The following is a 72089-nucleotide window of genomic DNA, read 5'->3' as shown; positions in this document are numbered from 1 at the left end:
CGGAGCAGCGCGGAGTGAACGGGGACGGTGGCAGCTGCGCCAGCAGCCATCCTGACGTAATCGAAACTCTAGAGCTGGCGAACAAGGCCGGCACGGCACAGCTTGCGTTGGACAGGCCGCTGGGGCTACTTCCTCAGCAATGCGGGACCTGTAATGCGGACCGAGTTGAATGATTCTCTGTAGTGCAAACGAATTAATCATTTCGAAAGTTCTCGCCGTGTTTTCATATGGCAACTCTTGGCACCCACCCACTACATTTGGTGTCAGAATAGTGGACGTCGTATGTCCAGTACGACGTTCGAGCCCACCGCCTACAGTACAGTCACAAGATGTGGTGAGTGCTGTCGAAATTGTTTTTCTGAGTGTTGGACGTTTACTTTCTTGTTGGTGTTTTGAGTATGGCTTGCCAGAATCTACGTTTTAGATGTTTTGCGTAAGCAATTATTTATTCTGTTAGAATAAGTGTTATATTTGGGACAGTAAGATGTTGTTTTTCATGGCACTGGATTACTTTGTATAGGTTTATGATGTTACTGAGTATGATGATACGGAGTTGAAGGAAGTCAGATTGTTCTTGTACTTAGTTCCGAAACAAAACGACTATCTGGGAACGAAAGCAACACAATGGCAGTCATGGACGCAAAGTGTGTCGGAACCAGAAGCAGTACAGATTTTGATGGAAAAGATAGCACAATTGACAGCAGAAAATACTCAGTTGAGAAATAAATTAACATCTAGAAGTGAGGGGGAAATTACATCTGATCAGTCCTTGTTGCCTAGGGAGCAGGAGGTTGAACCGGCCACCATGAGTTTGATTATTCCGTTTTCTGGCAAGGCATCTGAGGATGTGCATTCGTTTGCGGAGGACTTGGATATTTCAGCTTTGATGAATGGTTGGTCTGATGAACAGTTCTTACATGTAGCCAAGATTAGAGTAACGGGAGAAGTATTTGGAAAGTTCTTTCCGAGTTTTAATACGGCAACTCCTGGCATCCATCCACAACACAGCTGTTCCACAAATTTTACCCAGTCTGCAGTGGACATGTCTGAATTCGCAGGATCATTCACATGGACACACTAGAGCTCGAAACCAAGGATAAAGGATGTCACTTAGCATTCACCATACCTACCATGTACAACCATTTATACAGGGTGTTACAAAAAGGTACGGCCAAGCTTTCAGGAAACATTCTTCACACACAAAGAAAGAAAATATGTTATGTGGACATGTGCCCAGAAACGCTTACTTTCCATGTTAGGGCTCATTTTATTACTTCTCTTCAAATCACATTAATCATGGAATGGAAATACACAGCAACAGAACGTACCAGCGTGACTTCAAACACTTTGCTACAGGAAATGTTCAAAATGTCCACCCTTAGCGAGGACACATGCATCCACCCGCCGTCGCATGGAATCCCTGATGCGCTGATGCAGCCCTGGAGAATGACGTATTGTATCACAGCCGTCCACAATACGAGCACGAAGAGTCTCTACATTTGGTACCAGGGTTGCGTAGACAAGAGCTATCAAATGCCCCCATAAATGAAAGTCAAGAGGGTTGAGGTCAGGAGAGCGTGGAGGCCATGGAATTGGTCCGCCTCTACCAATCCATCGCTCACCGACTCTGTTGTTCAGAAGCGAACGAACACTTCGACTGAAATGTGCAGGAGCTCCATCGTGCATGAACCACATGTTGTGTCGTACTTGTAAAGGCACATGTTCCAGCAGCACAGGTAGAGTCTTCTTCTTCAGTAGCTCTACAGCCCTTGGCGAGCCTTGGCTTCTTCAACAATCTTCCTCCACACTTCTCGGTTATTTGCTGCTCTTTTCCACCCCCGGACTCCCATATTGCTGATATCCATTATTACCTCATCGATCCATCTTCTTCTAGGTCTCCCTTTTCGCCTAACTGAATGGATCATACCTTTCATCATTTTCTTTGGAATTCTATCCTCTGCCATTCTCTCCAAGTGTCCTAGCCATCGTATTCGCTGTGATTTCACTAATTTTACTATGTCCCTGCCTTGTATTAACTATTGTAATTCGACATTGCTCATCAGTGTTTGATCCGTACCAGATCGGTTTGACGGAGGAGATAGAGAAGATCCAAAGAAGAGCGGCGCGTTTCGTCACAGGGTTATTTGGTAACCGTGATAGCGTTACGGAGATGTTTAATAAACTCAAGTGGCAGACTCTGCAAGAGAGGCGCTCTGCATCGCGGTGTAGCTTGCTCGCCAGGTTTCGAGAGGGTGCGTTTCTGGATGAGGTATCGAATATATTGCTTCCCCCTACTCATACCTCCCGAGGAGATCACGAATGTAAAATTAGAGAGATTAGAGCGCGCACGGAGGCTTTCAGACAGTCGTTCTTCCCGCGAACCATACGGGACTGGAAGAGGAAAAGGAGGTAATGACAGTGGCACGTAAAGTGCCCTCCGCCACACACCGTTGGGTGGCTTGCGGAGTATAAATGTAGATGAATGTAGACATTGTAGCGTATTCTCCAGCCTTCTTCCTCCCTTAATGGCCCATAGATTTTGCGTAGTATTTTCCGCTCAATGCTTCTTAGAGCATTTTTATCGTGTTCTGTCAATGTCCATACTTCTGAGCCGTATGTGATAACTGGGCGGACGAGGGAGTTATATATTAGCAATTTAGTTTTTCTTGTAACAAGGCTACTTCTGCCTTTCCAATACTGTTATCATTCGTTATTAGGGCTCCCAAGTAGTTAAAAAGAGGACACTCCGTTGAAGCATTTCCCATTGATGTTTAGGTTTTTAGGAGTTCTTCTGGCCTCAGATTGTGACATTACCATATATTTTGTTTTGTTTTTATTTACTATGAAGCCAATTTTTAAGGCTTCTGTTTCCATTGCCCGGTATGTTTCTAGGAGTGTATTGGTATTTCTTCCTACTATAGCAATGTCATCAGCGTATGCACATATCTGGCTAGTTTTCATAAATATGGAGCCCCTTTTGGTGATTTTATTTACTGCACTATGCAGGGCTACGTTGAATAGGACAGTGGAGAGACTATCCCCTTGATTCACACCTTTATTAAAGTCAAAGCTTTCACTTGTTCTGCTAAGGACCTTTACTTTTGCTCTTGTCTCTGTCATTGTCATTCTGATTAGTCTTATTAATTTAGCACATATACCAACTTCTTTCAGTACTCTGTATAGTTCTTGGCGATTTATGCTGCCAAAGGCTTGTTTGAAATCGATGAATAAGAAATGCAGATCTCTATCATATTCATAGAACTTTTCCATCATTTGCCTTATCACAAATATTTGATCAGTTGTTCCTCTGCCGGGTTGAAAGCCACACTGATATTCCCCTAGTTAGCCTTCTGAACACTTCCGTCTCCTTTCGTTTAATATACTTGTGAAGATCTTATAAGCTGTACTTAGTATTGTTACACCTCTACAGTTTTCACATGCTGTTCTGTCCCCTTTCTTATAAATGGGGACTACTATTCCAATTTTCCAATTATCTGGCATAGTTTCTGTTTCCCAAAAAATGGTTCAAATGGCTCTGAGCACTATGTGACTTAACTTCTGAGGTCGTCAGTCGCCTAGAACTTAGAACTAATTAAACCTAACGAACCTAAGGACATCACACACATCCATATCCGAGGCAGGAATCGAACCTGCGACCGTAGCGGTCGCTCGGGTCCAGACTGTAGCGCCTAGAACCGCATGGCCACTCCGGCCGGCTCTGTTTCCCATATATCTGATATTAATGTGTGCAGTTCCTTTATTACAGCCTCACCACCAGTTTTTATTAATTCAGCAATTATGCAGTCTTCCCCAGGGGCTCGACTGTTTTTTTGACTTGTACACAGCCTGGGCGACATCTTGTAGTGTTGGCTTTCTTGCCTCATTGGTTTCACTATCTACTTCCAGATCGACTCTTCCCTCCTGTGCAGCTGTCTCTTCATCTTCTAGGCTGGTGCTTAGTGTATCTTTGAAATACTCTGCCCATCTTCCCACTATCTGTTCTTCCTCCCTTATCATTTTCCCTTCTTTACTGGAACAGGCCATTGTTTTTGGTTGGAATCTATTCTTCATTTAGCCTATGGCATGATAGAACTTTCTTATTTCACTCTGTTCCTTTAGTTCTTCTAGTTCTTGATATTTCTTCTTATTCCACTCTCTTTTCTTTCTCTTGCACAGTCTGTTAGCTCTTCTCCTTAATTCTCTATATTGTTCCACATTATTTCTGGTTTCTCTCTGTAGCACTTTTGTTCTTGCCCTGTTCTTTTCCTCTATTGCTGACCTGCAATCTTCATCAAACCACTCCTGGGTTCTTCTGTTCCTTCTTATGCCTATTATTTACTCTGCAGCATTCTTAATGGCTTTTTCAAACCTGTTCCACCTTTCATCTACTCCTATTGTGGTCTCTTCATTGCTCAACTTTCTGCTTAGGGTTACTTGGTATTTTTTTACATCATCAGGGAAGTTCAGTTTGTCTGTATTCCATTTCATCATCTTTCCCATTCTGTTGCCATTTGTTAGTGACAGTCTCTCTCTCAAAACTGATTTTATCAAAAAGTGGTCTGAATCACATTTTGGTCCTCTGCAGCTCCGTACATCCGTAACTGACGTGGAGTGGCGTGCAATCATTTAAATATGGTCAATCTGATTGACTACTCCATTGGCTGCAGACTTCCAAGTACCCAGATGGATCCTTTTATGTGGAAAGCCGGTACTTTTAATAATCATATTATTCCTTCCTGCGAATTGGCACAGTAAGTCTCCATTCTCATTGTTTTCTTCATGTAGTGAATATTTTCCAGAAACTCCATACGGATGTTCATTCCTCCCTATTTTTGCATTAAAAATCTCCTATTACTAGCATCAGGTCATATTTAGGTACTGCACAGTATACTTTTTCCAAGTCTTCGGAGAAATGTTCTTTAATTATATCCTCTTTTTCCTCTGATGGTGCATGTGCATTAACTATTGATATATTCCTAAATTTACCTTTTAGTCTGAGTCTGCACATCCTTTCATTTATGGGCTCAAATTCTAGAAGGCTTTTCCGAACTTCCCCAGTTATTATAAACGCTGTTCCAAGTTGGCCTGTTCTTTCTTCTGGTCCACTATATGCCAATGAGTACTCAGGTTTATCTATCTGCCCATTCCCCTGCCATCTTATTTCCTGTAGCCCTACGATATCATATTTGAATTTTAAAATTTCATTGGTTATTTCTTTCATTTTCCCAGGCTGAAGCATTGTCCTCACATTCCATGATGCTACTGTCAGATCCTTTATCCGTTTCCTTTGCCGGGGTCGTGATACATGCTTTCCATCCAGTTTCTGAGGCTTCTGTTGAATTTCCAGTATGAGGTTATTAGCCCCATGCCCAACCCCGAACCTGGAGGACCAGGATTTGTATGAGGTTTACACCTCTAGGGAAGCTGGCTTCACTACGCCTCTAGAGCCCTTCCTGCCCTATGTTGTGGGACACACTTTGTCTGGCTCCTCTGTCGAGACCAGTCCGGCTTGGGAGACCCTGCCAATAGCTATGCTACCACCGGCATAGCTCTCGACTTCACCGAAGCACGCAAACCCTCCCGCCCGGCACTGAAGATGCCTTCTATAAGGCGGTGTCCCCGGGGAGGGCACAGATAGAGTATCCCGTATGAAATCATAGCGGTGAATCGAGGAAGTACAGTACATACTCACGAAACTAAAATGAGCTCTAACATGGAAATTAAGCGCTTGCGGACACATGTCCACATAACATCTTTTCTTTATTTGTGTGTGAGGAATGTTTCCTGAAAGTTTGGCCGTGTCTTTTTGTAACACCCTGTAGAATAGGTGTATATAGTAGTTCAGTTAGATCAGAATCAATTTGTACATAGATATTCAGTGGCTCAATAAATTATAGGTGATATTTCTAGGGCGGGCTACATTATTCGTTTACTGAATTTTTGTAATTAATTTATTCGTAATCATCATTTATTACCTTACGGTACGACTCCTTGAGGAACGTAGTCAAAAGAGCAATGTGGTTGTCACATCATATTAATGGTTTACTGCCTGCTTGGAAATCGAAGTTTGAATAGAAATTTGTTGTAAGTGGCAACTCTTCGTTTTAACTCACACGTTTCTGTGGAGTCATAGCTTCTGCACGCTGACTCAACTGAGTTCAGAATCCAGCCTGTAGTTACCTCTCTGACAAATGGCCTTGTTTTTCTGGTGTGTTATGAGTGGTATTAGCTTCACACACTTTAGGCACGTGGGGATGCTATATCTGCTGGTATTCTGGTCCATCACCAATCACGCGATGACGGCTTTCTCGAGGACATTGTAATTTTGCTTCGGCCACGAGCAACCTGTAAAGCAACAAGTAAGCAGGAACAAATGACTTTGTAAGTTTCAGATGTGCGAATGCTGGAGCAGGTATCATGAGACAGAACAGCTATGCAGACGATTTGGGACATGGTTTCAGACCACTTCGGCGTTGGGTGACAACGCCGCCGGAAGTAACAAGAACAGGAGGAGTATACACAGCTTAGCGTTAATCTAAGAGTAGAGAGGGCTTATCGGTGGGGTTGACAGGTGTTGGGTAATGAAAATAAGTTAATATTAAGTGTTGTGGGGAAAGAGCACGTTGGGTGAAGAGTGGATGCCATGCCAGCCCATCATAAGGGTAATGCTTGAAGGGAAATGGTACTAACACAACTCTCACACACAGACCAGAGACACTTCAAACCATATATTTAAGACAAGTATAATTGTTAAGGATGTCATGGTTAGTCAATACAATAACCCATATTTCTTCTTTTCATTCAAGTAATTATATGCACTCATAATGTATTTATTCAAAGAGCTTATTTTTGGGTTGTTGTTTTATTCATAAGCAACTATGTACGTAGATCGTTGTAAAACATTGACGCTGAAACATACTACGAGGAATGTGTATTTTGGGAGCTGTCAAACCCATTATCAACACATCCTGAGGAGCATTGCGAGGCAACACCCTGCGGCCGATGATAACGACCATAAGGCAGCTCAAAGGAGACCACCTGTGGCGGGAAGTCCAGAGACCTGTTACATGGAGGGATGGTCGTCAGCACTGAATGAATGCTGAGGCAACTGGGGGTCTGCCTGCCGCCTTCGTCAGCCAGTGAAAGTGAAAATGGAGGAGGAGCTGCACCACACGCCGCGGCTGCCATAAACCAGCTAGCCCTGGATGGCTGTGAATGGTGGCAGCCCACCAGACATCGGTGGCCTGCTATTGGTGCCACATCACTTCCTCGACAGCCTGGCAGACGGGCCTGGCGTCAAGTGAGTGACAGCTGACAGCAGCCACAAACTAAGCAGTTGTGAAAGGGACCACTGGTCTGGAGACTCATTCCTGATGTCACAATATACCTTCAAAAGACCTATAAAGCCAGCAGCACAACAGGACCCAGAGAGATTCCCCTGGAGAGCATACCTCCTCTACAGATGCTAAACCAGGTGGCCACAGTCATGTACTATGTCACAAACGGGCACCAGCGACAGTGGAAGTGCCCACTGGCATACTGTGAGAGAGAAAATACTGAAGAGAAGTCGGGTTGCACATCAAATGCCACACAGTCTCACAACCAGGGAAGACTGCACTCTTTCAGCTACTGGATCCTGAGATGAGACAATGGCAGATATGTAACTACCTGAGTTGCAGATGTTGGGCGACAGGCAACCACACTGTTGTCTCATACCCTCTCACTGGATATCATATATGTCACTCCCGACAGCACACCAGACTGTCAATTGCTGCCAGGTCGAGACGATACCAACACCCCACCTGCTTTACTGATGCTGCCATTGACCAGATTGGGGACCATAACCATCCGCTTCTGCTCCTACATCAAGCAACCCTCACTCTCGCGCAATCACGCTGCGCCTCGATGCTTCAGCCAGACCAGAGACCATTTTTGTGTGATAATGATTGATATCTAGTTTCTGCTACCAGTCACTTTTTTATTTTATGTTTAATCTAAGATAATACAAAGCGTTTCGAACATTTTCTGTTCATTTTCAGGCGTTTATACATACATACATACACACAGAGAAATTTCATTTAAAAATAAACAGTCTTAAAATAGATTAATCTAGAACTCTTTGTCCATTGTTTGTTACTGTAGCGGCTGGTGTTGCATATGGGGGGGGAGGAGGGGACAGTGTATGGCTAGAAATCGAAATCAGTGATGTCTTCTGCTGGTTTTCTTCCTTGTGGTTGAGTATGCATGATATTATAGCCTGTATAGGCTGCAGATAGATTTGCATCAGTTACGTGTTACGAAAACATGTCATACATAGTCAACCAGAAGTAAGAAAACCAGCAGCAGACATCACTGATTTCGATTTCTAGCCATACACTGCCCCCCTCCTCCCCCACCCCCCCCCCCTTCCGCCACAAACGCCACACCAGCAGCTACAGTAACAAACAATGGACAAAGAGTTCTAGATTAATCTAGTTTAAGACTGTTTATTTTTAAGTAAGATTTCTCTGTGTGTATGTATGTATGTATAAATGCCTGAAGATGAACAGAACATGTTCAAAACGCTTTGTATTATGTTAGATTAAACATAAAAAAGCTACTGATAGCAGAAACTAGAAACCAATAACTATTCCACACAATCACGGTTCACAAGCATAGCCATTATGCCTGAAAATAATCATTTTTTGTGTGTGTTTAGTGCTATGTTCTATCTGTGTGACTTTGTAACTATACAATGTCTCCCTAGGGACTCTTGTGGAGTGAGCGTCTAGGTGATTCATGATTCAGATTTTCATGTAATCCTGTATATTTCCTCGTAAAACTGATCTTATACTTTTATAGAATCTACCTAATGCCGATAATTTGTCAAGCGTTTCTGTTGATTTGGATTTAAGAGAGTGATTTTCTAATATCTTGTAGGTAGAAGGAACAATATTATACTGCCCTAGGAAATAAGCACAACAGATAATACGGGTTACTCAATTGTCTGTATTTGGATAATGAGTGTGTTTTTTAAGTTATAATTATTGTTCGTATGTGTATTATTGATGACTGAAACCTGGTGTATGACAGAACAGGGGTAAAATCACTGACGCAGAGAACAGTGCAAAATCCACGGAATTGTAACATGATTAGCGACATTAGTCGTCTCTGAGCTCAGAAATTGTATGAGTGAGTAAAAATATTGCTGCAAAGCCTTTAATCGCTTAGTAACTGTATCTCTGAAGGCTGTGCTGTAGCACGACCCTTGGGTGCACATGAATCATGCTATTCTGAGTCTTCATTGGCAAAATCTCCCCCATGACTCATGTCATCATTTGAGATCTCAATATTATTTTAAGATCTACTCTGCTCCATATCATACTATGACTTTTTTAAGTGACCCACTACACATGCAGAAATCAGCTGTGGAGGGAGGCAATGAGAGAGGATGAATCACTCTCTCACTATTCTTCACATTCAAAGTCACTCTTTAATGTTGATTTTACGCCCCAGACGTAGTTTTCCTGAGATGCCAGGAAGTAATCAGCATGAGCAGGCATTTATGGGAGCATGTACATTGTTAATACATGTGGAGACCTTAACTCTCCTCCAACTAGTATTTTCGGGTGTTAAGAACAAGCAGGCATTTTGGCCATTTAACAACAAATCTTACAGTGGACATTTGAAGCTTGGGGGCCACGTACAGCCATAAGGTAAAGGAACATATCGAGGCACTTACTGGGGACAGAATGCTGGTTGGAAGCATTACTTGCATCTGTGTGCAGACAATGCTTTCTGCCAAATAGGCGGAAAAGCTGCCTACCTGGATGTACGTGTTAGGCTCCTCTAGTCACAGCAGGGGCAGGGCCATGAGAGAAAGCTAGGTCGCCTGGCCAATGTATTTCGACAGCGTCGAAAACACCCTTTGTGAACAGGGATGGTTGACATGATTCACGCGTTCCCATGTACAACGTGGACCAGACGCTACCGAGTGAGCGTTAGGTGGTGTCGTCCATCTGTCTGCACAGCTCTTTTGGGACACAGAACAACTTCTCTCAGTTTAGCTGAGGCAACTGATCAGAGATGCTGTAATGTTCAGGCCGTCAGGGAAATGATGTCCGTGATAAATGTGTTGTTCACTTTAGGGCTATATGGAAACTTATAACATGCTGCCTGAAGTGGCTGTGTGAAAAAAAGAAAAAAAAAACATAGTAGGAATTTAATGTCTTCTCCTCTCTGTATAGGAATTTTCGAGTCAGGGATTGGCTGCTTTCCCTGAAAAGAGAAGAATATTGTTAACTTGGATTAGGATTGCCTGATGGTAGACTAGAGGAGTTACAGAAGAGACATGGAGCTCATGAAGTCTTGTGATTGGCAAAAACCTTCGTTGGGTCAATTACTAGAGTGCTTTTGTGGTGTTTACTAAAGTTTGGTGGATAAAGAGGAGGGGAGCATCTTGGTCTTCTGATTCAGGCTCTGATTGTAGATTGTCTTCTAATTCAGACTCTGGTCTACAGGTAATTCTGGTCTTGAGTGGGTTACATTTGGGACACTTGTCCTGAGTGTGACTTCATACTAGCATTAGTCTTGACTGGGGAGCCTGTGGCGAGGAATGAGCTGCACTGACAGTTTAGACTTGAGTCATCTTGGACAACTTGTTTTGCTGAGGGCAATCTTGTTGGTGGCAACTCCGCCACCTTGACATTCGATCTCCTTGTGCACTTTGCCATGTAAGTGGAGTAAAATTGGTTCCTGGTATGACTGGCGATCATGAGAGTCGCACGCCGGTATCTGCTGAGATTTCAGCAATACATTAGACAATAATTGCGATCCGCCTAAAAGATCAGCAGCCGCAACTTTCCATATTTCGTGCCTGCGATGACGAATTACACATGACGCAAGTCACTGCCCTGCATACGTTTGAACCAAGACCGTCACCTGAGACAGCGCTACACATCTAGAAAGGGGTTACAATATTGCTACTCTGTCTTATCAGGGCGAACAGAATCCCAGTGCCGGCCGGGGTGGCCGAGCGGTTCTAGGCGCTATAGTCTGGAACCGCGCGACCGCTACGGTCGCAGGTCGAATCCTGCCTCGGGAATGGATGTGTGTGATGTCCTTACGTTAGTTAGGTTTAAGTAGTTCTAAGTTCTAGGGGACTGATGACCACATCAGTTAAGTCCTATAATGCTCAGAGCCATTTGAACCATTTTTAGAATCCCAGTCTCGCCAATTGTTCTCAGCTGCACCAACGTATTATAACTACTGTGTAGAAATAAATCCGTTGGAGTCTATTCAACGTTAGATAATTTCAGATTGTGTTTTCCACTATTCGAGCCTGAGTAAATAGTTTAATCAGACAATCCTCAGTCTTTGCCAACCAGGTGGCACCCAGTCGAGTGTTAAGTATTTTTTACATTTGTGTAGATTGCCAACAGTTAATTTATTTGCTGTCACACTTAACATGTATTGGTGTATTGTTTGTTCTATTTTATAATCAAATTATCTTGTGCCATAACTTTTACAAAAGTGCAGTCCTATGTTGCGACAACAATAACGACAGGACCACCATTTCATACGTAGAGGAAGGTGAAGGTATGAATAACGAACATTAACTTCACTTAACGAAGGTTTATTCAGAACTTCCACATACATGAGCGCTGAGCGAACTGCCCCCGGCCCGAACAAATGGTTCAAATGGCTCTGACCACTATGGGACTTAGTATCTGAGGTTATCGGTCCCCTAAACGTAGAACTACTTAAACCTAACTAACCTAAGGATATCACACACATCGATGCCCGAGGCAGGATTCGAACCTGCGACCGTAGCGGTCGCGCGGTTCCAGACTGAAGCGCCTAGAACCGCCACAACGGCCGGCCGACCCAAACTCATACAGTATATATACAATTACAAAACATTCCAGTACAATGATTCTTGACATTAGTAGATACTTCTAGAATGTACTCGAACCGAATATAGAAATTAAAATTTTATAGTTCAAGTGAGTTTTGAAGTCGAGTCCCTCCATGCAACACTTTAGCATCATAACCACAACACCACTATGCTACTCAGCTTCTTTTTCGAAAACATTATTTGAGCTTTATTTAGATTCTGATAAACGTGACACTGTAATGTTGACTAAGAACCAAAACACAGTCAAAGGGCAAAATCTATTTAGCAGACACATGGGCCAAGTAGTCCAGTGGAAGGCTTACAAGTTAAAGTGATTGCTGTCAGGACGTAAACTCATAGTCGCCTGTAGTCTTCCACATCATATCGAAAATCCAATGCAGTCATGCAGCATTACCTTGTTGAACAACACGTTCGACACCTCAGGTGTGCGTAAGTGTTTTAGATTGCCTGGGATCAAGTGTATGTGACATTTTAGGCATGATTAATAAAGATACAGGGATGAATTAATAAGAATGGGACGATTCTCATTCAAAGCAAAATTTTTTTCGTCAAGCCTAAGAGAAAACTGGTCACTAGGATAATACAAGCAAATCTAACACATACTTTAAGTGGGGATAACGATAGTGAAGTCTAATTGTAGAATATACAGAGTCATTCGAGCCTTCGGTCTTCCCACTCCCCATCTGAAATAGCTAAGAGTAGAAATCTTAACATGTCGTTCAAAACTAAGTACTCTATGCTATGCCCTTCACAGTGGTGTTTAGAATAAGTAGACGAATATGCAGAAAAGGTTAAGTGTCAGGAATAGTGTTAATACCTCAAGTGAAAACGAAGTTAATACAATTGTGACTGCTACTATAGGATAGGTACATTAGTATAATATGCAATATCATTACAAACCTGATCTCGAGTGACCTATTGTTATGGCGTAGGAGATGAGACAATACTTTCAGTTCTCAGACTACCATCCACTCGGCTGTCATTTGACGTTTCCAATCATCTTTGACGAAGCTGTTGTAATTTAATCCTTTAATAAATAACATTTTGCTAATGACTTTAATTATATAGTCAGGTATATTACAGAACTGTTCTGAAAAAGAAAATATTTACAAATGCCCACAAAGACAGACGCTACAGCTGTTCAAATGTGTGTGAAATCTTATGGGACGTAACTGCTAAGGTCATCAGTCCCTAAGCTTACACACTACTTAACCTAAATTATCCTAAGGACAAACACCCATGCCCGAGGGAGGACTCGAACTTCCGCCCGGACTAGCCGCACAGTCCAGGACTACAGCTGTACAGCTAATGACAAATTTCTGTACTACATATCTGGACCGTAACTCTACCACGTAGCAGCAGATTGCAAGGCAGTCGAAAACCTAGCGCACGGCAGCTTAGCCTGGCTGTTCGTAGTAACGTGTCACAGCGATAGAGTAAGTAGAAACTACATAAATACATGCCCGCCCGGCTAGCCGTGCGGTCTAACGCTCTGCTTCCCAAGCGGGAAGGCGGGCCAGTCCCCGGTGCGAATCCGCCCGGCAGATTAGTGTCGAGGTCCGGTATGTTCCCCAGCCTGCGGATGGTTTATAAAGCGGTTTCCCATCTGCCTTGGCAATAGCAGGCTGGGTCCCCTTATTTCGCAACAGTTACACTGTGTCGTCGATTGCTGCGCAAACACTCTCCACATATGCGTGCACCTTAAATACTCTACCATGCAAACATCTGGGGTTACACTCGTCTGGTATGAGACGTTCCCGCGGGGTCCACTGGGGGCCGAACCCCACAATAACCCTAGGTTCGGTGTGGGGTGGCGGTGGAGTGGGGGGACTGCTGTGGGCTCTTGTGGGCTTTTGAACCACTGAGAGCTACAGTGAGACGAAGCGTCTCTGTCGTTTCTAGGTCCCCGGTTCAATACACAATACACACATAAATACTAAATAATCTACGACTTTAGGTGCCAGGTATTATCATATCAGACTAGTTTCCTACTTGAAGTCCTCCAGTATTGAATGCGACAATTTTGGGGTGCAATATTTAAGAAGTTCATTTTTGACCCGTGAGGTTGCTGCACCTCACACATTCTTTATATTAATATAATTCATTACACTCTGGGCGAACAATTGTGATCGTGAAGTTACTTGCTCTTCTTCTGCGGCAGACAGTGAGGCTGCATAGTAGACATTACCCCGGGAACTGGTATGTGCGGACACATCGTCTGGCTCAGTAGAATAACGGAACCCATGGTCGTCTCCCAACAAAATAACAGTGGCGAATACTGACCGGCCACACAACATCGAACATAAAGCAAAAGTAAACAGTCACCCTATAAACCAGAAGGTGGGAATGAATCGCGTTTTTGACACCATTGTACATGTGCGGAGAGAGGGAAGTTGTCAGATCCTGGTTCTGAGGACTGTATACGGGTGCGAGGAGAGAAGTAGGTTATTGCATCCCGCTTATGACGACAGCTTAGGCAAGGTCTAATGCTCATAACCTAGGTTGGCGTCCAGGGCTGACGTTAAATGACAGAAATGGAAATTAGTGTAGGGTATACACGGGGTGTGTCTTGGGTAGGAAGTAGCAGATGTATTCCAGTCTAGGGGATCGAACAACAGAGGTGAGTGGGAAACGTGAGGGGTTGCGTCTCATGTTAAGTTCTGTTGGTGGCTGATCATGGAGCGCGGAGACAGAGGCTCTGACTCCCGAGATCGACTTCTGTTCTACTCGCTGTCTGGATGACAAGAAAGAGAAGCTACTGTGTTCTGCCCTGCAGAGCCTTCCAGCATCAATTCAAGGCAATTGCCAAAATCGATAACGAGAATTCACTACCAATTTCGATAGAGGGCTGAAAGCGTCTCTTGTCAGAAGCTGTAATCGGACAGAAGGGCCTGAGTTCTGAAAGGCAGCAAGTATGTGTCATGTAGTCACAGCAAAATTTCTCTGGGAGCAAATTTGTAAGGATTTGATTGGGACCTCTGTAATAAATCTTTTAAATCAAATCCCTAAAATATTCCCTGATTGGCTGCCACCTTGTACGATATACAAGACCCACTAGCACGATGATAGAAACTGAATGTGAACTAATGCCGGTCTCCCATATAGTGTCTTGATATTTTCACTGTTACTCTCAATATTACACTTCAAATAACCTTAAGTGTGTCAGATTCATTAAATAATAAAAAAGGGAGACGCAAGGAGCAGCACAGGTGGCTGCAAAGTGGAGGGCTGAGCGAGATAAAGATACAAGGGCAGCGGCATTCATAGCCGCATGATAGTTCTTTAATGTCTAAACTGAATAACATTCTACCGGGATTTATTCTAAGGTCAGGACCATTTAATTTCGAGCGGTTAAATTTATGAAAACATTAAATGGTCTACAAGCATTCAAACTCCCATTGATTACTGAACTGCAGTATGACAACAATGATCACAACCAAAGCCGCACACTCACAGAAGTTCAGAATGGTAACCAAACCGTTAAATCAGATTGCAGTAATTTTGCAAAATAACAGAATAGCTTTCATAATAATGATTATGAATTATTACTCAGACGGTAAATTTAAATAACTGAAAATTTTAGAATTAATGTCTCTTTCAGTAACTGACTCTGACAGTAATAAAGATTACATGACCGAACGGGGTTAATGGTAAGACGGGATAATCTCATTTAAAGCAGTAAATAATAACACACAGAAGTACAGATGGTAAATAGCTCCATTATTAGAAACCAGATTATAATTTTCAGTTCAAAAACAAGTAAACATGAGAGAGATAAAATGGCGATAACAGTAATATCAGCAAATTTCATTTTATTCTGCAATAATTAATCATAAAAAATTTTGGGCATTCAATCAAGAAAACATTTTGAAAGATATTAAAAACACAAGTCCAACTAAGTAATCCTCGGCTATCAGCCAGTTATAGAATAAGGCATCACAGTAACCAAGTGACTGAACAGGCGACCACCCCTAAGGTGCGGCCAAGCACTTCGACAGCACGGTGGGACGCCATCAGTGCCTAGCGGAGGGAAAGACCAGACACATGCAGAGGTAAATCTAGACTATGTGATCAAAAGTATCCGGATACCTGGCTGAAAGTGACTTACGAGTCCGGCGGCACGGTGTTGGACCACCCTTAGCCTTGATGACAGCTTCCACTCTAGTAGGTATACGTTCAATCAGGTGCTGGAAGGTTTCTTGGAGAATGGCAGCCCATTCTTCACGGAGTGCTGCAATGAGGAGAGATATCGATATCAGTCGGTGAGGCCCGGCACGAAGTCGGCGTTCCAAAACATCCCAAAGGTGTTCTGTAGGATTACATTCAGGACTTCGTGCAGGCCAGTACATCACAGGGATGCTATTGTCGTGTAACGACTCCGCCACAGGACGTGCATCATGAACAGCTGCTCGATCGTGTTGAAAGATGCAATCGGGATTCAAACAATAAAAAAAAAAAAATGGTTCCAATGGCTCTTAGCACTAGGGACTTAACTTCTGAGGTCATCAGTCCCCTAGAACTTATAACTACTTAAACCTAAGTAACCTAAGGACCTCACACACATCCATGCCCGAGTGAGGATTCGAACCTGCGACCGTAGCGGTCGCGTGGTTCCAGACTGTAGCGCCTAGAACCGCTCGGCCACTTCGGCCGGCTCAAATAATCACAGGTACGAAACTTTTCTCTGTTGTGCGTAGTACACAATGCTGTAATATGTGTTCATGTCGTTCCTCCTTACGCGTTTTCGTAAATGCGACAACGGATGTAATAAAATGTGTTCACATTGTTCCTTATTGGGCGTTTTTGTAAGTGCAATTAAGGGACCACATCCTAACTACTAAAAATATCCCTGTATCACAGAAGCACCTCCACCATACTTCACTGTAAACGCTACCCATGACGGCCGGTAACGCTCTCCTGCCATTCGGCGAATCTAAACCCTTCCATCAGATTTACACAGAGTATAGCGTGGTTCATCATTCAAAGTCACTCGTTTTTAGCCGTCCACTGTCCAGTGGTGTCGCTCTTAACGTCGCCTCAAATGTCGCTTTGCAGCAACTATAGAAACGGGTGGCTTACGAGCAGCCGTTCGACCATTGTACGCCATTCTTTATAGCTCCCTACGCACAACTGGACTGTTGATAGCACTTTGCAATTCGCGAGTGAGTATTTTTGCTGATTTCATGCGATTTCTTACAATAACCATCTGCAATGTTCGATGGACCCTGTCCATCAGTACATGAGGTCAGGCTGGTATTCCTTTGGTTGTGGTTGTACCTTCGCGTTTCTTCTTCACAGTCACATTACCAACTGTCGACTTGGGCAGCTTTAGATGGATTGAAATGTCCTATATGGATCTCTCACTCAGGTGACAGCTAATGGCTAGTCCGTGTTCGAACTAATTGAGCCTTCTTGACCGACTCATTCCGTAGTTACTGCATCTCAGCTGACAACACAGTTCTCCTTGGATGCCTTCATACTGGCTGGTCCATCTCTGGTGACATCTAATGGCCTATTACTCATTAGATGGAGATGTAAAGATATGTATGATCAGATTGTGAATTAACAAGCAGTTCCACTAATTGAATGTCTGCTCTTTCTCCCAATTTGTTTTAAATTTCTAATATCTAAACGTATGTATACACTTGTCACACCCTCGTCCGGCCATCCTGATTTAGGTTTTCCATGATTTCGCTAAATAGCTTTAGGCAAATTCCGGGATGGTTCCTTTGAAGGGACATGGCCGATTTCCTTCCCCATCCTTCCCGAATTCGATGGGACCGATGACCTCGCTGTTTGTTTCCCTCCGCCACATCAACCAATCAACCATCCAACGCCTGTCAGATAGTTTTTTCTTGATATGAATGTTTTTCAAGTGCTATAAAAATGTGTCGTCTCAAGTTTTTATGACGCATCGTATATTTCTTGCACTTTTGTGTTCTATAGATTACAGTCAAGAGACTCATTACTTATAACAACGAATTAACTGCCCCAAAGAACAGAAATTTATACAATTTTGCTAATTTAGCACTTTTTACATAATTTTTCATAATTGACCACTTATGGCAAGAGATACTTAGTGGCATTAGAGCAGTCTTTACATTAAGCATTTTTGTAGTGCTTGTTCGTTGATTATTACGACTGACTACGAACCTAAATCCACATTATTTTCTTGAGTCACAATGGCTTCTTTTTCTTGTTTTCGGGATTGTACGACCCGCATCTCAAATTAGAATCACTTGTAGGAATATCTAGTCCTGGTAAAACAATTATTGGAATTTCGACAGCTTCTAGATGCTGCAAAAGTGTCTATCTACTGTATGTATACAAGTGTAAACTGCTCTGGTTTCAGTCACGATTGCGGATGCAAAGTGTTTTCTGTAGTCAGTATGCCGTAGTGCTTCACTTCAGATCAGTTGACTTCAAGCTTCAAGTGTCACATGTAGTCGGCAGTTTTAAGGAAGCAAGTCTTCAATACGCAATAACCTGACAGCCCGTGATAAGCCAGAGACAATTACATATGTGGAACCAAATGTATTTCTTAAAAAAGAAGAGTGATTGGCGCCTCTCTCGTTACTCGGACAGTATGTGTTTCTTTAATGTGTAACCCATATCTCAGACTACAAGAAATCTCTACGTATAGCGACATACATTAACAGTTTAATTCATTAGAGTTCACTGAGTCTCCTCTCGGGGACCAGACAATAAAGTATCGCTACGGAGGTAATATGAGAGATATACTGAACAGGGCAGAATTCCACAATCACTTTTCCAGCAGCACTGTCAAACGTTAGCTATAGGTTCGTCTTTGAAGATGATAACGCAAAAGTACATCACGCCTACCACATGAATATTTTCTTCTAGACGCCAGGAAGCTACCGGATGTAATGGCCTGCGGTAACTGCTGACATAAGCCCCGCTGATCGTGCCTGGTACCAGTTGAAATTTACAATGTGCCATCGCAGAAACATAGCACACATACTGGTTGATTTCAGGAGATGCTCCGTCCAATATTGAGACCATCTTGTGCAGTAGCGATTGTACGATCTTGTGGCGAGGGGTTATAGAATGATCTAACTATATTAAAAAGTGTGCGAAGATGTAGTTTCAAACATATTACATTTATGTCGTTTGTTATTAGATTTTATTACAGAATCAAGTCTCTTTTTTAATTTCATGAAGCTCATTCTTTCAATCTTGACGGCACTCGAGCGAAATTCCGCACACATCAGTGATGCCGGTGTATCTTTAATCGCGCTCAGTGTCTCTTTACGCAGCACTGAGTTCCGGACTCCGTGATGAAAGGGCGCTCTGAGCCGATAGCACATATCGACTTCAGTTTCAGAAACAATGATCCTTTTTAAACTGTGCTCCGAGTTTCTCGACAGTAGGGTAACAAGTCATCGCTGATGTATGGTTGTGAGCCGTTATGCTAAATGACGTAGTCGTCATTCCATCCTTGCCGGTGGGTAAAGTGTGCTAAGTCAGTGTTACGAACTTTCGCGCCCTATTAATGGTTTAGACTTCTAAATCCGATTCCATCACGACGTCTGTTCACTGGCGCTGTTCCTTACGTCGTTAGAGATCCAGCACCTCTCACCCTGTCACTGAATACTGTGTTGATTTTGTCAAAAAAGTATAATCAAAGTTGTATGGCAAGGTTTTTGTGAGTAATCAATTTAATGACGTGGTACCTTTTGTACTGTGAATGACCGTGTTTTTTGGGGTAACCAATGTTAATATTTTCTAGAGGCAAGAGGCTCCACGCTAACAAAATTAACTGTGCAGAATTTCTTTTCGTGCACTCAGTAGTGGTACTTTTGTAATTAATGTTCTCATTCAAGCCAAAGCCAAAGCGCCAGCCATTAGTAAATGTAGTAGTACAGTAATTTTCACCGTGCGTTAAAGGACTATGTTAACTATTGTTGGTAGTTAAAAGACACGGTTGTCGGGGCTGTATGTATGTGTTTAAGAACGTTATCTGCTATGAAACTGACTGTTTTTTCTTTGTTTTGGAAAGTGTATTTTTCTCATTTTAGCGCCTGTTCTGTGGAGCGACGGCCTGTTTGTACGGTGGCACCTAGATGACGCATAAGCTGGACCACATAAGTCTCACAAGGGAACCTCCCCATCGCACCTCCCTCAGATTTAGTTATAAGTTGCCACAGTGGATAGGCCTTGAAAAACTGAATACAGATCAATGGAGAAAACAGGAAGAAGTTGTGTGGAACTATGAAACAAATTAGTATAATATACAAACTGAGTAGTCCATGTGCAAGATATGCAACATCAAGGGGAACGGGAGCACAGTAACGGCGTGGTCCCGTGGTTAGCGTGAGCAGCTACGGAATAAGAGATCCTTGGTTCAAGTCTTCCCCCGACTGAAGATTTTACTTTCTTTATTTTCGCAAAGTTATGATCTGTCCGTTCGTTCATTAACGTCTCTGTTCACTGTAATAAGTTTAGTGTCTGTGTTTTACGACCGCACGGCAAAACCGTGCGATTAGCAGACGAAAGGACGTGCCTCTCCAATGGGAACCAAAAACATTTGATCGCAGGGTCGTAGGTCAGCCGATTCCTCCACAGGAAAACACATCTGACACATTCCAAACGACACTGGTGACGGCACGTGCGTCACATGACAGGAATATGTTGTCGACCCACCTAACTTGTACACTTAGCGAATGAGTAAAAAGATTCTTCTACCTTGCCCGATTTAGGTTTTCTTGTGGATGTGATAATCACTCCAAAAAAAGTGATGAAAGCATAAGAGTTTGTCACATAAACTGGAAATAAAAAATTAAACTTTTCACTTGAGGGAATACTTGAACCCTGGACCTATCGTTCCGTAGCTACTCAAGCTAGCCACGGCACCACGGAGCTCCTTAAGTATCGCTTTCCTTGATGTTGCCTATCTTTGCGTGGACTACTCAGTTTGTATATTTTACTAATTTGTTCCATAATTCCAAACAACTTCTTCCTGTTTTCTCGATTGATCTGTGTTCAGTTTTTCAAGGCCTATCCACTGTGCTAACTTATAACTAAATCTGAGGGGGGTGCGATGGGGAGGTTCCCTTGTCAGTGCGGACCGCATGCTGGGTCGGCGTGATTTGTTGTAACTGTATACATTTTAAATAGTTGAATGGATTCTACTTGATTGTTCATGAGATATTATTTGGTATGCCCATGGTGCTCTTTATGTGGGTAATTTTTTAATAATGCATGCGAGTTTTGAACATTAAATGTAAAAGGTAAGTTTTGGATGTTTAACGTACCGCGGTTGTGTAAAAATTTAAGTAAACGATTTTGGTAGTGACCCCATTGAGTAACTGATGACTGCGGGTTGCTTTATCAGAAAGGATTAATTAATCAATGTATGTGTTTTTATACCAGGATGCAAGGGTTTGGTTGGTTGGTTGGTTGTTTTGGGGAAGGAGACCAGACAGCGAGGTCATCGGTCTCATCGGATTAGGGAAGGACGGGGAAGGAAGTCGGCCGTGCCCTTTGAAAGGAACCATCCCGGCATTTGCCTGGATAGATTTAGGGAAATCACGGAAAACCTAAATCAGGATGGCCGGAGGCGGGATTGAACCGTCGTCCTCCCGAATGCGAGTCCAGTGCCTTGCAAGGTTTTAAAGCTGATAACGACTTGTCGTTTTCTCTGAGACATATGCTGTCTCACGTCTACATGGTCAAGAGTACTTACTGCTAGCGTGTACGTAATGATAGCTGTGAGAAATAAAATTTTGTTATTGCGTTTGGTTCTATTGGCTCAGTGGTTTCCATTCCCGGATCCCCATGACCTGTTATCAGTCTCAAGCAGCAGATAGGCGCTGTAAGAATATAAATGGGTACACAATCGTAATTTACAACATTCTACTCAATGGCACTTGAATATCCAATGGCATGTGGGAAACCGCCGCCATGCTGCGAGGGTAGGGCAGTCCAGTATTTCATATTTCTGATTGGTAACCCCATTCGCAACGTTGTAATCCTTCATCCTCCGACATATCGGACAAGGGACTAACCGACGCGCCACTGCGGCCGTGGCTCGAGGCGAATGCTACTCTACCTTTCCAATTAGAGTAAGTGTTCAAACGTAATACCACCAACTTCAACACACTTAGTTATCCGCTTACCAAGTGACCATACGCAGGACAGGACAGAAGCATATCTGCGACAATGTCAGCTCAGGCGATTCTGATGCGGTCGAACATGTCTTCACGGCCTGTTGGCACTTTCTGGTACGCATTAACTTTAAAATAAACCCACAGAAAAAAATCCGGCGACGTCAAAGCCAGTGACCTAGCGGACCAATTAATAGTGCCACCTCCGCCGATCTACCGACCAGTGTAAACATGGCCCATTACCTCCCATGCTTCAGTTGCATAATGCGCTGGGCAACCATCATGCTGAAACCACATACTTTGTCGAACGTCTAGGTAAACGTCCTGCAGTTGTCCCGGTAGTTCATGTTCCAAAAGCATTCGATATTAGCCTCCATTCAACGTGCTGTCGATCAAATACGGACCAGTGAGTTTGTTCACCATGATGCCACACCATACACTAACCGACAGAGGACGTTGAAGGTCACGTTGCCGTAACCAATGGGGACTGTCAACACTACAGTAATGCTTGTTATGCAGCTTAAAGCTGCCATGGTTTGTGAATGTAAACTCATCGAAAAATAGTACCTCGGCAAGGAACATGAGGTTTGTTTGCATTTTTTGGTGTACCCACTCACAAAACAGTACCCGGTCATGGAAATCAGCGCCACGAAGTTCTTGATGCAGTGACATATGGTATCGACGATAATTATGTCGATACAGTGGTATGACAACACAACCTGCGGACATTCCGGGCTTGCGGTGCAATTGCCGGACGCTTATCCGTATGTTGTGGTCCACTGCCACTAGTACAGCTATTTCATTAGCTTCTCCAGTAACACGTTTGCTGCGTTTCATTCGGCAGGTCTGTAATCTGCCATCAGACATAAAGGCAGTCACAACACTGTGAAAGAACGGCAGAAAACGAGTTTTATCTGGAAAACGCTCGGCATACAAGGCAACAGTAACCCCAACATTTCTCCTACGTTCTCCGTAAATCACGATCATTTACGTTTTTCTTCTGAAGTTGCAACATTCATCGTCCACTTGCACGACTGTTCTCCAAATGATAGGTAGATATGTAGGCAATAAACATTGCGCAAGTATTGTAACATTTAGAGCCGCAATCTGTTCTACGTCTGCACGATGTGTGTGCTCCGGTGGCGGGATACTATTGTGATAATGTCGTAGTTCGCTACACGGCCACGGTGGCACGTCGAGTCGTCCCTTGTTCATGTCGGAGGAATACAACGTTATGAATGGGGTTTCCAATTAGAAGTTATGAAATACTGGCCTGTCCTATCCTCGCGACACTGGATATTTAATGGCCATTGACTAGCATGTTGGCCTGCCGATGTGGCCGTGCGGTTCTAGGCGCTTCAGTCTGGAACCGCGGGACCGCTAAGGTCGCAGGTTCGAATCCTGCCTGAGGAATGGATGTGTGTGATGTCCTTAGGTTAGTTAGGTTTAAGTAGTTCTAAGCTCTAGAGGACTGATGACCTCAGATGTTAAGTCCCATAGTGCTCAGAGCCATTTGAACCATTTTTTGACCAGCATGTTGCTAATTACAAATGTGTACCCATTTCTATTCCTCCTGTTAAAGCATCATCTGTGACGAAACGAAGAAAATATTTCAGATGATACGTATGGTTCAAATGGCTCTAAGCACTATGGGACTTAACATCTGAGGTCATTAGTCCCCTAGACTTAGAACTATTTAAACCTAACTAATCTAAGGACATCACACACATCCATGCCTGAAGCCGGATTCGATCCTGCGACCGTAGCAGCAGTGCGGTTCCAGCCTGAAGTGCCTAGAACCGCTCGGTCACAGCGGCCGGCTGAAACGTATTTTGATTCCGCCGTCGAATTGTAATCTACAATGAAAAACAGGCGTTCCCATTTAAGTTTACAAAGTTATCCCCCGCCACCCACGCAAAGGGTAGGGTGGAGGGGCGAGTGTTGTATCATTGGATGTCCCTCTCCGAGACACGTAAATTGTAACTGTAACCTTCTGTGATCCGATGTGTAGTTTTCGAGATTTTTCAAAGTCTTCTGTTCTTCCAAGTCCGCAGCTCGTGGTCTACTGGCTAGCGTTGCTACCTATGGATCACGGGGTCCTGGGTTAGATCCCCGGGTGGGTTGGAGATTTTCTCCGCCCACGGACTCGGTGTTTATGTTCTCCTCATCATCTCATTATCATTCGGAAAGTAGCGGGATTGGAACCGGAAAGATGGGAAGTCTGTACGGGCTATGATGACCTCGATGTTGAGCTCCCCACAAACTATCGTCATCTTCTTCCAATTTAATACTATTTTTCTACCTTTTTTAGTGTTATTGTGCTTGTTTTTGGAAGAGTTCCGATTTTGCCAACTATTTTTAAATCTAGCCAAGTCTAAGTTTCTGAAAACAATTTTTTCATATTAAGTTTTAATGATATTTTCAAATTGTTCAAATGTGTGTGAAATCTTATGGGACTTAACTGCTAAGGTCATGAGTCCCTAAGCTTACACACTACTTAACCTAAATTATCCTAAGGACAAACACACACACCCATGCCCGAGGGAGGACTCGAACCTCCGCCGGGACCAGCCGCACAGTCCATGACTGCAGCGCCCCAGCCGCTCAGCTAATACCGCGCGGCAATGATATTTTCGCAGGGTAGAATGTAACTGTTGCATAACATTATAAAGTAAATATTATATGCTTTTAAAATGTGTGGAAAATGAATGTACCCCAAGTGTGCGTATTAAATTTACAATCTACTGAACATAGCATTTGCTATCTTTTCAGTTACAGTATAGACGTAGATAAGCTATTACACAGATCTCAGTGCTTTAACCCCTTTCCCATATGGATGAGCGGTGGAACCTTGTGTCAGGGCAGCCAACTACATTCAGAAGTGAGCAGCATACTCGACTCATCGTCAGCCTATCACATAAGACCACAACGCGGAGCACATATTGCATGGGGGCTTCATTATTTATAATCCAAATAATTTTTAAAATTGTAGCGCTGTAGTTGTCCGATTACGAAGTCTCGTAAACGGTTGGCCCTGACTAGTATTTGTACGCAATCTGACTGCATAGAATAACAACAAAGAATGAAAGAAAATTTCCGTTAACACAATTACTTAATTAAGTCCCCAGCAACTATAAAACCTACGAAACCAAAACACAAGTGTAATTGTGTGTGGGAGTGTGATTCAACGTACACATCTGGCACGGCTCTTCTTCAATAAGACAAAAAATTTTAAATATCATTTACACCGAAGTAATTAAAAAATAGAAATACTATACTTGCGCAAGAAAACCAGAATTACACTCTAATACAAGAACACAAGCCAGATGCTTTGTTGACTGAACCTGTAATGACGCATTATTTACGAAATTAAAATAATGAAAAAAAGCGAGTTTTGTTACCTTCATATATATTGATGAAAAGCACTCTAATCATTACAATATCTCCATTAGAACAACATCTGCTGTCTATCCCTTCAAACAACAGCATAAAACATGGAACAAGCACTCTCCACTACGACTTCTCGACAAGAACCCTTCACTACGACATCTCAGCAAGCACTGCCTACTACGAGTTCTCGACAAGCACTGCCAGTGGAGGCGGCGGAATAAAACTCTTTGGCGCAATCTCTGGCGCTGTGGCTCAGTGTAGCCACCTTTCATATGCCCTTCCTCCACGGGCCAGAATTTGATGGTATTTTTGCCAGCATTGGTGGTGAAAATACCACCAAGTTCGTCCACAGACAAAAATAAAAGATAATATTAATACGTAAATATCACATAATTAGATAAAATTTTGGCTTTGCACTGACCTTTCAATAACCTAATATATAAAACACAGTAAACAATACAAATTCTTTCATACATGTGACTTTACATAATAGTTTACACAATACACAAAAAATCAGTTTATGCAAATGTTCACATAAAATGCTTTCAATGATTAAAAAAACAAGTAGTTGATAGTTCCAGCAGTAGCACCCAGCAATGGTCAACAGGTGCAGACACCAACAAGTGACATCATTCAGCAGAAGCAGTTCCATTAGTGACACCCAGTATTGTTGAACAGGTGCAGACACCAACAAGTGACATTATGTCAGTAGAAGCAGTTCATCAGTGGCACCTAGCAATGATGAGCAGGTCCAGACAGCAGTCCATAATATTCACTATCACTAATCACATTGTTCATCAGAGTTTATAAGCAGAAATTAAACATGTCCTAGTGGCACCAATCATGTAGAAAAAGTGCAAGTAACAGTCCATAATATTCACTATCACTAATCACACAGTTCATCAGCAGAAATAAAACATTTCTAAGTGTCACACATCAATGTAGAACAAGTGCAGGTAACAGTCCATAATATTCACCATCACTAATCAGACAGTTCAGGCACGAACAATAGTTTGAATGCACACACAATTGCTTTTACAAATTTATTCTCAATGCTCTTACACTAAACATACAAATTATGAGAAACACACAAATGATATCAGATAATTGTCATCTTAACTATTACAAATGCACAAATATCAGTAAACCTATAATATTTATGGATGTCAGTGCAAGCCACTACAAACCAGTAAGATAATATTTAGGAGATAGGTTGGGACCAATTACCTGGGATTAGGAAAGGAAAACACACAAAACACACTCACTCATCTTTCATCCACATTAAGTACTACTGTGTAATTGAATAGTGTTAACTGTGTAAATGCAATTCTGTCAAAGATTTTATGTTCGACATGTGTATCAAATAGTAGTGGCAGCAATGTATAACAGTCAATAATAGTTAGTCAACGTCATAGTCATCATGTCAAGGCCAATGTTTGCCAAGCCAGATCAAAATGTACGGTTGCTGAACAACTGTCAGTGTGCCAAGATATGCAAATACTTCCTCTCTCCAAAAAAAAGTATATACTGCTTAGTCATTTAACAAAGTGTGTGTGTAGACTATCTTCCTTCTACTTGAGTGTTCTAGTCTGCCAACTTCATCTTCCTGGTTCCATATAAACCAACAAAAAAAATATGCTCCTCACTTACTTTACCTCTTATCCACCAAAACTCCAATAATCACCGACTTCACATAATCTCAATACCTCAATAATACCTCTTCAATACGTCGATACATATAAACCTTATTACCAATATCATTTACCTTACCTCTTGTCCACCAAAACTCCAATAATCATCAACTTCACACAATCTCAATACCTCAATAATACCTCTTCAATACGTCGACACATATAAACCTTATCACCTATATCATTTCACTTCCATAACAACTCTTTCCTCTAGTCAGTCTCCTCGAACAAGTACAGACAAAATCCTAGTGCAAACTTCAATTCATCGTCCCATACAATCCACAGACACAATGTCCACACACAACCTCTGTGTAGTCCACCTGAGCCAAATCTTCTACTCATTATAAATTATAAAATACATTTTGGTTACCTTATCCATCATTAAATAAAAGAAATGCATACATGACCTCTAACAAGCTTTAGTTCGAATAACTCTCAGTAATTAAGTACGATTACCGAGTGTGAATGATCATAATATTTCACAGTGTGTACACCACTTCAAGAATCATGGCAGAAGCAAACATGTGGAGTATTTTTTGTGTCAAGTGTCACTTCCTATTTCAATTGCTCTCGAAGAATACAGTGTAATAACTGTCAATGGTCTAACCCTAGTGTTGGTATGTCGTGTCGTTAGCTTCCTTTCTATTAGCACAAATTTATACAGCTTCCATAAAACCTCCAGCTCATGTGACTTCTATGAAGTTTCTTGTACTAATGTCGTTCGTCGAATTATAGCAGTTCATTTTCTTATCTTAAAAATATAAGGCACTGAGCGTAAGCAAAACATGCAATAGCGAGTAAATATACCAGTAGAGAACAGAATGTCAACAAGTGGATGCAGCACAATTCCTACAACGAAGCTCTGCCAAGCGAACAATCTATAATTAATACCATAGTGTGACCCAAACTCTATGTTCGTACACTGTACATCAGCATTGCTATATTCTAAATTGAAGAGTAGTTATGACAACAAAACAGAAATGTGTAAATGTGCAATCCATACGCACGTATTAAACAGGTCATTAGCATCATATCAGCATAAGCAAATAAATGTTCATATGTAATCTTAATAAGTAAACATGAAGGCGCAAGCAGATAAATCACAAAGTATAACTTACATACATAACCATACAGCACAATTAATCAGGCGACAATTATAATTTAAATAAATAAGCACAGCAGGCAAATAAAAAATATAACATCAGTGAAAAAGCAGTGCAGCCAAGTGATGCATAATATACACAAGTAACAACCCTGTTCATTAATCAATCATTGTCTAATTCAGTTAACGTACGCAAACACGTCGCTTCACAAGTAAATTCATAGAACATGAAAGTAGCACAAAGTATGAATCACGTAATCGCGAGCAGCAAATTACGTCTAGAGTACGTACCTAAGTGGAATTATGTTACCTGAAAAATAAACTCAATTAACAGTTACCTTTTTGGTTTATTACTTTTTTCTTCGAAATTACATTCTTTCTGAAATTTTCTCCATAGCAAGTCGTCTTAACGTCGGACACGCACAGAATTTACCTGAAGTTCTTAAATATTTTATACAACCGTATCCTGAAAAATACTGAACGTTAATAACATAATTTATCAAGTCACTATAGCTTTATACTGAATTTAATCGGAGATATTAGACTGTGTATTTGTTTACGGCTGTCAGTGCATTCGCACTGAGCGCTCGATCAGCTGTAGGCGCGTGACGTAGGAAGTAATTGTTTGCGGTCAACGACTGCCTTGTGCGGCGCGCGGACTTGACTGTTGCTTTGAGTATGTGCCGCCGCCAAAACACAGCGCGGTATCCTTGTACTCTCCGCATGTTTACATGTAGCTGTTAGTTTCTCTAAAGTATGTCATTCCACAAAAATTTTAACGTTCGATATGTGATGTATTCCCTTAGAGCGTCGAGATTTAAGAGTTTCTACTTCGACAGTGTTATCATGAATAATTTTGCGAATCCTATATGGACCGTTATAAAGCAGAAAAAATTTGCGACACAAGCCTTCTCCTTTGTGAGACAAACGATGAGACTTAATTAACACCTTTTGACCAACAGACAAGGTTTTTAAACGACCTGGATGTTTAGCTGATTTCCCTCTTCTAGCAGCCACAGATGCAATATTTTGCAGAGCCAAGTTGACAACTTCAGAATGCCGCAGTTTCCGTGAAGGCGGAAAAGGAACGATTTCAGAAATGCGAATTGTCGGTGCTTTGTTTTTTAATATCAGTATAGGCGGTAAAGAAGTTGAGTCATTAGGAAGTTCATTCAGAATGTTTTGAAAAATATGAAGATACTGATCCCAAGTTCTGTGATTCTGATGACAATAAAGTCGACACAATTTATTGATTTCCTTCATCCATCTCTCTGAAGCGTTAGATTGAGGGTGAAAAAGTGAAATGAAAATTGGTTTACTCTTACGACGCCGTAGAGTACGAAGCCAAATTTTAGAACGAAACTGTGATCCATTATCTGATATAACCTTATCAACATGACCCACTTCTTTAAGAAAATGTTTGATGAAAGCGTTAGATACTGAACGAGCTGTTGCTTTGCGTAAAGGTGTAAAACACACATATTTTGATGTCAATTCCACTGCTACGAAAATGTACGCAAAACCATTAGTAGAACGAACCACTGGACCGAACAAATCGACTGCAGCTATCTCCTTTAATTTCGCTGGAATGATAGGAAACAACGGTGCTCTGTGAGAAATAGTTGGCGGCTTAGCCTTTTGACATAATTTGCATTTGGCAAGAACAGATCGAATACGTTTTTCCATATTACTGAAGTAGCAATTTTCTCGTAATTTATGAAAGCATTTTCTGGGACCAAAGTGTGCATAACTGACATGTGTGTACCAAATCAATTTATTGACCCACTCATCAGGAATACAAACTAACCAAACAGAGTTGTCAACCGATTTTCGTTGGAAAAGAATATCATTGCGAACTAAATAATACTGTCTGATCGCTACGCTTTCCGTTCTCCTCCACTTCTCCTTAATGTCCTTCCAGATTGGATCCTTATTTTGCTCCTTAGCGATGTCCTGGAGCGAAGAAGAAATAAAATTCTCAAACGCAACACCTTGAATGTACATCAAACTATAATTGTTTTCTTTGCAGTCCTCTTCAGCACTTTGTTTCAAACCCACAGGTGCACGCGATAAAGCATCAGCAACAATATTTGAAGAACCCTGTATGTAAACAATACTAAAATCAAATTCCTGTAGATACAATGCCCATCGTGACAATCTGCCATGAGTTAATTTTGTTGACATAAGAAATTTCAGAGCTCGATGATCGGTGTAAACCTTAATATGTCTGCCGTACAAAAATATGCGAAATTTTGTGAAAGCCCATACAACAGCCAAAGCTTCAAGTTCCGTAATCGAATAATTCTTTTCTGATTTAGAGAGAACACGACTTCCAAATGCAATAGTCTTCTGTACTACAACGCCGTTTTCTTCTATCTCTTGAAATAAATGTGCACCTAGGCCTTTGTATGATGAGTCCGTCGCCAAACAAAAATCTTTAGATAAATCCGGATGTGAAAGAAGTGGAGTAGCAACTAAAGCATCACGAAGTTGTTCAAATTCTGACTGAGCTTCCTCATCCCAACACCAATCAGAATTCTTTCCAGATAGTTCACATAAACGAGGTGTGGCCAAATCGTCCAATCTAACAAAGCGTCTAAGAAAATTACAGACACCAAGGAAACTACGAACATCACGTTTTGTAGTAGGCACAGCATAATTACGAATTGCGTCTAGCTTCTCTGGATCTGGAAGAATACCTTCTGTAAAAATGATGTGACCGAGAAATTTCACCTGAGAACGACCAAATTCAGATTTTTCCAAGTTCACTGTAATGCCAACTCGTGCAAAAATACGTAATAATGAATCCAAAATTTTGTAATGCTCACTCCAAGAACGTTTAGCAATAAGAATATCGTCAACATATGAAGTAATATTGTCACGAAGATAAAAAGGTAAAATTTCGTTTAAACTACGAATGAATGCTGATGAAGATACAGTAAGTCCAAATGGTAATATCCGAAATCACTTTTAGGTAAAATAGTCATATCCGGTTATTGTTTACTGACTCTCTAGACAGATTGATAGTCGAAGAGTTGTTTTGACAGATGCAAAGAATAGTAAAAGAGTAGGCAGCGGTGCAGAAAACTAAAAGGGAAATAGCACCACTACAGCTCGGGGCCCTATGCACGCTACGGCACATATTCACTTAGTGTAGTGAATCCCCTGAGGACTTTAATAGCCGCACATAATTTCCACTTTGTGACTTAGTGGCCAGTTTCGTGGAAGTGCGTACATAAATTGATCTAACCGTGAACATGGATGTATGTCATTGTTAGAATTACGAAAGATCTTAAATATCCGAACAGTCAAAAAGTGTTTATAGTCAAAGTTTTCGCCTCGTGGCGACGAAGACCTACTGCGTCTGTCCCAGTCCCAATGTCGATTATTGTCAAGTTCGCTCGCCTGGCGCTCTCTTGTTGCATCCCGTAAATGAAACAAATTATTTTCTTCAAACCCCTCTGCTATCTGTGATTCCAAATTTCTTTTGCTGTCTTTTCCTACAATTTCGCCTTCGATTTGTTTGACTTGCATTCGTAATGCCTCAACTTCCCTTTTAACGCGTTCATTAAATTTTCCCTGATTTTCAACATGCTTATTTATGTTCTGGTACTCTTCGGTTTCTGCAAATGGCAATGGTGCTGTATCATCTGAATCACTGTCCCCATTTAAACTAAGATTTGTCAATTTGTCTGAAATCTCCTCAACTCTTTCCGATAAATCACCTATTTGTACTTTCTGTTTATTTACGTCTTCCGTAAGTGTCGTGACTCGGGTTTCAGTATCAACACATTTAGTAGTTAACTGTTCATACTGTTGTGTTAGCTTATTTAATCTGTCATTTGGTACGGATTCCTCGATTCTCTCAAATATTTCTTCCTTATCTTTTGCACGTTGTAAATTTAACTCTGAAAATTTCTGTACTATCACGCGATCTCTTTCTTCCTGTTCTCTATCCTGTTCCCTTTGTCTAATTTCTACTGCAACTAATCTATTATTGTGAGCATTCAAAATCGGTTGTACTTCTTCTCTGATTTCTTTCTTTAATTCATCTTTCATATTTTTGAAACATGTCCCTATTCGTGAATCTAACCGTGTTTCCAAAGTTCCCATCTCTGTTTTTAATTCAGATCCTAACCGTGTTTCCATTGTTCCCATATCAGCTTTTAATTCAGATCGTAAAGTTCCCATCTCTGTTTCAATTGTTCCTATCTCTGTTTTAAATTCAGATCGTATCTGTGATCCCACTGTTTTTAATTCAGATCCAAAATTTAATATTACACCCATCAACTGCTCCATATTAAATGGTTCAAAACTTTTTTCGCCTCTAACATTTCCCGCAAAACCAACGTCTTCCGTCAAAGCTGTAAAGTTATTTGTGTTCGATACTATTCCAGAATTTTCTGTCGTTAATCTCGGATTCTGAAAATTTTTTGATTGAGAAAAATTCTGAAATGGTTCCGGACTATTTTCCCGACTTATTAAATTGTTTTCCACTTCATTATTCATGATACTGTTTTCCTCTGTTGGCGAGTTCGCCATGTTAACAATTTCGTCATTCTCACTATCCATAATTTTTGCCTTTTTCATCGATCGCGAAATCATTTACAAATCATACAAAACTCGTCACTGTACGAAAATTACACACAATGACTCTTTATCTCCAACAATACCATTTACACGAAATGTTTCCTTCAAACACGATTAACGAACAATTGAAATAATTGCACTAAATTGTCAAACCCGTAGACAAGACAACAAAAATTAAATTTTGAAAAATACCATTAGAAGAATGCCAGTTACCAAATCTACACATGCAATATAGACTACAATTACTAAACTACAAATAACTACAACAATACTACTGTCTACTATTTTTACAATCAGAAGATTCCAAGGGACGATCCGAAGCAGCGGTCGCCACGTGCATGGGGGCTTAATTATTTATAATCCAAATAATTTTTAAAATTTTAGCGCTGTAGTTGTCCGATTACGAAGTCTCGTAAACGGTTGGCCCTGACTAGTATTTGTACGCAATCTGACTGCATAGAATAACAATAAAGAATGAAAGAAAATTTCCGTTAACACAATTAATTAATTAAGTCCCCATCAACTATAAAACCTACGAAACCTGTGTGTTGGAGTGTGATTCAACGTACACATCTGGCACGGCTCTTCTTCAATAAGACAAGAAATTTTAAATATCATTTATACTGAAGTAATTAAAAAATAGAAATACTACAATTGCGCAAGAAGACCAGAATTACACTCTAATACAAGAACACAAGCCAGATGCTTTGTTGACTGAACCTGTAATGACGCATTATTTACGACATTAAAATATTGAAAAAAAAAGCGAGTTTTGTTACCTTCATATATATTGATGAAAAGCACTCTAATCATTACAATATCTCCATTAGAACAACATCTGCTGTCTATCCCATCAAACAACTGCATAAAACATGGAACAAGCACTCTCCACTACGACTTCTCGACAAGAACCCTTCACTACGCCATCTCAGCAAGCACTGCCTACTACGAGTTCTCGACAAGCACTGCCAGTGGAGGCGGCGGAATAAAACTCTTTGGCGCAATCTCTGGCGCTGTGGCTCAGTGTAGCCACCTTTCAATATGCTGGTAACAGTGTTAACATTGTCAGGTGGGGCAGACTAGCTCTCCAGGTGACTAGAAAGCATAAGGTGGACATCCGTTTCTTTGTTTTTAATCCAATTCCTATATCATTTATCTAACATTTGTTTTAGACTTTTCCTTCCAATATTTGTAGCAGTATCAGGAGACATGGAAGGTCCTTAAATAAGGGCGAATAGAAATAGAAGCCCTGAATCCTTTTTCGTATATTACAATGTATTCACGAAGAAGAACTCTTGACTCATTATAATTGCAGGTGATGTTACTGAGATAAACAGATTATATACTCACGCTTTTACCTTAAAAAAAAAAAAACCACGCACATGCTTCCCCATGTAAATGGGAATAAGACACCAACTATTGCTCTATTATTTAATATTTGTTTATTAGGACTCCTGTTGCCACAGTTACTACTTTAACCTAGAAGAGTAACGAAATTTTATTGATAGAAAGACAGATAGATGAATTATTTACTCAGCTGATATTCAGCTGTTCAAGTGTGAGGCTGAATCTAAATACTCCGTTCAGCTCCAGTAGGGTAGAGGCTAACGTAGATATGAGAAGTTTTCACTGTGGGAGCTCTTCTGGTAACCGAGGCCACGCGGAACGGCAGAGAAAGGAAGGGAAACAGTAGGCCAGACGCACACACTGTCGGGGGCCAGACAGATGACGCCCATTTCAGTACTTCACGGAGAATTATGGGCCATCTGGCGTTAACGGCTCCACACTTTCTGCGCCCAGATCTCCTAGTCTAACAGAGATATGCATTTGATATATGCAAATTAATATAGTAACCCACGATGGAGCTTACATGAACAACTCACCTTATGACAAGCGCAGTGTAGGCCAAGGACAGTTTCGGCATTGAGTACTTTTGAATAACCCGCCGTAGTGGTGAACACTCTTGCTGTAATGTTCGCTGATTGAAAGTGTATCAGTGAAACCCACCACAGGAAAGGCAACTGCTACCGTGGGAACAAGGGAGATATAATATATAGACTTAGCACACAACACAATACATTAGATTGCAGTGACGAATGAAACCACTTAATTTTCGACTTGTGTAGTCAATTTCGATCCTGACAATGAACACTTTCTTACCTGATTACCACGTAACAATAAAGGAGCAGCAGCGTCTTTACGTTATTGCACACTGGTACAATGGATAGGTAGTGCCAGTTTCCCGCCAAGTGGAGAAAACACAGGAATCCTCGTTAATCACCAAAGCTATATAAATGTATGGAACAAGAGAGACAAGCAACTGACCACGGAAGGGGAACGGTGTCTCCCGATTAGAGGGGGCCGGATCCTTCTGTTCGTATTCAATTGAAGAACGTTAAGCTGCGCCAGAGCAAGATTCTCTCACGTCTTGCACGCCACTTAGTACAGGCAGTTACAGTACTATTCTTTAGTTCGGAAGATTTCAGATTGGTAACGCTATCCGTCAGTAACTAAGTTGAATGCTGAATTCTGTTTCAATGGCTACTGTGGTACTGGGCTAGGACAGACCAAGGGTGCTCATACCTGGTGGAAAGGGGGGAGGGGTGGCCTCTTGTCCCCCCCCCCTCCCGTATCCGACACGGAAAGGAATCAGATGTTTTTCTTTCAAGAAAATGATATAAAAGTCGGGATTGTGCTGGTTTTTAATGAGGCCGGAACTGTAACTTCTTATGGCTACTTACAAGTTGCCATTCATTTTCCAAAATACTAAAAATACTTCATACACCCCGGTCTAGGCTCCTTCCCCTCCCCTAAAAACCATCGTATGGCCTCCTTGGGACTGACATAAGGTAGCCTACGAACGGGACTTCAAAGAAAGCCGTGCAGTGAAATGAGTCTAAACTAAAAAGATATTAAACGCATAAAATGCTTAATGTAAGCCTAATCTCGTACACTAATTCTCAACGTGTCGGCCACTACCCATTCCGAAACGGAAGTGAACAAGTGGCGTCGACAAGGAGACAACCTCCCACTCCTCATTCCCACGCATTTGGCGATCCAGTTTGTGGATTACCATTCAGGGCTGCGGTTGCAGATTCAATGCAACGAATTGGACGAAAATAAGCTTCACAGCCATTTTGAGTAGATGACGGCAGCATCAGTGTAGTGCGACATTTTTAATATAAAAACGTGATTCCACAGTTAGTAAAATATTACAATAAGCGCTTACCAGCAGTAAATTGAGGGAAAATGAGTGACAGGGAAATGTTGTTATTTACGCAAATGGCTTAATCACGAGGTCAGGAAATATACGAAAATTAGGGGAAATATTGCGTAATATGTATGATTTTATCATTTTCGTGACACTTTCGTAGTGTTACCTTCTACAGTTTTTTCTTTGTCTTGTGTATAAAATTTTGCTAGTAGTACAGTTAGTTTTGAGTGCTTTCTGTATTTAACTTTTGGAATGGTTAGTAAACGTGCGCTATCCACATGAATGCTCTCTAAAGCAGACTACCAACGGTTTAGTTCACGTAAAATATCAGAGGCTGTAGTAGGGCAATTCAGTTGACAGATATTACATTTATATCTCACATGAACAAGGACTTGTTGGAGAAAATGAATCTGGAACGAACAGGAGTTAGTCGTAGAGCAAAATTAACGTCATCCACGGGGGAGAAGTCAAGGTTCGAAGTGTTACAGGTGGTATTTACTGCACAAAATCAAGAATGGAATCAGGCTCCTACATATATATTAAATAAACGTATTAAGTAAATGTCTGACTTAAAGCTAACTTCGGGCACTAGGTCGTAGACGCTATATTTCGGTACCGGAGCCCAGCGAAGTACTGACTTTTGACTACGCACTGAAGACTTACGTCATAAGGTAGGTCAGGAGGTACACGAATTTGATAGGCTGACGAAAAGGAGATGATAGATGTAACGGCCGAGAGGAGATATAGAACGATTGTCTATTTGGAAAAATCTAAGCTAGAACTGATTCAGGACGAAAATCAGTTCCAGATTAAGTTACGAGAAGAGGATTGCTGTGTACGTTAGGCAAGAAGATGCGCAAAAGACTGCAAACAGGAATAGCAGCCTGCGAATGGAGTTATGAATCAAACAGATGTGGCTAAAAAATTGCGAAGGTGAGACGTCCATGGACTGTTACACATGCATCAGACGCTGTTACTCTAACCCATGTCAAACCTATATTTATTCGGTAGAAGGCACAGCAGGTTGCGATCATTTTATGTCAGTTACGTGCACCTCACGTACAGGTCCGTGAAGAAGAATCCATCGCATGAGAATTACAGGCAACAGATTTATACAAATCTCAAGCGAATTTTCAACAGCAATTTCTTAATGCCTATAAGTCTTCAGTTACACAACATGAACTTCCTTTGGATATTCTCTATGGTCTTCCGTAAGAAGGAATAAAGTGAAAAGAGGCAAAAGACATTTTCCAAGGGTTATAGAGTAGATGTCACGTCGAACAACAATTAGATATGGAAGCACGTTTATTACTGACACCAACGAGCAGCTCGAAGACAACTGACCCCCAGGACACAGGGTCCTGCCATTTTTACAATCATCCAAGCTTCTAGATTGCTGGAATTCATACGAATGTCGAATATTGCAGATTGTACAATCAATACAAATATAAAATACTTTTAGAACCTCCCAGAAATGATAAATGGAAATACTTGCGGATGGAGGAGTCTGAAGTGGCGCTGCGCAGCACAACAGCCAGCGCCATTAACCAATTCGCTACACTGCATGAGCCACAGCTCGTGACATTCGTCCCATTCCTGAAGTAAAACGACCTGCAGTTCCAGAAGTTCTCATCAGAGTCGATTACAGCAACTTGAACCTAGATCTTGTCAATGGTCCTCTGTGTGGCGTCACTGGCACATTCTCGCGTTCTGGACGTTTTCTTACATCCTCTTCGCTATTATTGTTCTGGCGTAACCACAAGCGCCGGAACGAAGATGCGGAACGCAAGAGCGAAGACGGCGGTGAGGAAAGAGCGACATCTGGAAGAAGGGAATATAAGCGATGCTCCTGCTAGCCTCGGCCGCTCGGATCGGCACCGGATAGCGGACGTCAGTTACCAGTGACGTGTGTCAATTTGCCTGAACAGTTCCCATGCCAAGGTCTCTAAATTTTATTGCTTGTCGCTCCTCGTTTACGACTACTACTTGTAAATATCAAAAGTTAAGCATTGCCAATTGCTTTCTAGAAATAAAACTATTAATGTTATTTGTTTGAATTGTTGTATAGCATTCCGAGAACGTTGCATCCCGTAGACACCGTATTAGCTATGAGAGGGCAATTATGATCATCGAAGGCAGTCCCACCCTCCGGAATCGGAGCTTCGCTATCGTTGATTGGGTCTTGAGTTTCCTTGGCCCTCCCATTGCCGACTTGGGCCTCTGGACTGCAGTAGGGCTTCATATCGAGAACGTGTACGACGTATCTGAGATTTCCTCTTCTTGATGGCTTCATATGTTATGTTCAACAAGCGGATAAAGGTAGCGCTCTAGCAAATTTTACGGTAGTCCCACTATCCACACAGGTGTAAAAATACGTACTGAGTCTCTCAGCCTGTATCTCACTGGTTAGTGCGCGACGCTATAAGGCCGTCGGTCCTCCTCCTCGCAGTCGAGCAGCCGACCCGAGCGGAACGCTGCTCTCTGCACCTGGCGTAGCTGCCCGCTGATAGCTCCTCGGAGTGGTCTCTAACAAGCAGCAACTGGCGTAGCTGCCAGTGACGCTCTACTGAGCGGCATGAACCCGCGCAAGCCGCTTAACGCTTCAGGCGCTAAGTGGCAAGAGCTTCGGCTCAACTTCCTGCAACTTCGGTTGTAAATCTCCCCAGCGGGACTCTCCCGTTCTTTGGCAGGGTAATCTCAGTGTCAGGGGCCCGTTCACGTCGGATAACCCCGCGCACTGTAGGCCGCTCTCTTCAACCCGCGCTCTCTTGCGCCGCGCATTGCACTCCGCGCAGATAGGTCGTAGGAACACCCCTCTTCTGTAGGAACACGATACACGGCGCTTTCGCTAAAAAGCAAATATTGTCGCTTCTTGAAAAAGAGCAAAATTGTCGTGCATCCATCCTTCCCTACCCAAATAAATAAATACTCCCGAAACAGCAAAGATGTCCGATCTTTCCTGTGCTTCCCCACCACTCACCCGCAGCAAAGCTGCAGCACAAGAGGCGGTAATGCCGGCTACTCCCGCCATCATTTCCGTCCCACTGTCCACCTTCCAAGAGCAGGTTGCCTTGAAGGATAAACAGATCGCGGTACAGCTGGAGCTGATCGCAGAGCTGATGGGCAGTGAAAACGCACAAACAGAAACACCCACACCACACACACAGGCACCTGCTGAACAACAGAAGGACATGCTCCCTATTTCACCTCTGGCGGCCCAGGCACCGACGGAACCGGATCCAGAGCCGACAGAGGACACAACAAACACAGATGAAGACGGGCCGTGGCAGCAGGTCGGCCCAAGGCGCAAACAGCAGCCAAATACGCAAACAAGTGAGCCCACAAACTCACGAGGCAACGGCCGAGCGCTGCTGCCAACACCATCTACATCGAGAACAAACAACAATAACAACACAGGGACCAACACAAACAACCCTGCGACTGCAGCAACCACAAATATACAAGCAGCTACGCAGAACACAAACAACACCGCGACTGGCTTCCCACCGGTCATCATCCTAAACAAGGAATTTAACAATCAGCACAGCCCCACAACATACTACTCTAAGCTCACCGGGGAACACGCCGCACTGTACGTGGCGAACAAGGCAGACTACACAAATCTACTGGACTTTCTCAAAGACAGGAAGGTAGAACACTTCACGTACAGGAAAGTCCTGGAAAAAACACAGCAGTACGTGATAAAGGGGATAGACTCACGAACCCCGACCGACACAGTACACAATGAACTCTCTGCTCTCGGGTGGGAGTGCATTCGGGTAAACCGAATGTCAGAGTTCGGCACAGCGAGACCGTCTCATAACTACATGGCGGAGTTGGCCGACACGGCCAAATCCCGCGACCTACTGAAGTTAAAGCTATTTCTTCACATGGTCGTAAATGTAGAAATTTACAACACGCCGCGCACACCCCAACAATGCCACAATTGCCAACGCTATGCGCACGCGGGTATCAGATGCGGTCTCGCACCCCGCTGCCGCATCTGCGCTGGCGGTCACACAACCCAACGCTGCAAACTCCCCCATACAGCACCTCGCAAGTGCGCCAACTGTGGTGCTGCCCATCCGGCAAACTACAGAGGGTGCATTGCTTACAAAGCAGCTCTGAGGCGCAAAATCGCGAAACATGCGAAACCTACCGCCAACACAGTTCCAAAACCGCCCCCGCGCCCAGTAAGAAGTGGAATATCCTTCGCTGGAGTGGTCGCTGGCAGCCCCAGCAGCGCGGGACGGTCAGAGGAGCCCCAGAGCTCAGAACACGCTCAGCAAACACCCCCAGCAACAGACACACAACAGACAAGCACAACACCTGACACCACACCCGCACCGGGCACACCACACGAAACAGGCAACAACACCACCCTACCCCCTGAGATCGCGAACTGCAGCCCACCACAGGGTACAGAAAACGCACCTACACAGGGACAACCACAGCGCCAGAGGAGGAGGAGAAGGAGAAACAGCCGCAGCACGAGGAACACGACCACACCACAACAACCACACAGGCAACAGAATACCAACACCCACGAATACATCCCGGACACCAACTCAACAACCCACATTACACACCCACTCACCACAGAGAATACACAGGCGACCACAACTACCACACGAACAACCGACTCGCAGGCCAGCCCCCACCAAACGCCAACACTGGAACAAGCGGCCGCTAATACGACCAATAACCCGCAGGCCGACAAGACCGACATTACGAAAACATTCCAGAGAATAATGGAAACATAATTCCCCGGACGCACGACCACCGAAATAGTCACGAAGATTATGGGGTGTGTCTCACAACTCTTCATGCAGTTCATGTCGGGTACGCTCAACTGGACTAGCTTCCCAGCCACTATCACACCGCTTTTCACACTACTACATGGATAATACACCACACCAGCCCCGAAATGCAGACTTAAACACAATCACACAGATCCTGTTTTGGAATGCCAACGGGATCGCAAGCAAAAAAGCCGAGATGGCCGCGTTCATGGAGCGAAAGGGTATCCGAATCGCTCTTGTGAACGAAACACTGCTTACGCCTCGCAAACAACTAAACTTCCCAGGTTATTGCGTCTATCGTACCGACCGAGCGGATGGCAGGAGGGGAGGCGGCACGGCAATCATCATACACAGAGACATAGACCACACGAACATCGAGCTCCCAGCACTTGAAAGACTAGAGGCTACGGCCGTCAGGGCAAGTTCAACGGAGCCAACACCACACTGGTATCGCTATACAATCCTCCTAATCACATAGTAACACGCGATATCAGCACAGTACTCAACATAGCACCGCGGGTAATAGCCGCTGGAGACCTCAACGCAAAACGCCCTGATTGGAACTCACGAATACGAACCTCCAACGGCAAGAAACTGTACGAACACGCGCTAGGCCGAAACTACATCATACTTGGACCGGACGTTCCCACGTTCGTGCCTACACAGACCCGACATAGGCCAGACGTGTTAGACATAGCCCTCATAAAGGGCATTACATGTACACTCAACCTAACGGTTGAAAACGATCTGGACTCAGACCACATGCTTGTAATACTGCACATGGAAGAGACACTGCAGGACATCGAACCACGCAGGATGCTCAGCTACAAGCGTGCGAATTGGGCACTGTTCAAGGAAACGCTTGATAGTCGCATTCCTGACACACACGAAATTAACAACACACAGCAAATCGATGAGGCTGTGGAGGCTCTCACAACTGCCGTCCAAGACGCAATGACTGACGCCATTCCATTTACAACACCAAGACAACACTCGACGGCCCTGCCCCAGGAAATCCTGGGCCTTATCTCAATGAGGAACCGCCTCAGGAGATACTGGCAGCGTACCAGGCGCCCGTTCTATAAACTGCACGTCAACAGACTCCAGGGCATAATACGGAATAAAACTCAAACATTCAGAAACGAACAATGGGGACAGAAACTCGCTGGGCTGGATACCACACGTCCTGGCGTGTGGCAGCTGGCCAGACACTTCACCAGGGAGAAACATTACATTCCCACGTTACAAGGACCAGACGGCCCAGCCTACTCCGCGACGGAGAAGGCAGAGCTTATGGCCGCAACACTTGCAGCGTCTTTCATGCCGAATCTGGTTCCTTCCGACCCAGCATTCACACTTGAAACGGACCAGGAGGTTACACGACTTGTAGCCCAGCCCTCGCGCAACGATATAAGACGTACTAGCACAAATGAAGTCACATGGGCTATCAAGCACACCAACGCCAGAAAAGCCCCTGGGCCTGATGGCATTCCAAACCGTGTCCTCCAGGAGTTCACGGATAAAGCCGTAGAATACCTCACACACTTAACGAATGCCATCCTGACACACCAACACTTCCCTGACTTTTGGAAGGCGGCCAAGGTCCTGATGTTCAGGAAGCCAGGGAAAGACCACTCCCTTCCACAAAATTACCGACCTATCAGTCTGCTGTGCTCGCTCAGCAAGATTGTTGAGAAGGTAATACTAAAACGTTATCACTAGGCATTGCATCGCCAACGACACCCTAAGACCGGAGCAATTCGGCTTTAGGAATCACCACTCGACAACACAACTCCTCCGCGTAGTCGAACATGTAACACACGGCTACAACATGAACAAAGCCACAGGGGCCGTGTTCCTTGACATCGAAAAGGCTTTCGATCGTCTCTGGCACAACGGACTCATACGCAAACTAAGCGAAGCTGGTTTCCCGGACGGACTCGTGCGTCTCATACACTCATATCTCACGAACAGATGTTTCAACACTAACGTGGAGGATAAACAATGAACACAACACGGTATCCAAGCTGGAGTACCCCAAGGAAGCATCCTAGGGCCCATCTTGTTTAACCTGTACATTAATGACTTCCCAGCGACACGAAACACGACGTTAGCCGTCTACGCGGATGACACAGCCATCCTCGCGCAAGACTGGAAACCGTCGAACATCAACTCACGAATACAGACAGCACTCAGAACAGCTGAGCCTTGGCTGGAGCGATGGCGTATTAAAGTAAACGTCGACAAGTGCGAAGCAGTTCTGTTCACACGCAGACCGAAACTACTGCGCAAACACCAACACTGTATACCGATAACACTACATACACGCCCAATACGTTTCCGAGAGAAAGTCAGATACCTTGGTGTCTGGCTGGACCGGAAACTTACATGGGGGGACCACATCGAATACGTTGCCAATTGAGCGCACGCGAGGCTCAAACAGCTCTACCCAATGCTCAACAGGGCAAGCACACTGAATAGGAGGGTGTCGAGGTCCTTATACATGACACTGATTAGACCTCTGATGACGTACGCAGCTCCCGTCTGGGGATATGCAGCTCCCACACGACTGCGCCGCCTGCAGATCATACAGAACAAGGTGCTACGAATCATCAGCAATGCTCCACGCTACACACGCACCGTGGATCTTCACCATGAATACCGCCTTGATACCCTCAAGGAAGTATTCAAGAAACACGCCACACGACTATACAGGAACTCGAGACACTCGAACAATCCTTTCATCCTCACTCTGGGAAACTACGATCACAACCACAGGTGGAAACACAAGCGGCCAAAGACACTGCTAGCTAGGGCATAACCACCTATGGTAAACTAACATACGCAAACAGCGACAAACGCCGGTAAGCCCCTGCATATCAGCAACACTGACTGGCAACTACCAGCTGCTATTAGAGCCAACCAACAGGCCACAGCAGGGACACCGACGAGCTCGCCCACAGACGCACGAACAATCTGCCAACGCTCCCTCACACTGTGCCTCCGGTATATGACCTATCGGACACAAGACCGATAACAAACCTAACTGTTGCAGGTTGCTGGACGCTGAACGAGGACTCTGTACCAGCACCCAGCGCCAGCCGCCGAGCAGCACAAACGCACAACGTCAAGGTATCGACATGCATGATACCCACTACTAACAAAGCCCATCCTTACACAACCTATCGCAGGCAGCAAGACAACCGCTACTGCTCTTGCCGCCCAACCTAACTTTCGCAGAGGTTTGTTTCCCTTGGCTCTTGCTTTGGCACTTTTTTTCCTCTGCCCTTCAAACCGCTACCCTTCGTCAGATTTCGACCAATCTATCTCCAGATGAGCGCGTATTAATGGCTAATCCTAACCAGACGTACGCAGACATCGCAGTACCCACATCCTGCGACACCTCACTTTAGTGAATACTAACCCTTATGCAGAGATGGCAGTAGACCTTTTGTGTTGGCCATCATGCCGGTGTGGGCGTGGAGGGGCTATACCTCTTTTAAAAAAAAAAAAAAATCCTCGGCATCCATGATCCACATGCTTGCCAGCTGCATTGCCTCTTCGGTCCTGGTGTCGACATATTTGAAACAGTCATCATGAGTATAGTCCGGTTCAAATGGGAACAATGCGTCTGTTGTCATTTCGGTCTTGTGAGCGTGGAGTAGAAAAACCAGTGTGAAGTCTATAGTGTCATGCTTCGCTATGCTGCATGCGAAAGTCGTAACGGCAGCATTGCATCACAACCTCTCTATTCGACGTCAACGTATATCGAGAACATATCTGTCAACGTCTTATTGAAACATTCTGTGAGGCTTTTCGTTTGAGACTGGTAGGCCGTTGACATCCTGTGGGTGAAGTCACAACGTGAAATTATCTCTGATACTAGCTTCCCCCATGAACCATGGACCTTGCCGTTGGTGGGGAGGCTTGCGTGCCTCAGCGATACAGATAGCCGTACCGTAGGTGCAACCACAACGGAGGGGTATCTGTTGAGAGGCCAGACAAACGTGTGGTTCCTGAAGAGGGGCAGCAGCCTTTTCAGTAGTTGCAAGGGCAACAGTCTGGATGATTGACTGATCTGGCCTTGTAACAATAACCAAAACAGCCTTGCTGTGCTGGTACTGCGAACGGCTGAAACCAAGGGGAAACTACAGCCGTAATTTTTCCCGAGGGCATGCAGCTTTACTGTATGATTACATGATGATGGCGTCCTCTTGGGTAAAATATTCCGGAGGTAAAATAGTCCCCCATTCGGATCTCCGGGCGGGGACTACTCAAGAGGATGTCGTTATCAGGAGAAAGAAAACTGGCGTTCTACGGATCGGAGCGTGGAATGTCAGATCCCTTAATCGGGCAGGTAGGTTAGAAAATTTAAAAAGGGAAATGGATAGGTTGAAGTTAGATATAGTGGGAATTAGTGAAGTTCGGTGGCAGGAGGAACAAGACTTCTGGTCAGGTGACTACAGGGTTATAAACACAAAATCAAATAGGGGTAATGCAGGAGTAGGTTTAATAATGAATAGGAAAATAGGAATGCGGGTAAGCTACTACAAACAGCATAAAGACGCATTATTGTGGCCAAGATAGATACGAAGCCCACGCCTACTACAGTAGTACAACTTTATATGCCAACTAGCTCTGCAGATGACGAAGAAATTGAAGAAATGTATGATGAAATAAAAGAAATTATTCAGATAGTGAAGGGAGACGAAAATTTAATAGTCATGGGTGACTGGAATTCAAGTGTAGGAAAAGGGAGAGAAGGAAACGTAGTAGGTGAATATGGATTGGGGGACAGAAATGAAAGAGGAAGCCGCCTGGTCGATTTTTGCACAGAGCACAACATAATCATAACTAACACTTGGTTTAAGAATCATGAAAGAAGGTTGTATACATGGAAGAACCCTGGAGATACTAAAAGGTATCAGATAGATTAAATAATGGTAAGACAGAGATTTAGGAACCAGGTTTTAAATTGTAAGACATTTCCAGGGGCAGATGTGGACTCTGACCACAATCTATTGGTTATGACCTGTAGATTAAAACTGAAGAAACTGCAAAAAGGTGGGAATTTAAGGAGATGGGACCTGGATAAACTAAAAGAACCAGAGGTTGTACAGAGATTCAGGGAGAGCATAAGGGAGCAATTGACAGGAATGGGGGAAATAAATACAGTAGAAGAAGAATGGGTAGCTTTGAGGGATGAAGTAGTGAAGGCAGCAGAGGATCAAGTAGGTAAAAAGACTAGGGCTAGTAGAAATCCTTGGGTAACAGAAGAAATATTGAATTTAATTGATGAAAGGAGAAAATATAAAAATGCAGTAAGTGAAACAATCAAAAAGGAATACAAACGTCTCAAAAATGAGATCGACAGGAAGTGCAAAATGGCTAAGCAGGGATGGCTAGAGGACAAATGTAAGGATGTAGAGGCCTATCTCACTAGGGGTAAGATAGATACCGCCTACAGGAAAATTAAAGAGACCTTTGGAGATAAGAGAACGACTTGTATGAATATCAAGAGCTCAGATGGAAACCTAGTTCTAAGCAAAGAAGGGAAAGCAGAAAGGTGGAAGGAGTATATAGAGGGTCTATACAAGGGCGATGTACTTGAGGACAATATTATGGAAATGGAAGAGGATGTAGATGAAGATGAAATGGGAGATATGATACTACGTGAAGAGTTTGACAGAGCACTGAAAGACCTGAGTCGAAACAAGGCCCCCGGAGTAGACAATATTCCATTGGAACTACTGACGGCCGTGGGAGATCCAGTCCTGACAAAACTCTACCATCTGGTGAGCAAGATGTATGAAACAGGCGAAATACCCTCAGACTTCAAGAAGAATATAATAATTCCAATCCCAAAGAAAGCAGGTGTTGACAGATGTGAAAATTACCGAACTATCAGCTTAATAAGTCACAGCTGCAAAATACTAACACGAATTCTTTACAGACGAATGGAAAACCTAGTAGAAGCCAACCTCGGGGAAGATCAGTTTGGATTCCGTAGAAACACTGGAACACGTGAGGCAATACTGACCTTACGACTTATCTTAGAAGAAAGATTAAGGAAAGGCAAACCTACGTTTCTAGCATTTGTAGACTTAGAGAAAGCTTTTGACAATGTTGACTGGAATACTCTCTTTCAAATTCTAAAGGTGGCAGGGGTAAAATACAGGGAGCGAAAGGCTATTTACAATTTGTACAGAAACCAGATGGCAGTTATAAGAGTCGAGGGACATGAAAGGGAAGCAGTGGTTGGGAAGGGAGTAAGACAGGGTTGTAGCCTCTCCCCGATGTTGTTCAATCTGTATATTGAGCAAGCAGTAAAGGAAACAAAAGAAAAATTCGGAGTAGGTATTAAAATTCATGGAGAAGAAATAAAAACTTTGAGGTTCGCCGATGACATTGTAATTCTGTCAGAGACAGCAAAGGAGTTGGAAGAGCAGTTGAATGGAATGGACAGTGTCTTGAAAGGAGGATATAAGATGAACATCAACAAAAGCAAAACAAGGATAATGGAATGTAGTCTAATTAAGTCGGGTGATGCTGAGGGAATTAGATTAGGAAATGAGGCACTTAAAGTAGTAAAGGAGTTTTGCTATTTGGGGAGCAAAATAACTGATGATGGTCGAAGTAGAGAGGATATAAAATGTAGGCTGGCAATGGCAAGGAAAACGTTTCTGAAGAAGAGAAATTTGTTAACATCCAGTATTGATTTAAGTGTCAGGAAGTCATTTCTGAAAGTATTCGTATGGAGTGTAGCCATGTATGGGAGTGAAACATGGACGATAAATAGTTTGGACAAGAAGAGAATAGAAGCTTTCGAAATGTGGTGCTACAGAAGAATGCTGAAGATTAGATGGGTAGATCACATAACTAATGAGGAAGTATTGAATAGGATTGGGGAGAAGAGAAGTTTGTGGCACAACTTGACCAGGAGAAGGGATCGGTTGGTAGGACATGTTCTGAGGCATCAAGGGATCACCAATTTAGTATTGGAGGGCATCGTGGAGGGTAAAAATCGTAGAAGGAGACCAAGAGATGAATACACTAAGCAGATTCAGAAGGATGTAGGTTGCAGTAGGTACTGGGAGATGAAAAAGCTTGCACAGGATAGAGTAGCATGGATAGCTGCATCAAACCAGTCTCAGGACTGAAGACCACAACAACAACAACACTAGCTTCTCCTGACGACCCTTACCACCATCAGAGATCAGCACATGGCTTGCTTCTAGCTTCAAGATAATGTGTACTAGAAGGAAATTTGCATAAGGGATGATCAAAGAGTTTCGGTTTGGTGGTTGTGCAGCCCTTAATAGAAATGTCAATCAGTCGAAATCACCGTGAGGATTGAGGCAATCATCCTACCAAGGCACCTGGTTTAGGGTACCCATTTGGTAAAACACCGTGCCCTGCTGCGTGAAGAAGACCGTAACTGCCTGCTGCACGTATTGGTCCGACAGGAATTATCGATCCTTTAAAGCATTTTGCATGGGACCGAAGGCGTCATAATGGCATTGAGAGAGAGCAGGACTATAGGGCGGATGCTCGGACATCTCACACTCCAGTTGGCGTAACTTCTGCATTACGAAATTAGCGATATGGGGACATGCCTTACCATGAGGCAGTACCACCTGTTGGCGAATCAGGAACAGCTGCCAACAAGGGTAACGTAGAAGTACGTATCATCGGAGTACTGAAGCTACTTAAATCACTTGAAGGAAGCAAGTCTTCCGGCCCAGATTGTATACCAGTTAGGTTCCTTTCAGACTATGCTGATACAATAGCTCCATACTTAACAATCAAACACAATCGTTCGTTCGACGAAAGATCCGTACCAAATAACTGGAAATTTTCACAGGTCACACCAATTATCAAGAAAGGTAGTAGGATTAATCCGCTAAATTACAGGTCCATATCATTAACGTCGATATGCAGCAGGATTTTGGAACATATATTGCGTTCGAGCATTACGAATTACCACGAAGAAAACGTTGTATTGACACACAGTCAACACAAACATCGTTCTTTCCTTTAGCTGATGACGATCAGCAACTTGTATTACAGAAAAGGAAGTCGGCAAGCGTCTGGACTGAGTTGCTATCGATGAGATTTTCTCTCTTTTTCGTAACTGTTGTCCATATTGAATTTTCAGCTGTGGCGGCCACACCTCCATAGATAGTCGATTTGATTAGATTTCTTGAGTTCGCCGGTAAGACAAGCACCTGGTACATCTATACAGAGACTGTTGTGTTGGCAGAAGAGCCAACACTGTGTTACGACTGGAGGCCGAAAAACACACGTTTTACCTCACGCAGGCTGGTGTGAGGAGGGAAGAACTATACTGACGTGAGATCTGGAACATGACAAGGAATTAGAATTCAGAAAGCGGACGTAATTAGTTTGATACTTAACTTTAATCCATTAATGACGAACGTCGCTCTTGACGGTACATGATTCACAATATTATCAGTTCAGAATACATTCTTGAAGAATATGGCGCCTTGCTAGGTCATAGCAAATGACGTAGCTGAAGGCTATGCTAAACTGTCGTCTAGCAAAGTCGGCTGTACAACTGGGGCGAGTGCTAAGGAGTCTCACTAGACTAGACCTGCCGTGTGGTGGGGCTCGGTCTGCAATCACTGATAGTGGCGACACGCGGGTCCGACGTATACTAACGGACCGCCGCCGATTTAAAGGCTACCACCTAACACGTGCGGTGTCTGGCGGTGACACCACATTCCTCCCCCGCAAATCGGCGTACAGTTGTGGTATAAGGCCTCCGTCCGCCGTGGGGTGGACCCCATGTTGACGTATGCAACGTGGTGGGGAGCCTAACAACAGGCGAGGCTGTGCCACCCGCACCCTGCCATTCGGACCGTGGGGAGCTAGGGAACGCCTGAAAACCCACTCCAGGGTGCACACCAACATGCGGTGTATGCGCCCGTAGAGAGACAGGAGGGGCCGAAGGGTCGACCTCCATCGGGCCGGGGCACCCGACGGGCGAAGACGACATATGGTCCGGAGCGGGCAAGAGTTACATGTTAGAGGACAACTGGTCACGGGGAGCGATCGGCGGCACGTGACGCAGTGGGGCGCCCAGCGGCTGCAGAGACGCGTCCACGGCGGGCGTCGCCGGCGGGAGAACAGACGGCGGCGGCGACACGTCGCTATGGGGCAAAATGGAAGGCAGCGTCGGTAACACCTGGGGCTGGGACGAGCCAGTAGATGGGTCCTCGGGACGCTGACCGGACGGCACTGTCGCTGAAAGCAGACAGGGAGCGGCAGATGCCGTGTGACGACAGAGGCGCTGCTGGTTGAGATGCCAGCGCATCTCACCAGAGGCCCCCACAACCAGATACATAGCGCGTCCGAGGCAGCGAAGAATGCGCCCTTCGAGCCAACGCCGTGAACCTCGATAGTGGCGGTAGTAGACAACGTCGCCTGGGGCAAAAGCAGGTGTCTGTCGCTGCACAGGAACATGATGTAACTGATGTAGCAAAGACATCAAGGTTCGATGATGGCGACCGTGGAGCAACTCACCTGGTGAGAGACCATCTTGGGGCTGAGAGCGATACGAGGACAAAAAGAGTAAAATAACGTGTCCTCCCGAGAATGCGACTCTTTCAACTTCAACATCTGTGACTTGAAAGCCCTGACCAGGCCTTCAGCGGCACCGTTTGACTGTGGCGAAAACGGCGCGGACGTCAGATGTTGAATATCATTGGCCTTGGAGAATGACTGAAACTCTGCGGACATGAATTGTGGGCCATTGTCGTAAACAATTGTCTGTGAAAAACCTTCAGTGCAAAAGATAGCAGGTAATGCTTGGATGGTGGCAGATGATGTCGTGGAAGACATTCAGACAACAAAAGGAAAATTACTGAATGAATCTATCACAACAAACCATCGAGCATTCCTGAATGGACCAGCAAAATCGATGTGTAAGCGTTGCCAAGGGAAAGTGGCTTTTGGCCATGCGAATAATTTCCACAGTGGTGCTGATTGTTGTTTGGCACACACCATGCTAGAAGAGCACATATTCGTAATCGCAGCATCGATTCCGAACCAAGTACGGTGCTGAAGAACAAGTTGTTTCGTTCTCACTATACCCCAATGTCCTTGGTGGAAAAGCTTTAAGACAGAGGACTGTAACGAACGTGGGGCCACGACCCTGGACTGATCATTATCAGAACGCAAAAGCAAAACACCACGTCGAACAAAAAGTCTCTCCTTGTGAGTAAAAAATCGGCGAACCAACGGGTCCCTGATTCGTGACTTTGACAAGGGCCATTGCGTGGCAACAAAACGCAGAACGGTAGCAAGAACAGGGTCGGCAGTTGTCGCTGCAACTACACGACGAAAATCAGTGTGAAACGATTCGACCACATCATCGGTTTCCGAATCAATGAACACGCAAGCAAGTTCGGAGGAATCGAATGGCCTATCCTCAGCAACAGCAAATGGGACAACGCATTGGCGTTTCCATGCTTAGCAGTCGACCGATACAAGATATCGTAGCGGTACTGCGAGATGAAAATAAACCAGCAAATGAATTTCTGCGCTGTACATGGAGGTACAGGTTTGTTAGGATGAAAAAGCGACGTCAAAGGTATGTGGTCTGTGATTATGGTGTGTGTGACGACCATACAAGAAGTCATGAAACTTAGTAACACCAAATACGAGAGCCAATGCTTCCTTCTCGATGTGTGAATAATTTCTTGACGCAGACGAGAGCAATTTGGACGCAAAGGCAATAGGGCGAACGTGCGAGCCATCTTTGTGCGCAAGCACAGCACCGATCCAGAAATCCGATGGATCCATCATCAACAAAAGGGGCTTCTGTGGACTGAATGGCGTAAGGCAAGTATTGGAAAGCAACGCCGATTTCAACTGGCGAAAGGCACGTTCGCATTCCGTCGTCCAAACGAACGGAACACCTTTATGGCGTAAGCTATGAAGCGGAGCTGAAATGGAAGAAACATGCGGCACATATCTGTGATAATAATCGATTTTTCCCAGCACACTCTGTAGCTGCTTCAAATTCTGCGGCGAAGGCAAGTCTTGTATGGCACACAAGTGTGTGGGACTGGGATGTATGCCTTGGGCATTGAGTACATGGCCCAGGTATGGCAAGTCACGAGCAAAAAACACACATTTGTCCTTCCGTAATCGAAGACCATTTTGTCGCAAGACCTGAAATAATGTTCTGAGATTGGCTAAATGTTCTTCTTCCGTCTTTCTGGAGATCACAATATCGTCCAGATAGTTTGCTGCAGTAGGGACTGATGCACAAACAGTTTGTTTGCTGAAACAATGCAGGGGTGGCTGCACACCAGAATGGCAGTCGTTTGAATTGATATAAACCAAGATGCATGTTAACCACCAAAACGCACTGGGATTCTTCGTCCACCGGTATTTGCAAGTACGTATCTGCTAGGTCAAACTTCAAAAATATTTGCCCGGGCACAGTTTGTCAAAAATATCTTCCAGGCTGGGTAAAGGAAAAGTTGCAATCACTAGTTGTGGATTCACTGTGGCCTTGAAGTGCACACAAATTCTCAATTTTCCCGAACGTTTTGGCAAAATTACTAAGGGTGATGCCCAGAGAGAAGTCTGCACACGTTGAATTACACCTTGTCAATCCAAATTGTGTAATGTTTTTGCAACCTCATCACGCAATGCGTGGGGAACATTGTGCTCTCTGAAAAATTTCGGTTGCGCGTTTACTTTCAGTTCCAAATGTGCTTCATAGTTTTTAGTGCAACCGAGGCCCGGTGCAAAAATGTCTGCAAATTCTTCATATAGACAAGAAACACTGTCTGAAGGCACAGTCTGGTTCACTGATAGGACCTGATTTATTATAGACAAGTTAAACAATTGAAATGAATCGAAACCAAACAAGTTCACTGCAGAAGAAGAACAAAGGACGTAAAACGACAAGTTTTGTTTGTCCTTTGTATGTTGCAAGAAGGTTGCACTTTCCTAACACAGGGATCTCTTGACCTGAATAGCTAGTTAACGTAACATTTGCGGCATGCAGCGGACGTGTGCCTGGCTGTTTGTAAGTGTCATGATTAATCAGTGAAACTCCAGCTCCGGTATCGAGCTGGAATGGTATCACTTTGCTGTTAATGTCCAAGTCTATAAAAAATTTATTGTCCTGCTGACGACAAGAGTGACTGTCTCGTGCAACGTGAACTGACACTGGTACAAAATCACTTGCGACTTGACGGGAGTTCTAGCGATGTCAACGTACACTATCTGTGGGACGAACACAGTCACTGTTAGAGAGAGTGGCACTGGGCGGAGTGGAATGAACGACATGAATTTCCATGGGCGAAGTTTCGCGAGCCTAAGTATCCTTGGTTCGACTCCAATTCCGGCATGAAGCAAAGGGCCTGGAATGGTTTTGAGTGTCTGATCTGAGCTTTGTCTGGCAAACGCTCTGAACATGTCCTTTTTTATTACAGTAAAAGCAAAGAGCTTGGCGTTACGGGCAATTCTCACGCAAATGTTTAGTAGCGCACCGCCGGCATGATTTAAGCACTGTATTTGCTTGCTGGAGCGGCACACGTGGCTGAGAGCCTCGTGGCGGCGGCATGGCCGGGCGCGAGGGCTGTTCACTGCTCCGTGCAGTTCGCCCGGCGGGCCGGCTAACCTGACACACGGCTGGCGAAGTTTCAAATGATTCTGAGCAAAGTCAAGCGTGTCCTGCCGATCCAATATGTCAATCACTTGCTTAAGGGAGGGATTGTTTAGTTTCCATATCTGTTCCCTTACACAAACATCAGAAAAGTTCTGTGCAATTGCATCACGTACCATAGTATCTGCATATGGGAGTCCACATTGACACTCAAAAGCACAATCCCCAGTAAGGCCTTGCAAGGTTGCAACCCACTCCCAATTAGTCTGACCTGCCGTACGTTTTGTACAAAAGAAAGTATACAGTTTCGCAACTACATTGACTGATTGTTTGATGCATCTAATGCAGACAAAATTTCTTCGTAGGACAGAGTTGCTACCTCACGTTGAGGAAATAATTTGACTATCACACGGTAGGTTTGCACACCGACGGACGACAAAAGAAAAGGCTGCCGCTCTTTACCTTGAATTCTGTAGGCGGCGAGATGGAATCCACGAGATGACCACTTTGTCCAGCTTTCCAGTGCAGCATCAAAAGGTCTGAAGTTCTGTGCAACAGCTTGTTGTGGCTGCGTTAGCGGTGGAGCGGCGGCTGCCGCATCGGTTTGCATTGCACGTTGACCCTGGACGAGCTGTCCAAGGGCATCCAGTAATGCCTGCGTCAGCTGATTCTGTATGTGATAAAATTCGGACAGTACATCTGGAGATTGTGGCAAAGCCATTACACAATTAAATCAGGGCAGTATAGATAAGAACACAATTTTTACACTCGTGTCCAATGTTGTGTTGGCAGAAGAACCAACACAGTGTTACGAATGGAGGCCGAAATGCACGTGTTTTAGCTCATGCAGGCTGGCGTGAGGAGGGATAAACTATACTGACATGAGGTCTGGAACATGACAAGGAATTAGAATTCAGAAAGCGGACGTAATTAGTTTGATACTTAACTTTAATCCATTAATGATGAACGTCGCTCTTGACGGTACATGATTCACAATATTATCAGTTCAGAATACATTCTTGAAGAATATGGCGCCTTGCTAGGTCATAGCAAATGACGTAGCTGAAGGCTATACTAAATTGTCGTCCAACAAAGTCGGCTGTACAACTGGGGCGAGTGTTAAGGAGTCTCACTAGACTAGACCTGCCGTGTGGTGGGGCTCGGTCTGCAATCACTGATAGTGGCGACACGCGGGTCCGACGTATACTAACGGACCGCGGCCGATTTAAAGGCTACCACCTAGCAAGTGTGGTGTCTGGCGGTGACACCACAGAGTCAAGGGAAGCCTTTGACGCGTTGGAGAACGACCTCAACCAAGTTACGTGGATGGGCTTCAGCTCACAGGTCGACTATAACCGTTTGCTGTTTACTTCTGTGAATAGAAGTGGTGTGATGGTTGACGTCTTCTTTTTATGCAGTTGTGCACAACGTCCCCAGGGCGTCCACAGTAAAACAGATTGGTATGTTGTCCTCCATTTTTAAAATTTCTGATCTTCTGTGGTGCGTTTTATTGCTAAAGGAGTTCGTTGTATCCGCGTTTGTCGGTGCTGGGTTGTCGTAACATGATGACAGCGTATCTCCAAGTTGGAGGAGTTAATTCTTCATAGCACATTCGATTACTGTGGGAGATTAGTCTCAAAGATCGAGACACCAGTTTTTCGAAACTTTCTGTTACCTCTTGACGTATGGGATCGACATTCGTGTGTGCAGTGTCTTACGTACTCAGTCCAACGTTTCTGGTTATCATACACTGTTGTATCTCATCTCTTACTATCTGGTGTATGAGAGAAGCGAACCGCTTTTGTACGACTCTTTCTCTTTATGTTGCACTTCCTCGATTCACTGGCACCTCTTGGGGAACTCTTCTATCGTTGTGACTTCATTCACTAGAAGAGCTTAGCACATATCTTCTGTTACGTCTTTAAACAAGTCTGACGTCTAGTCTACTTCTGTTAAGTTAGGATTCACGATGTGGCATTGAGTCATTTCATTTGGTTCTGTACTTCAGTTGTTCTTCCACTACAAGGCCTTACTGCTGGGTGTCACCACAGTTTTTCTTCAGTTTGACATGGAATTCGTGCCAGCTACTGGGCTTCCCTCCGTTGTTCTTGAAACATTGCCGGGCTCTCTGTCTAAGTAAAATCACACAATAACCAAACACTTTACGTCATCCCACCTGTTGCATCTGGTCATTCGGTTGAAACCTTCCAGCCATTACCTCGGGTCATGACCAGCATCTCTGGATACCACTTATGGACGTCTAATGTGCAACTGATCTATTGCTGTTTGGGAGTCCATCTATCTCCTGAGTATACGGATCTTAGGAACACCAACCAAGGAAACCAACCACTGTGACAGACTTCATGCACCACAGTTCGTCGCGCTATTAATAAGTCTACGATCTGTTTAAGCCTGAAGACCTGGTGACATTAATCCTGTTGAAGTTTCCTGACGAAGTGCTCCTACAAACTGTTACGTGGTAGTTTGTACTCAACCTGTCATGCAACATGTTTCGTAAAGTTATATGCACATCCGCATAATCAATGTAGTCGACCTTTGACACTGCGTAATAACTGAAGACAATAAATAATACCAGAGGCTGCCTAGTTATTTTCTTCCTCTGTTGGAGTCTGCCATTTTATGCAGCTGTAGAACTTTTTCTATCTAGCTTGTGACGTGGGAGTTTACTGAAAAGGACCAGAAAGAATAACAAAACTGTTCAAGGCTGAAAGGTGTTCTTGAGAGTAGATAGCTGAAGCAGAATTCGCTTCGTTCCACCTCTGCACCGTTGGAGGCCCAGAGGATCGCCTAACAGCTGTGAAACAGTATAGTTCAAGGTGCTAGGAGGAATCCTTTTAGGAAAGCTAAAATGTACGCCAGGTGTAGGCTTCAGAAACGGTACAGCCTCAGACCCACTGTTATTGTCAGCAGTCATGTCAAAGAAGAATATTCGTTTGCATTACAAGTGACTTTCTGATTGGCGTATAATATTTATTTCTGTAGAATGCATGGTTTTGTGCATGTATCTACTGTGTGTGTAAGCCCTTTGATTCGTCATATTCAGTATCCTGTTATGAAGTGCAAGAGAGTTTCTGCCTTACTGGTCACACAACATATCCAAAAGAACAGACACCTCACATTCGTATAAATGATTCGCCTCGATGGACCATGAATCCACCTTCAGCACGAATGCACAATTAACTCCGACCTCCAGCGGGAATCTCAAAGTAACGAACCGAGTGGTTAGCGCAGTGGTTAGTACACTAGATTCGTATTCGGCATGACGACGGTTCAAACGCACGTCCGGTCATTCCGATTTTGGTTTTCCGTGAGTTCCCTAGATTGCTTTTGGTTCAAATGGCTCTGAGCGCTATGGGACTTAACATCTGAGATCATCAGTCCCCTAGAACTTAGAACTACTTAAACCTAACTAACCTAAGGACATTACACCCATCCATGCCCGAAGCCGGATTCGAACCTGCGACCGTAGCAGTCGCGCGGTTCCGGACTGAAGCGCCTAGAACCGCTTGTCCACCGCGGCCGGCCTAGATTGCTTTAGGCAAACGCCGGGATGGTGCCTTAGAAAAGGTGCGGCTGCTTTCCTTCTCTATCCTTCCCTAATCGGAGCTTGTGCTCTGTCTCCAGTGATCTCGTTGTCAACGGGACGCTTAACACCAACCTCCTCCTCCCTCTAAAGTAGCTAGCATGGAGGACGGGGACAAGGACTGCAGACAGAAGGTGCTAGGAGGGAGTGTGGGTCAGCCGAGAGGCGTGCTGAGATAGTCCTTGCAGTTGCGATAAAAATCGTGTCTGGGTGGCGCAGTGATTAACTCTACTGCCAAGTTACCAGGTCATCCCAGGTTCGAATCCCAGTCCAGCACACATTTTCACTCGTTGCCGCTGATTATGTATAAAGTCCAGATTTAGCTGGTATCATTAGTAGCTTTCCTTTCCTCCCCCCCCCCCCCCGCCGCCCTCCCGCCAAACTCCACCCCCCCCCCCCCCCACTCCCAACCACCTCCCACCCCTACTTTCGTTTTACTGAATAAGTACCACAGCTGTGAATTTTGCGTGGTTGACATGTCCGAAAGGACAGACACCAGACATTCATACAAATGTAACATATCATTTCTGGTGCTACCTAGGAGCTCTTCTTCATTAAAGCTAACATACTCTCGAGGCTACCGGTTAATGTAGGTGAGGAAGCAGCGAACTGAGAAAGAGATGGTAGGATATTCCGCTTCACTGTGTTCGCTAATAACTCCAGCGGCTGACAATTGTGGAGCACAGGCCTGGCTAACTGTGGAGCATGAGTGGGATCTCAAATCAGAAAAAAACCTCAGAGACACTTCTAAATGTAGAAATGTCTTTAATATTATGAAATATCACAATAGTACCAAGGTGTGAACCACACCGTGTATGGAAGGAAGGCCCGGGGTAACCGAGGGTGCTAATGAAACGTAACTCCTTCTATTACCCTACAAAATACTAATATGTGTGTGTGTTCTCAGGGGAGTAAAGACACTTCTGAGAGCAGCGTGTCACAAGAGGCACACAAGATGGCCAGAGGGAGAAAATGGGTGAAGTTCGTCTCAAAAAGTATACCTCATGCACCCACAGGATTTACAATAACTCAAATTGCTTCCAGCGAAAGAACTCAGCGATAGTTGGAGGAGGTTATTTCTTTCCCTTCTTCTGATAGTTGTACAGTGTAAAAAATTAAAAGACGAGGTACTAAAATATACGAAAGGAGTGGTTGTTAAACATAAGAGGAGACAGTAAGCCTCTCGTTGTCTTTTTCTCAATAACTCAAGACAGTTAGTACTATTTTCAAGTTGTTTACAGCCGTTTCGTTTCCAAGACTACGAAAGTGCACATTTCACTCTTGTTTATGTGTCGGCATGACTTATCATTTACAAGCGCAACGGACAAAAGGCTCTTGATTATCGTAATGAAATGATTGATAATGAAACCATTAATTAGATAATATAAATGAATCATGGAGGGCACATATAACATATCATTAGTGTAAATGAGAACTCCTTACACAAGACAGTCCATACGATAAACGTATTTGCTCACTTTGTACATATCTTGTGTAACATCTCTGAGCTTTACTTAAATACAGAAAAGATATCTATGAATACAAAACGAACTTTTGCACGAGCGCTTGGTGAGAGCCAGTCTGTAGTTTGTGCTCACTATGCTGCCGCATTTACGGTAAGCCTCCTGTATTAGCACTAAACTGAAAATGCTGAAAAATCATATATTAATTGAGGTGAAAAAAGTCGTGTGATACCACCTAATATTGTGTGTGGCCTCCTTTCCCCAGTGTTGTGCGACAGCTCGAGATGGCACCGACACAAGTCATTGGACGTCCCCAGCAGAAATATTGAGCCGTGCTGCCTCTATGGCCGTCCATAATTGCGGAAATTTTGCCAGTGCAGGATTTTGTGCATGAACTGACCTCTCGATAATGTAGGCGATCTGACTGACCAAACCAATCCCTTTAACTGGCCAGAATGTTCTTCAAACCAGTTGCGAACAATTTTGTCCTGGTGATGTGGCGCATTGTCATCAACAAAAATTCCATCGTTCTTTGGGAACATGACGTCCATGAAACGATGAAAATTGTCTCAAAGTCGTCGAACATAAACATTGCCAGTCATTGAGTGGTTGAATTGGACCAGAGGACCCAGTCCATTCCACATAAATACAATCCACACCAGTATGGAGCCACCTACAGCTTGCACAGCGCCTTGTTGACCACGGGTCCGTGGCTACGTGGGGTTTGCACCTCACTTAAACCCTACTACCAGCTCTTACCAACTGAAATCTTGTCTCATCTGACTAGGCCTCGGGTTTTCAGTCGTCTATGGTCCAACGAATGTCGTCACAAACACTGGAGAGGTGCTGCAAGCGATGTGCTGTTAGCAAAGACACTCGTGTCGGCTGTCTGTTGCCGTAGCCTGTTAACGCCAAATTTCGCCGCACTGCCCTAACGGATACATTCGTCATACGTCCCACATCGATTTCTGCCGTTATTTCACGCAATGTTGCTTGCATGTTAGCACTGACAATTATACGCAAACGCAGCTGCTCTCGGTCGTTAAGAGAAGGCTGTCGGCCACTGCATTGTCTGTGGTGAGAGGTAATGCCTGAAATTTGGTACTATCGGCGTATTAGTAACGCTGTGGATCTCGGAATGACGAATTTTCTAAGGATTTCCGAAAAGGGATATCCAATACATCCAGCTCCAGCCACCATTCCGCATTCAAAGTCTGTAAATTCCCGTCGTGCGGCCATAATCACTTCTGTAACCTTTTCACATGGGTCAGCTGAGTACAAATGACAGCTTCGCCAAAGTACTGCCCTTTTATACCTTGAGCACGTGATACTACCGTGATCTGTATGTGTGCATATCGCTGTCCCATGACTTTTGTCACCTCGCTGTATATAACAATACTCTTAATGTTTGGAAATGTATAAACGATTTGTGGGTAGTAGTACAATGAAGTACGGTGCGGCGTCATGGAACGGCCTGCTTCAGACAGCGAAGTTATTTAAGCACCTGCATGAAGGGCAAGCAGTGAAAGTTTAGAAAAACCAGTTATATGGATACCAGATCTCTTAAGAACTTGCTCTATTAGAAAAACAAGTCATTGTACAGGTCACTGGTAACCACCAAAACAAAAATAAGTACATTAAAGTTGATCGCTTTACAGGATACTTAAATTAATGTTGTCAAACGGTGAGACTGAAGTACTACCGAATGAGACGGGGATCTGGTACCCAGTATGAGCATGGTTGCCGTTAATATGCATTCATATCCCAGTACACGTGGGCCTATTGACTCAAATCCACCCACAAAATCTAAGTTCCGTTTTCAGTCATAATTCCAAAGAAAAATGAACAAATACTCTACATAACAGCGAAAACGATAAAATAAGTCCGTATTAAATCAATGTAGCCAATTGTAATGTCAGTGTGTTGCAAGTCAAAAGCACGTAGTGATGCCACCAGCAGTTGCAGCAATATAAAATGGAAACAGCACGACAACTGGAAATTGACAACCACATAGCAGACCAGTACCAAGACAGAAGGGAGAGTATAGCTATCACAAAACGCCGAAGTTCAAGTACTGAAAATCAAACTGCTGTTCCAAAGCATCTGATTGCCAGCCACAACCAAAGAGCCTCCTGTGAGACATGTCACCCGTCTACCTGTGAGTCCCAAAAGCTACTCAAGATGCTTCTGTTACTCGTACAAAGATAAAAGTTACCGGATGCAAATCAATATGAATACTAACGGACAAAAAAAGTTGATCATCCACAATGAGAAGAGGAAACGAAATGAAACTTCACGGTTTGAGTGGATTTTTTATTTTATTTTACTGATTAGAGAGCATAGCCAAATTTACAAAGAACTTCGCTGTATGAGCCTATTTATCAGAATGATATTACACAATTTCGAGGTGGAAGCATGAAGCGATTGACTTGGGGAGGGTGTCATAATGTCGTTGTACCACATCCTAAGGCAAGCATCTCCTCAGTTGTTGTAATTGGTCCTTGACATTCTGGACACTGGCACTAGAACAGAGGTGACGTCCGAGCTGGTCCCACTCATGTTATATCGGCAGAAAGCTGAGCGGATGTTGCTGGGCGCGGGAGTACCTCACCGTAATACACACAGTTCGTGGAGATATGTGCTATGTGTGGAAGGCTAACTTCTTGTACAACAACAGCACCACCACGCTGTTGCGTGGGAACGTAAGATGTGTGTGATCTGAAGTCCTACCCGGTGCCCGCCCCCCACCATGACGGCATGAGTAACACCACCATGCCTCTCCAAAAGTTGGAGGAAAGGGATGTCATCCTAGGTCGCCACCACACTTGTCGACTGCGATCATTAAGGGTAGTGGCAGAACCGTGATATTCATTTCTGAACACAGTGGTATTCCATTCACCAGAGGTCGTTGTTTCACAATCACGACACCACTCCAAAGGCAACTATTTGTGCATCTGATGAGTGGGAAGGTAACTTCCTAGTCAGGCTGTTGTTATTCTCAGATCAATATAGTTGCATGACACAGAATACTGCAGAGAGACTATTACTTGTTCTCTGATGACAGGCGTTGATGTGGACGTCTTAGCCGGCCGGGGTGGCCTAGCGGTTCTAGGCGCCTCAGTCTGGAACCGCGCGACCGCTACGGTCGCAGGTTCGAATCCTGCCTTGGGCATGGATGTGTGTGATGTCCTTAGGTTAGTTAGGTTTAAGTGGTTCTAAGTTCTAGGGGACTGATGACCTCAGGTGTTAAGTCCCATAGTGCTCAGAGCCAAGGTGCTTGGTGCAAAATACGGCGGTACTTGTCTTTTTTTGTTCTTTTTTCTTCTTATATTAACAATTAAATTATATTAAAGAAAACAAGAAAGGTACTAAAATTCTGAAAATTGTGAAATTTGCTGTAGCAAACGATCCACTGTAGTTACCAAGGTCGTGGATCACTCTGTAATGTTAAAAATAAATAAATAATACGGCGATACTCTTGTGGTGGTATGATGTGGCGGACCAGATTCTTGATCATGACTATGTCGCCCTCACGTTCTTGTGTAGTCCAAACTCGGGCCACTGTCACGTCTAAATGCCACACAATTCTTGATATAGCACGATTTGACCAGCCGGCCAAATGAAGTATTACAATGGCGCCCCTTTCTAACACTGTCATGTGGTTGCTCTATTAGCCACAGAGAACTGCAACTCCAACTCTTTACATAACGGCCGATGATGTGTACGTGTACGAAATGACGTTGACATCTTCGTCTCCTAGACGCTTCACTCTTATGTTACGTTGTTTATACAAGGTGTCCCGAAACTATTCTTTCAAATTAATACAGGAGGTAGAGAACAATAAAACAGATCTATTTTAGTTATGGTATACATGGTCTCTGACAGAAATTTCTGATGTTATGGATGATTTATAGAGTAGGTAGTTTAGCATGATAATTGTAGCACTGGTATTCACGGGAACTACTCAGATGCGCGTCCATTGGCCTGTAAGCATGAAGTACATCGTCGGACCACTGATCGTCATTTCCGCAGGAAGATTCCTACAAACTCTGCAGTGGTAAGAATAGCGACGCCAGTTCTAGCGACGAGGTATTCTGTTTCCGCAACGGTTTCATACACCAAAAAATATTCAAATGTGTGTGAATTCCTAAGGGACCAAACTGCTGAGGTCATCGGTCCCTAGACTTACACACTATTTAAACTAACTTACCCCTAAGGACAACACACCCATGCCCGAGGGAGGACACGAGCCTCCGGCGGGAGGAGCCGCAGTGACATGGCGCCTCTAACCACGCGGCCACTCAGTTTTCATACACCAGTTGCTTCATATGGCCAAAGAGGAGGTTATCCTGGTACTTTTTTGTTTTTCAGTGATCTGGGTGGTCAGGCCACTGGGATATACGTTTTTGTTTTTCAGTGATCTGGGTGGCCAGGCCACTGGGATACGTTGGCCAATCGATCGATTCCCAAAGGTGGGCCGGCCGGAGTGGCCAAGCGGTTCTAGGCGCTACAGTCTGTAACCGCGCGACCGCTACGGGCGCAGGTTCGAATCCTGCCTCGAGCATGGATGTGTGTGATGTCCTTAGGTTAGTTGAGTTTAAGTAGTTCTAAGTTCTAGGGGACTGATGACCTGAGAAGTTAAGTCCCATAGTGCTCAGAGCCATTTGGAACATTTGAACCCAAAGGTGACTGTCAGATGATTCCTCACAGTAATACTGAAATGGGCGGCATCCGATCGTGCTGGATGTAGTACCTTAATCTAACAGTTAGAGATACTTCCTCTTGGGCTAAATTTGTTACAATTTATTGCTACAATGGTGAACTACCAGTCTCATCACGTGTTAATAATTTGTCTTAGTCCTTGAGGGTACTGCCTTTATTTTCCGCTAGTCCGTATGCGTGCCTCTTTGGATTGACAGTGATGCGGCTTGTTAATGAGTTAATGAACTGAGACGCTTCATTACTTCCCCTCTCATTTAAACAAAAGAAGTGTGGAGTATCTTCTGTTTCTACATAACGTGTGAGATTTCACCACATTGTTCAAGTTGTCATCAACGCAGAATTCTAAAATTAACAACACACGTCATGAATATAAATAACCTGACAGTATGCTACAGTTAATAGTTACATAAAGGTTAAAAAGGAAATGTGAACTAAAGACATGTAAGAGGAATAAGCAGCTAATGTTAACATACGTATCAACCCACACTGACATACCGAAAAGCTTAACGACCACATGAAACTATACATAGTTAAGGAATATACCAGAAAGATTGACTGGAAGATTTTAGTTGCAACGCGGTCAATATCCCTGATTCAAGGGCAACAATTGTTTTTCTTGCACCGTCTATTTTTTATAATCATTTTATTTTTCATAAGCCGTAGCTTATAGTACTTTCTTTTCATGGTAAGTTTACTAAAGCGTGCTGAAAACTAATGCCTCCGAATATAATGTGTGAAAACTCTTAATGTTCTTTCTAAAATATTTATTTCTCAACATAGTCACTTAGGCGACTACGTTGGTCATGCCAAAGACGAGAACTAACACTCCGAATATGTGCTTTCAGTCTTCTCAGCGTGTCGCAGTGCCTTGCCTAGCTTATGGCGGTATTTTTAGGCATGCATTCCTTGAATATTGGAGAACGCTGTGAGCTAGACATTGCCTGCTGATAGCCCGATCATGAAACTGTTCTGTGTCAGTGATCCATTGTGGCTGAACTCCACTGACACTCCCTTGTTTTCGGGGTCAAAATGACAACCCAGTTTTCGTCACCTGTCACAGTGTTGTTAGGGGACCCATCACCTTCACGCTCAAAACACAAAGGAACCTGCTGACGCCGGCCACTGTGAGGGAGCGGTTCTAGACGCTTCAGTCCGGAACCGCGCTGCTGCTACGGTCGCGGGTTCGAATCCTGCCTTGGGCATGGATGTGTGTGATGTCCTTAGGTTAGTTAGGTTTAAGTAGTTCTATGTCTAAAGGACTGATAACCTCAGATGTTAAGTCCAATAGTGCTTAGAGCCATCTGAACCCTTTTTTTTTTTTTTTAACTGTTGACAGATGTCCAATTTCCTCTATTTCTTGCCAGAAGTGAGCATTCGTGGCACCCACTAAGCTCATAGTTTTCTGTACCGCGGTTTTGCAATGAAGGCCTGTACACCCTCTCGTGATATACCACACTTAGCTGAGAGATTTGTCTGTGTTATTCGCAGATTTTTTGTCATGAGTTCATCAGCCCGATTCTGATGAGTCTCCTCGGTTGCCAAATGCTGTCGTCCACTTCGACCTCTGTCACACACGTTGAGATTAGCACCAATGTTTCCTTCATTACGCGCACTAACAACGTAACGCCGTACACAGCTTTATTCTTGTATGGATTTTAATTGGAGGCACGTTTTCTGCAGTTAAAATCTCGATAACAGCGTGCTGTTACCCACGCACATATCACCATGTTACACGTTACAATTCAGAGGCCCCTAACGGCAGTGGGTGGCAACTTGTGTCAGTCAAGCGGGAGAACAGATTGAGTTATTAATATCCATGGCATGTAATAAAACAACCGCCATTGAGAACAGAATAAATAATTCCGAGGCATTATTTTAGTGGGAATTTTTTCCAGAGAGGATTTTTAGAGGAAAGAGTGAAGATCCAAAGAAGAGCAGTACTTTTTGTCAGAGATGTGTTTAGCACTGGAGAAAGTCATATGGACGTATTCATTCATCTCCTGTTGCAGACGCTACAAGAGATACGTGGTCCATCACGGTGTGGCTTACCGCTGAGAGTCCGACAGCTCACATTCGTAGAAGTGGTAACCAGCACGCTTTCGTCTTACATATACTTCGCTAAATCATTATGAATGTAAAATTAAACAGACTGGAGTGCCGTAAGAGAAATCACACCACAGTCACAATCGGCCATTGCAATAAATTAACTGATGACAAGCGAAAATTTGAGCCAGACGGGAATTGGAACATGGATTTCGCACTTAGCACGTGTGGTCGCCTTAACTGCTTCGGTAGCAGAACACGCTTCCCTCTCAACCCAAAGCCTCAACCTTCTGCACACTACACATGTATCGCCATTGCGTATTACCCTCGCTGCCCGAAGCTTCAGCTGATTACCTCAAGTGTTCGGATGTAGTGTGCATTCGAACTGAAGGTATTATTACTCGCCGCCAGGTGCGCGTATACACTGATCAGCCAGAACACTGTGATCACTTGGTAAGTCGCGGAGGGAGTAGGCACCACATATGCATACACAGCTCACCTAATTCCAGTGAATTCCGGGGAAGTGCGCGATGAGCTCTGACTCAAGTTCAATCTCACCCCAAAGTATTCGGTCGGGTTCAGGTCTGGCGAGTTGGGGATCCAGTACATCAACTGGAACTCTCCAGTGTGTTCCTCGAACCACTACACAGACTTCCTGGCATTGTAACATGGCGCATTATATCGCTGAAAAGTGCCACTGCAGTCGGGAAACATGATCGTCATGAGGGGTAAACATCATCTGCAACCAGTGTACGATACTCCTTGGCCATCATGGTGTCTTGCATGAGCTCCACTGGACCCACGGATGCCCACGTAAATGTTCCCCAGAGCATAATGCAACCACCGTCAGATTGTCTCCGTCCCACAGAACAAGTGTCAAAGAGTTGTTCTTCTGGAAGACGACGGATTTGCCCCCTCCTGAGGAAGGAAGTGTCAGGAATCATCAGACTGTGTAACACTCTGCCACTGTGCAAACGTCCAGTGCCGATAGTCACGTGCCCAATTCATTAGTAGTTGGCGAGGTCGTGGTGTTAACATTGGCATATGCATGAGCCATCAGCTATGGAGGCCCCTCGTTAGCAGCGTTCGGTGCACTCTGTGTTCAGACACAGATGTACTCTGGCCTGCATTAAAATATGATGTTAGTTCCTCCACATTTCACGGCCTGTCCTGTTTTAACAGTCTGCCCAGCCTAGGACGTCAGACATCGGTAATGAGGGGTGGCCGTCGAACCACACGACCTCTGAATGTGGTTTAACCTTGGTTTCGCCATGTTTTGAAAACACTTACCACAGCATTCCTCGAACACCCGACAAGACATGCAGTTCCCGAAATGCTCCTGCACAGCCTCCGGGGCACCACAGTCTGCCCTCGGTCAGACGCAGATAGATCGCACGCCTTCCCCATTCCACACACGGACAGCACGCTCACTGATACTACATATACCGTGCGTGTGTGTGACTAGCAGTTATTTTTCGCCAGTGGTGGGGTTTCTGTCGATAGTAAGTCTATGGTCATAATATTATGGCTGACCAGTGTACACTGATGGGAAAAAAATCACAAAACCCAGTCGGAGTTTTGAGACGTGTACGAAAGTTGGTAGGCGTGTCTCTACCAACATCTGAAAAGTAATGCCTATTCAAATTTCGGGCCAGTTTCTTAAGAATGGCGCTAGTAGTGCTAGTAACGCCACTATGAGGCTGCAGATCAGGTTTGCTTCAAATACACGCTACAGCGGTCGTGAGCGTTAGCTACCTTTCAGATTGGACGTGGTGCGTTGATGTTACTCAAGAATGCCTTTAAGGCCACAAAAACGCCATTATCAACACCTTATTGAGTTTGAACAATGTCGTGTAATGGTGCTACGAGGAGCTGGATGTTCCATCTAAAATACAGCAGGAAGATGTGACAGGAGTGTAGCCGCTGTAGATGATCACTGGCAGCAGTGGTCACTAGAAATGTATGGTCGCAAGAAGACCAGCCTCCGGACGGACACGTAGCACTACCGAGAGGAAAGACAAAAGTGTTCGCCTTGGGGCCCCGTCGCATCTACTGCATCTGCAGCACCAATATGAGCAGCAGATGGCACCACAGTGACACAACGAACTGGCTTAGATGATGTAGTTATTTGTAGTCGTTCTTTTTCACAGCATTAGGAGTATTTTCTTCAAGTGTTAGGTCGTCTTAGGGATGTGGATCACACCGTTAAACCTTAGTAAAGTCAGGATTGTACATCCTTAAATACCCATATTGGCTTATTTAGTTTCAGCAAAAGTAATTAATCCATAATGAATGCACTAAGAGTATTCGTGATTGTCCTCGTTGCATTAATAAGAAGAGTGTAACAAGATTTATGGGAATGATAAATTTCTTTAGGAAAGTAACTAAAGCAAACTTCACTCCATTAATTTAAAAATCACGAAGGTTACAAACTGTTTCACGGCAGAGTTATATGTTGTGGTTGGCAGGAGAGCCAACACCGTGTTACTAGAGGAAGCCGAAAGGCACGCGTTTTGGCTCACGCAGGCTGGCGTGAGGTCTGGAACAGGACAAGGAAATTAGAATTTAGAAAAAACGGACGTAGCTGGTGGAATACTTAACTTTAATCCATTAATGCTGAACGTTGCTCTTGACGGTACATTATTCAGTATCAATAGTAACTGGTAATGGCGCCTTGCTAGGTCGTAGCAAATGACGTAGCTGAAGGCTATGCTAACTATCGTCTCGGCAAATGAGAGAGTATTTTGTCAGTGAACCGTCGCTAGCAAGGTCGGTTGTACAACTGGGGCGAGTGCTAGGAAGTATCTCTAGACCTGCCGTGTGGCGGCGCTCGGTCTGCAATCACTGATAGTGGCGACACGCGGGTCCGACGTTTACTAACGGACCGCGGCAGATTTAAAGGCTACCACCTAGCAAGTGTGGTGTCTGGCGGTGACACCACATTATAAAATAATAAGTGTCCGAGAAAGTGGCCATTTAGATACCGCTGAGAGTGCCTAGAGCCGTTGACAGCAGATGTTCCATTCGGCCGTAAACCGCACCCAAATATAATTATCACCAGGCGCTGAAAGAGACAGTTCGCACCCAGCTATCAGTCTCTATGAAGATGGTATCTGTTCTTTCGGACCATCTTCATCTAGTTAAGGCTAACCGACCATTGACCTTCCTCTTCTGTGCTGGATGCACAAGCATTGCCCGAACTCTTAGGGAACTCGGTAAGATTGTCTACCGCGAGTAATGAGTGTAATGGGCAGGGGCACTACGAAAGTAGTGTGTGAACATTAGGTTGGGAATGTGGGTCTCGCGGGGAGCGTGGAAGGTGTAAATCCCTTCAGTCGCACTATCCTCTGTGCTCTCGGTGGCTCAGATAGATAGAGCGTCTGTCATGTAAGAAGGAGATCGGGCGTTCGAGTCCCGATAGGGGCACACATTTTCAACAGTCTCCGTTGCTCTACATTAACGCCTGTCAACAGCTTAGTGTCTTGATTCAATTATCATTTCGAGCTATCAATCTGTCCGCGTCAGTCAAACGCCGGCACACGCTGTGTCGGATGACGTCACAGCTAGGCTGCTATCAAACGATTGTTTTCGGTAGACGTAGGACGTGAACTCGCAATAAATATATACCGTCCTCGATCGCTTAGATTTCATGAAAGTAACTGTTTGTACGCCGCACGTAATGTTGACAAAACTGTGTGGCAAGTAGTGAACAACAGAGTTTACCTCTGAACTGCTAGTAGTGCTGTTTCTTGGGAACATTATTATTAAGATTATTATCATCAGGAATATTATTATGTTTGTACTTTTACTGAATATATTAACCCGTAAGAACTCAAAACCTCTATTTTGTTATAGTTCCTGATCCCAATGAGTAGCAACATTTTCTTTCAGTGAGCACAAGTAGAATGTGTTCTTGCAGACTGGAAATTATGGTCAGTATTTTCTCCACCACATTCTGGCTGGCTACATAAATAGTTTTCAGGCTCTTGTAAAAACGGCGAAGATATCTTTTTATTCTGCACGCCACCCCACAACATTAATGATCACATTCTTTTGTGATTTTCTGTTTGTTTCTGTTACTGATGCAGTATTTCATTCTATGTGTTTACATTTTCATTAACCTTATGACACGAAGTTATTATTCAACAATCTTTATACCACAGTTCTCTGTTGTACAAATACATTCGATTATGTATGTACGCCTTTCTTTCAAGTGTCTGGCAGAAACAAGAGGAGATGTTGTCGTAGCTAGCTCCCGCAGCATCATTACATGCCAAGTTCTTTCCCTCCCATTTGTTGGTCCACCCACACGTAGATAAATGTGATTATTACAGTTAACCTGTTCGCCACTTTTTCGTTTAAGTAAGTAGACTCTCTTAGATGTGTGAAACTTGTGCACCCAATCACCTAGGCGCAGTAATTCCGTATAACAACACGAACTATCGCAAATGAGAGCAATTTGTTTCATAGAATGAAATTTTCACTCTACAGCGGAGTGTGCGCTGATATGAAACTTCCTGGCAGATTAAAACTGTGTGCCGGACCGAGACTCGAACTCGGGACCTTTGCCTTTCGCGGGTAAGTGCACTTGCCCGCGAAAGGCAAAGGTCCCGAGTTCGTGTCTCGGTCCGGCACACAGTTTTAATCTGCCAGGAAGTTTCAATTTGTTTCATATTCAAAAATGATATAAATACAGTAATTCCTTCAAAACTATTTATCGGGTTTTGAAGGATGAAACGCCAATTGGAGCTGGTCTCTCTCTTTCAGAATTTCCGATACCGGCTGTAGAAATTACACCACTGGCCATTAAAATTGCAACACAATGAAGATGGCGTGCTACAGATGCGAAATTTAACCTACAGGAAGAAAATGCTGTGATATGCAAATGACTAGCTTTTCAAAAACTTCACACAAGGTTGGAGCCGGTGGCGACACCTACAACGTGCTGACATGAGGTAAGTTTCCAACCGATTTCTCATATACAAACAGCAGTTGACCGGCGTTGCCTGGTGAAACGTTGATGTGATGCCTCGTGCCATCACGTTTCCGACTTTGATAAAGGTCGGATTGTAACCTATCGCGATTGCGGTTTATCGTATCGCGACATTGCTGCTCACGTTTGTCGAGATCCAATGACTCTTAGCAAAATATGGAATCTGTGGGTTCAGGAGGGTAATATGGAAAGCCGTGCTGGATCCCAATGGCCTAGTATCACTGAAACGTCCCCTTTGAACAATTATACATGACTGTCCTTAAACTGACACACAATATTTTTAGCGCAACGCAATCTGACTTTCAATAATCCCTACAAAAGAGTGGCCCTGACTAACATTAACCTATACCTTTCACAAATCACTTACCTCACAAAAATCTTCGTTACTCGAACTAATGCAATACAGCGAGCGCCACTACTGCCAGCTTAATAAAAGATTCAAACTACGGAAGGCACTAACTACTGATAGGCATAGTTAGCAAATGAATGATTTTAATAGAGAAAAAACAATGTATTTACCTTAAAAGTGTTGAAAAATCATAATATACATAGCAGTTCATGACATCCAGTCTTACAAATTTCAAAACTCCGCCATTTCTCTCCCCACATCCACCACTGCTGGCGGCTCACCTCCAACTGCGCAACGCTACGTGCTGTTAACAGCCAACTGCCCAGCGCTACAATGGAAGACATCAATGCAAACTAGCCACAGACTGCACACAGCACAGCCAGTCATTTTTCATACAGAGCGCTACGTGGTGTTACCAATAAGAAAACCTAAACAGCCTACTTACATAGCCCCCATGCTCCCCACAAAAAATTTTACAAATTGTTTTGGGCACTGGCCAATACAGACTTGCAAAAATATTTCATAATTACAATAACATAGATATCAAATGCACACACTTATTGATACAATGTTGGTCAAATGCTAAAATTTTCTCACAGTCCATAAAGACAGTCCCGATCTTTCATTACAGTAAAATCGCAGTGTTTTTTTTTTCTCAAAGTCTGAGCATTTAAAGAAAATGCACACAGAAGTAGTGGATTTCCATGCAGTCTTGAAAAAGTAGTGTTGTCCTTCCAACGGAAAGACAGTGCTGACTCTTGACACGCAGACAGGTAATGGGCCACAACAGAGTAAACCCACAGCAGAGTCAGTCGATGTTTTGAAGAATATTGGTAGGTAGGTCATCACAGAGCTGACCCACTGTAGTCCTGGTAGAGATTACGGTATTGGTGGGCCACCAGAGGTGCAGACCCACTGCAGTCCTTGTCGAAATAATGGTATTGGTGGGTCATCAAAGGTGCAGACCCAATGCAGTCCATTCAGAAATAATGGTAATGGTGGGTCATCAAAGGTGCAGACCCACTGTAGTCATTGTAGAGATAATGGTATTGGTGGGTCATCAAAGGTGCGGACCCACTGTAGTCCATGTAGAGACGGCCATCAGCCATCTGTTGCGACTGTGCAGGTGCACAATCACCATCGAAGAGTCTTGCGGAGAATACAGCTAGTCCGTAACCACCACTTGTGCACTCACAAATTTTTTGGAATTGTCCTTAGAACCAGCAATGCTGTTATCCAGTCCCTTGCTGAATTATTAACACACATGCAAACACTAACAGTCCCTACTTCTCACATATTGTCCATATACTATGACCAACAGAAAGGTGTGCAGTGAAATGGAACTTACAAGTTAATAATATGATGAACTGGTGTTGTTGTTGTTGTTGTGGTCTTCAGTCCTGAGACTGGTTTGATGCAGCTCTCCATGCTACTCTACCCTGTGCAAGCTTTTT

The sequence above is a fragment of the Schistocerca piceifrons genome, chromosome X (assembly GCF_021461385.2).
Source record: "Schistocerca piceifrons isolate TAMUIC-IGC-003096 chromosome X, iqSchPice1.1, whole genome shotgun sequence".
In the NCBI taxonomy this organism is placed as follows: Eukaryota; Metazoa; Arthropoda; class Insecta; order Orthoptera; family Acrididae; genus Schistocerca; species Schistocerca piceifrons.
Note: the sequence above shows the minus strand (reverse complement) of the source record.